Below are 64,541 nucleotides of genomic sequence, written 5' to 3' on the forward strand. Positions count from 1 at the left end.
CGCGCCGACACCGGCCTCGAGGCCGACCCGGAGGACGAGGCGCAGGGCGATCCGGACGGAGGCGGTGGAACTCCTTCAACATGGATGGGTCCAAGACGTCCTCCGCCGGCACCCAGCACCTCTCCTCCGGACCGTACCCCTCCCAGTCCACAAGGTACTGCAGGCCCCCCGCCCGGCGTCTCGAGTCCAGAATGGCCCTTACGCTGTACGCCGGGGACCCCCCGATGTCCAGGGGGGGTGGAGGGGCCTCCGGCACCTCATCTTCTTGTAAGGGACCAGCCACCACCGGCCTGAGGAGAGACACATGAAACGAGGGGTTAATACGGTAATAGGAAGGGAGTTGCAACCGATAACACACCTCGTTTATCCTCCTCAGGACTTTGAAGGGCCCCACACACTGCGGCCCCAGCTTCCGGCAGGGCACGCGGAGAGACAGGTTCCGGGTCGAAAGCCAGACCCTGTCACCCGGTGCGAACACCGGCGCCTCACTGCGGTGGCGGTCAGCACTCCTTTTCTGCCTAGCACTGGCCTCCTTCAGTGAGTCCTGTACTGCTTTCCAGGTCTCCTTGGAGTGCTGAACCCAGTCCTCCACCGCAGGAGCCTCGGTCTGGCTCTGGTGCCATGGGGCCAGGACCGGCTGGTACCCTAGCACACACTGGAAGGGTGACATGTTAGTAGAGGAGTGGCGAAGTGAGTTCTGGGCTAACTCTGCCCAAGGAATATACCTCGCCCACTCCCCTGGCCGGTCCCGGCAATACGACCTCAGGAACCTGCCCACCTCCTGGTTCACCCTCTCCGCCTGCCCATTGCTCTCGGGGTGATAACCGAAGGTTAAACTGACCGAGACCCCCAGCCGCTCCATAAACGCCTTCCAGACCCTGGATGTGAACTGGGAACCCCGATCAGAGACAATATCCTCCGGCACCCTGTAGTGCCGGAAGACGTGGGTAAATAGGGCCTCCGCAGTCTGCAGGGCCGTAGGGAGACCGGGCAAGGGGAGGAGACGGCAGGACTTAGAAAACCGATCCACAACCACCAGAATCGCAGTGTTCCCCTGAGAGGGGGGAAGATCTGTCAGGAAGTCGATAGACAGGTGCGACCATGGCCGTTGCGGAACGGGGAGGGGCTGTAACTTCCCTCTCGGTAAATGCCTAGGAGCCTTACTCTGGGCACAGACCGAACAGGAAGAGACATATGACCTCACGTCCTTAGCCAAGGTGGGCCACCAATACTTCCCCCTTAGACTCCGCCCTGTCCTCTCTACACCAGGATGACCCGCCGCAGGTAGCGTGTGCGCCCACCGAATCAACCGATCGCGAACATCGAGCGGCACATACATGCGCCCCACGGGCACCTGCGCAGGCGCAGGATCCAACACCAGTGCCCGCTCGATGTCCGCGTCCACCTCCCACACCACTGGTGCTACCAGCCTAGACGCTGGAATGATGGGAGTTGGATCGATGGGGCGGTCATCCGTGTCATACAGACGGGACAGCGCGTCGGCTTTAGTATTAAGGGAACCCGGTCTATATGAGATGGTAAACCTAAACCGGGCGAAGAACATGGCCCACCTTGCCTGACGTGGATTCAGTCTCCTCGCTGCCCGGATGTACTCCAGGTTTCGGTGGTCGGTCCAGATGAGAAAGGGGTGCTTAGCCCCCTCAAGCCAGTGTCGCCACACCCTCAAGGCTTTGACTACCGCTAGCAACTCCCTGTCCCCCACATCGTAGTTACGCTCCGCCGAACTGAGCTTCCCTGAGAAGAAAGCGCAGGGGCGGAGTTTCGGTGGCGCACCCGAGCGCTGTGATAGCACGGCACCCACCCCAGCCTCGGATGCGTCCACCTCTACTACGAACGCTAAAGACGGGTCCGGGTGCGCCAACACGGGCGCGTCGGTGAACAGGGTCTTCAACTTCTTGAAGGCTCCGTCCGCCTCCGTCGACCATCTCAAACGCGCCGGCCCCCCCTTCAGCAGTGAGGTAATGGGAGCCGCTACCTGGCCAAACCCCCGGATAAACCTCCGGTAGTAGTTGGCAAAGCCCAAGAACCGCTGCACTTCCTTCACCGTGGTTGGAGTCGGCCAATTACGCACGGCCTTAACGCGGTCACACTCCATCACCACCCCCGTGGTGGAAATGCGATAACCCAGAAAGGAGACGGCTCGTTTGAAAAACTCACACTTCTCAGCCTTAACGTATAGGTCATGCTCCAGCAGTCTACCAAGCACCCTGCGCACCAGGGACACATGCGCGGAGCGGGTGGCGGAATATATCAGAATGTCATCGATATAGACAATCACGCCCTGCCCGTGCAGGTCCCTGAGAATCTCGTCAACAAAGGATTGAAAGACGGCTGGAGCATTTTTCAACCCATACGGCATGACGAGGTACTCATAATGGCCTGATGTGGTACTAAAGGCGGTTTTCCACTCATCTCCCTTCTTGATACGCACCAGGTTATACGCGCTCCTGAGATCCAATTTTGTGAAGAACTGTGCTCCGTGAAATGATTCCACCGCCGTAGCGATAAGAGGTAGTGGGTAACTAAACCCCACCGTGATCGCGTTTAGACCTCTATAATCAATGCACGGACGCAGACCTCCCTCCTTTTTCTTCACAAAAAAGAAACTCGAGGAAGCGGGTGAGATGGAGGGCCGAATGTACCCCTGTCCCCAGGATTCCGTGACGTATGTCTCCATAGCCGCCGTCTCCTCTTGTGACAAGGGGTACACGTGACTCCTGGGAAGCGCAGCGTTAACCTGGAGATCTATCGCACAATCCCCTTGTCGATGAGGTGGTAATTTAGTCGCTCTCTTTTTACAAAAAGCGATCGCCAAATCGGCGTATTCAGGGGGAATGCGCACGGTGGACACCTGGTCTGGACTCTCCACCGACGTGGCACCTATGGAAACTCCTAGACATTTCCCTGAACACTCCTCCGACCACCCCTGGAGAACCCCCTGTTTCCATGAAATGAGGGGATTGTGACCAGCCAGCCAGGGGACCCCCAGCACCACTGGAAACGCAGGTGAATCAATAAGGAAAAAGTTCATGCTTTCCCTATGATTCCCCAGCGTTACCATGTCCAGCGGCACCGTAGACTCCCTGACTAGCCCTGACCCTAATGGTCGGCTATCTAAGGAGTGCACGGGGAAGGGGGAATCTATCGGCACCCGTGGAATGCCCAGCTTAATGGCAAGTCCACGGTCCATAAAGTTCCCAGCTGCGCCTGAATCGACTAGCGCCCTATGCTGGGAAGAGGGAAAAAAATTAGAAAATGAAACAGGCAAAAACACATGACCAACAGGGGGTTCTGGGCGAGTCTGGTGCTGACTCACCTGAGGTGACCGAGAAGTGTTCTGCCTGCCTTCTCGACTCCCAGACTGGCTCCTCCAGCACCGGTCGGCCGTGTGTCCTCTCCGACCACAGCTGATGCAGGAGGAGCCACCTCCATAGGGGTAGGGGCGGGGGTGCACGGGGGTGGAACGGGCAGGACCCTCTCCGAACGCCCGCGGGCAGCCAGCAAATTGTCCAACCGTATGGACATGTCAATGAGTTCGTCCAGGGATAGATTGGTGTCCCTACAGGCCAGCTCCCTGCGGACGTCCGCCCGGAGACTACACCGGTAGTGGTCTATGAGGGCCCTGTCATTCCACCCCGCTCCAGCAGCCAAGGTCCTAAACTCCAGCGCGAAGTCTTGAGCGCTCCTCGTCTCCTGCCTGAGGTGGAACAGCCGTTCACCCGCCGCTTTACCTTCGGGGGGGTGGTCGAAAACAGCCCGAAAGCGGCGGGTGAATTCTGGGTAGTGGTCCCTCGCCGAGTCTGGAGCGTTCCAGACCGCATTAGCCCACTCCAGAGCTCGGCCCGTCAGGCAGGAAACGAGGGCACTTACGCTCTCCTCTCCTGTAGGAGCAGGTCTGACGGTGGCCAGGTACAACTCTAGCTGGAGAAGAAACCCCTTGCACCCAGCCGCCGTCCCATCGTACTCCCTCGGGAGTGCCAGGCGAAGCGCGCCAGAGCCAGACGTCGTAGGAGGAGGAGATGGTTGTATCGGGGGGGGGTGTAGGTGGAGAGAGGATACCACTCCTCTCCCATCGTTCCATCCTCTCCATCATCTGGTCCATGGCGGATCCGATGCGATGCAGGACCGATGTATTGTGCTGGACACGTTCCTCCATTGAGGGTAGTGGAGTGCCCGCTGCTCCCGCTGATTCCATGCTCCTTCTGGTGGTGCGGGATTCTGTAACGTCTTGTCTGTGGTGTGGCGGAAAGAAGCGCAGGAAGCAGCGAACACTGTGTGGTAATTTTAATGGAACCACCCGTACAAAATAAAAGGTCTCCCAACAACAGGGAAAAATACAATGGACAAGCACAGTCAACAAACGCAGTTGACATACAGAAAAACAATCCCGCACAATAGGGTGCGGGCCAGCTGAACTAAATAGCCCTCTTAATTACCTAACTCAGGGCAGGTGAGAAAACATAAAAAAAGGGAAAAACAAAAAGGGAATCGGTGGTAGCTAATAGGCCGGTGACGACGACCGCCGAGCGCCACCCGAGCAGGAGGGGGCGCCACCGTCGGTAGGAATCGTGACATGTATTGACGCTTTGCTTGTTTGATGGTTCGTCTGAGGGCATAGCGGGATTTCTTATAAGTGTCCGGATTAGTCTCCCGCTCCTTGAAAGCGGCAGCTCTAGCCTTTAGCTCAATGAGGATGTTGCCTGTAATCCATGACTTCTGGTTGGGATATGTACGCACAGTCACTGTGAGGACGACGCCATCGATGTACTTATATTGATGAAGCTGATGACTGAGGTGGTGTATTCTTCAATGCCATTGGATGAATCCCGGAACATATTCCTGTCTGTGCTAGCAAAACAGTCCTGTAGTGTCGCATCCGCGTCATCTGACCACTTCTGTATTGAGCAAGTCACTGGTGCTTCCTGTTTTAGTTTTTGCTTGTAAGTAGGAATCCGGAGGATAGAATTGTGGTCATATTTGCCAAAAGGAGGGCGGGGGAGAGCTTTGTATGCATCTCAGTGTGTGGAGTATAGGTGGTCTGGGATTTTTTTCCCCCTGGTTGCACATGTGACATGCTGGTAAAGATTTGGTAAAACTGATTTAAGTTTGCCTGCATTAAAGTCCCTGGCCACTAGGAGCGTCGCTTCTGGGTGAGAATTTTCTTCTTTGCTTATGGCACTATAGAGTTGATTGAGAGCGGTCTTAGTGCCAGCTTTGTTTTGTGGTGGTAAATAGACGGCTACAAATAATACAGATGAGAACTCTCTTGGTAGGTAGTGTGGTCAACAGCTTTTCATAAAATACTCTACCTCAGGCAAGCAATACCTCGAGTCTTCTTTAATATTAGACATCGCGCACCGGCTGTTATTGACAAAAAGACACACACCCACACCCCTCGTCTTACCAGAAGTAGCATCTCTGTTCTGCTGGTGCATGGAAAATCCCACCAGCTCTATATTGTCCGTTTCTTCGTTCAGCCACATCTCGGTGAAACATAAGATGTTACAGTTTTTAATGTCCAGTTGGTAGGATAATCTTAATAGTAGGTCATCAATTTTATTTTCTAACGATTGCACGTTAGCAAGGAGAATGGAAGGCACTGTCAGTGATCTGTTAGTGCCTGCAGCACTCTGAATGTGTCTACAGACTTCTAGGGCTGGATTTCAATGGAACCCACCATAGCAATGCCTACATACAGTGGTCCCTCCTTTAAAAGTTGCGAGCTTACACCGTGGGACTTAGGGGTACCCAGTGTCACGGCTTCATTGCTCCAGACCACCACAAGGGGAAGTTAGAGCACTCATTATGCATTTGGGTCCCAATGTTTTTATATGACCAATCATACCGAGTGGTTCCAATGACGAATTTGACGCGAGCCACCTGTCCCTGGTGACTTTCTTCAGCAAAGATGGCTGACAAAACATTACGGTGGAAGCAAATATAAGTAATTATAACGTCATAACAAGCCAAGCAAAAAAATTACAATTGAGAGGAATATGTTAGTTAATGTAGAGACAAACGGTTGTGCATATTTTTTGGTTATAAAGTTAATTTACAAAAATTGCTATTTAGCAAGTTAGCTGACTAGCTAACATTAGCCAGCTAGCTAGCTGGTGTTATGACACGAGTATGACATTGTAATTTGTGTTGTTTAATGTTTTAGGGACTCCTGAGTAAACCAGTAAACCAGGCTGTCATCTTGGGAAACAGTGGAGTTAATGAATCTGGAAGCTAAAGCATTTACTGCAAATTAAATGTACATTTGTGTAAGCTTGCCTTTCCATGCAACGCAGCTGAAGTAGCATAGCTAGCTAACTAGTTACTGTAGTGTATTTGTGTACAAAGTACTACCCATGAACACGTGGGATGCCTTTTCTCCACTTTTCCAAACACATGATCGGGATAACTGACAAGATACTCTTACTGTACCTGTGTGATTGCAGAATAACAATCCAATTCTTTGCAAGAACAATGTAGAAAACAAAAACATAACTGAGAAAAAAATGATCCTTTAGTTGATATTTAATAATTTGGCAAAAGTACATTTCAAGGGGATTCTATTATCTTTTCAGCACTCCAAATGACAAAGCTGATTTGGGGTATTTTGTATTTTCTAATTTCAGCAAGAAATAAATCCTGTGGTTGAAGAGAGATCACTTAACCCTGGCTAGATGTAGCTTTCCACAGTCATCTAAAAAGGTCTGAACAATAAATGTTAGCAAAAAGCAAGTTCACATCCCTACAGCCGATGTGAAAGCCTGTCCACAATATTGAGACACATCCAAGTGCATTTTGACAGAGCAGATATTCATCCCTTTCCCTAAAACAGATGGCTGTGCTCATTGTGCTGTTTTCTGTCACCAGCGTCTAAGATTTATGACAATTGGCACTATTATCTATGGACTGGAGCAATACATTTACAGTTACTGCTGTTTATTGGACATCAGGCGTTTTGGATAAATGTTCCCCTTGCTGTCTTCACTCAGTATGGCAGCTCTTAATGGATTGGAACTTTAACCTCTCAGAGGGGGAAAACACGATGGGGGGTTAAAATTAAAAGTAAAGTGGTCAATTATTCATGAGTGAGGCCTTCCCATTTTCAGCTGTCAGTTTGTACACATTAACTTGATCTATTCTGCTCCTCTCTAAATAACAGTCTGATGTTTGTCAGTCACAGTATGCAAAGACCACATAGAGCTGAGCAGTGACCTCTGTTCTCTCACAATTAAACTGTGCTTAAGATAACTAGTGACACCCAGGAGAATGAGGGGAAACAGTGCATTACATTCACAAAAATATGTTTGTTGTGTCTGGGATCATAATGGCACAGCCAGCAAAAGCGCTACAATTGAATAAAGATAGTTTGAATAGAGAGAGCTCATTGGCACAGTGTTTGCATGTGGAAGATAAGTGTCAGTCAGCACCACTGAATTGTTTATGGACTCGTTTGACCACCTGTATTGTTATGCTCTGCCAGAGCAGAGTGGGGGAGAGAATAAGCACCCTCACATATCCTGCTTACACATGATTCAGAAACTGCCATGCGACATACACAGATGCATGCCAAAAGCACACACATTCTCCCAGCTTTAGAACCCCCATTCCCAATGTTAAAGTGTCAATCGACAGATGCCAATTTTCAGGAAGGTCCCTAATTGCAGGTAGACATTTTACACCACACTTCAGATGTTTTTTGACCACGAAAAGGAGACAAAGAAGAAGAAAACCTTGTAAGACTACTGAAGGGATCTCTTGTGTTCAACTAAATGGTCAGAGCAACATTGGACAAAGCAGCTAGAGCTAACCATAAAAAGCAGCTAAGGTCTTGCAAACAGAATATTTAAAAAATAACTTTTTCAATACTGTGGATGATTGCCCTCTTCATAATGAGACCGGATTATTTTTATCGCATTGTTATAAAATAGCAAAATTCCAGCTGTTAAGAGTAGTTAGTTTAGACTGTGTGGGAATAGCTTACATGGGTAACCCAGTGCAGTTCCACGAAATCAACAACAGCCAACATTTTTAGGAATTACAACAGTACTTTAAGGCAGGTCTTCTAAGGCTCTAGTCAACAGCACAGTGTGTTTTCATTAGCAGCTGTTTTACTGTGGTGGAAATCCTGACAAGTAGAGTAGTCATAGGCCTCTATCAGCCGTGGCTGAAGCCTGCTGGAAATCCTAGATTGAGGTCTTAATTCTCAAGTGTCTCCTGGACATCTGGTAATATCGTTTTTAAATCCTTCATTTACATTGGAAGATTAAGACAAGACCGACTCTTGAGAGGTCTTTAACCATATTAGTTGCAGCTTTCTCAGGCGCAAGATGAAGTTGCTGACTTTAAAATCAAGTTTTGGGTCTCCTTTGCTGGGGTTTGCCCATAAACCGTTTTAATTTCCTGTATCAGAACTAGCAGGTGTTTAAGAATTCATTATTCCACCAAGCTTTTAAGACAAAATGGTCTCAGGTTAATCCTACATGGAAATTTAACCCATTAAAATATTCAAATGAAGAAATACCAGCTGTGATAACCCTACCCAGATACATGCACAGTGCACACAGAGTTGACTGGTCTCCATTGCATGTCACCATGCGCCATTAACACCACCGGGCTGAGCAGTCATATTCAAATGCAGTTCAGTCACTCAATGCATGTGATTTATTGCACTGGTTAGTGCAGCATGTGGGTGAATCTCTCTTTGAGTGCCCAGGGGTCAGATGGCTAACCATAGGCCTGGCTCAGCCTCAGAGTAGGCCTAATGACAGGGTCTGGGGGTACCAGGGTGGAAGAGGGGCCCTATTATCTCTGACTGACAGGCCCCCAGCTCAATGGGCTCTAATTGGTGGTCAGCGCCGCCCCTCCACTCCTCCTGCTCAGCAGCAGCTCCTCCTCCCACTTTACCACGCCATTAAGTTCCTCTTGTTGGAGGGCCTGAGGGGAGCTCATACACCCAGGATAATGGAGACAGATTTATTCCTCAACCTTATTTATGACGTATTCCAGTCTAATTACAAAGACTTTTGGAAGTAACTGCTTGTAAAGCATCAAACTGACCACATTAATTTTGTATCATTTTTACAGTAAAGATTACATCACGTAAGTAAGTGAGCACCGAAAAAATACTATTTCTCCATGATATTTTCAAAAAATATATATATCGTGAGAAAATAGTGCTAGGTATGAAGAACTCAATTTACTCCCTTCACGGGAACACCGACTGATATAGAATATTACAAAATATGTGCTAATACAAAAAAAACCTGCATCTAGATTAAAAAAAAAAGAAATTACCCACACAGTAAGCATACACATAATATACACACGGTATAGGAATATGTAAACTGAACAGAAAACTATTCTAGAAGACAGCTTGAAAATAGGCGTGCATCATGTCATAATACACACAAAATACATAGCCATTTAATCACTGCTATAATCTACACATGGCTGCTCACAGTCACACAAGCCTAAATAGGAAGTCTAGTAACAATCAATGCAATGATGCGTACTGACTGCCTGACTGACTTCTTTCCCCAAAGGCAGTAAGATTCCCTCGACAGTATTGGGTGGCAGCAGAGAGTTGACTGATTAAATATTATTTTCAAATTGAATTTGGCCACGTTATTTGTTCTAGTGCAAATTCAGACATTTGAGAAATCAACTCAATTGAATATTACTTGCTTGTATTTTGTCAACTGAGAATATAGAAGTGGAAACTACACATTAGAAACTTTGCAGATAAGAGAAAATAGTTTCTCAAAAAGTCACCAACTCTTTAAACGTGGAACTACTTGAGAAATGCTGTGTGCATATGCATATGACTGAGAAGATACTTGATCCAGTTATTCCTTTTGAAAAATCACTTGAGCGAAGTTAAAAGGCATTGCCATACTGTAGGAAACAAAACGGAAAGTTCAACACCTGGACAGTATCTGACAACCACAATCATCTAACGCTGACATTATAATATTCATGTTAATGTTACATTATTTATATACAATTTCATTTGTGACATTTCTTGATATCTTTAAAGTATGACATGTCATATCTTTGCAGAGTGATTTCCTGCCTTGCCCTTGAGACAGCAGGCTGGGATGCCTTGGGGGGCTTGCCTTGCCTCGCCTCGCCTTCACAGCCCCACTCAATTCACATTTCCATGAAGCCTGTAGATCTTGTACAGAAAAAACCTATATTCTGTTCTGAGTTTGAGGCATCAACTCAGTAACATACATTATATTATGGACATGGCTCATTGTCTAATGGCTGTCCTGTGCAGTGAAAAGAGCCCAACAGCTTTAAAAGGTTATCTGCCTGTCTGTCAATGTAAATAGCTACAGCACTAAGCATGCCCATAAAGCTGCATACGAAGCAGGGAAAGAGGACAACTCACCTCCGAGAGTTATTCCATTGCTTGGCGACTGTGGGGGAAAATACCGGTGAACTCCGTCTTCAGTGAAAGCTCCTCATCATACCAAGCAGAATAAGAGAACCATGCTGAAATCCTGGCAGATTCCTCTGTGTTCTCCACTCCCATTTCTTCTGTGGCAGTTTGAGCATGACACAAGGGCCGCTTAGAGAGTGCAGGAAGTAGAAACATTAGAGCCGGGGCTAGTCACACTACCTGGAACTCGTCTTCATTTCACCCAGAAGATAGTAGACTGTGGATACCTGGCTTGGCACTCTATCCCAAACAAACACACACAGGGTTTTCAGCCATGTAACCCTGAGTCGGGCCCTGCCTTTGAAATGCTTTCTACCCCACAACACAAGACGTTTTTTATTATCTTCACAGTCGCAGCAATGCCTAGCTTTAAAAGCTACTGATTTCTTTTTTCCTTTAGCCTCCCACACAAAGGAAGGGCATTTTGTAAATTACTTGCTCGTTTCAGACCAACAAAAGGTACTTTCATTGAACCCCCCCCCCCCCCCCCCCCCCCTCCAATTTGATTTTGCTCAAATTTGATTACATGGATTGAAAAAGGGAAAGAAAAAGGAGGAAATAAAAAAAACAGATGGCGTCCTCATTCAGTGCCCTGAAAGGCTTTATCTATGTGCCTTTATAAACTGTGGCAATCCAAAGCGTTTCAGTTGGCTAAAAAAAGAACTTGACAAAATTATTGGTTTGCCATATCTTACACAACTGACATGAGCATCTCAAAGAAAAGTATTTTCTCTCCCACTGTCTTTTAGTGAATCGCGTGCCTAGATCAAAATAATAGAAATTAAGTATTTCATAAGAAAAATTATAGCTGGATATGAAATAGGCTGTCATATTAATAGCAACCTGCCTATGGCCTTCAGTATGTGCTATTCACCTAGACAATAGAAGAGAGTGGGGCATGAATTGAGCCTTTCATTCAACCCTGATCAATTTTCCATCACCAACACAGGAAAGGATTAAACAAATAATGAAACTCAGGATTGGTCTGCAGAGAACCCCCACCTTTACACACAATACAAAACAGTTAAAACTAAACAAAAACAACTTTTCATAACACAAAAATATGCATTCTTCAATGAGAGAAAGAGTCACAGAGATGTGCTGTATAATTCTTTCTATGGCCACAATAGGCATTTCAGCCTACTTGTTTTTCATTTGTGGGTAATTACAGGGTTGTGTCTACCACACTCAGAGAGGAGAAAGAGTGTAAGTGAACAAGATAATTAGAAATGTTGTTGTGATAGCCACAATTTTTCACATAACACACTTTCTCAAGTCCGGTAGGCTTTTATGCACCATGAGTTATGACAAGGAGGACTGGTGCTACAACGTTTCATAGAGCAGCTGTGTTCTTAGTGCAGTCTGAGATAAATAAAATGTCAAATCACAACTTTTTTACCAATACTTTCCCTGGCTAGCTCTACTCTTGCTCAACAAAAAATGCAATCTGTCTCATCGACATTTTTTTAAGTCACTCCAACAAAACAATTCTGAGGTAAGTTGATCTAATATTTCTTCATTTAGAAAACGTTATACAGTACCAGTCAAAAGTTTGGACACACCTACTCATTCATGGTTTTTCTTTATTTTTTACTATTTTCTACATGATGATTTAGAGGTTATTACCATCAGAAAGTAATGACCTTTTATAGATCTTTTGTATAAAATGGGTATACTCCTGCTCAACACTGCTTATCAAAGGACAAATTATATTTTACTTTCCACTCCGAATACCTCTTCTCTGCCGGGGAAGCAGGTAGCCTGGCAGGTAGAAATACACCTAAAGGATTGGGCCAGTAACCAAAAGATTGCTGGATCGAATCCCCGAGCTGACAAGGTAAAAATCTGTCATTCTGCCTCTGAGTAAGGCAGTTAACCCACTGTTCCCTGGGCGCCAGTGACGTAGATGTCGATTAAGGCAGCCCCCCGCACCTCTCTGATTCAGAAGGGTGTGGTTGAATGCAGAAGACACATTTCAGTTGTACAACTAACTAGGTATCCCCCCTTTCCCTATGCGGGCCTTGTGTTTGACACATGTGCGCTAGCCTATTACCCATGTTATGACTGACTTGTGATCATTGCCCTTCCTGGTTTGATTTTATTGACATTCCCAAACTAAATTACTGTCGTCCGTTTTTGTTCCAAATATTGAGTCATTGAAACTGAAACAGTGCATCCTGAATGGGTACAGGCAGCAAACAATATACCTGGCCAGATTTAATCTACATCCTGATAGCAATATTTTTGGGGACTACCATCCATGTATTCTGGTAACAATGCCTTACTGCATGTCATGGAATTTTGAGTCAAATAGAGCCTAATTTTAAAACCTCTTATAAAGTTGGTTTTGAAGCATGAACTGGGAATTTTTAATGTTTGACTGATTATGATTGTCTGTTTGTTTCATATCTGCAAAGTATTTATGAGTTCTGAGTTCCGGAACTCCAATTTGAGCAGCAGCAGCTGAAAAATGAGCTCCTACAAATATTGAAATTTACATGGTTTTTAGAGTGAAGTACATCGGAAAAAAGCAAAAGAAAACTGCAATACTGAATAGGAGAATAAACAAGCAACAAACAAAGAAGATAGGCTTTTGAAAATAACTATTTTTCATAAAATTGTAGTTATCTTAGCAAGCTGAATTGTTTACCAGTTGCTAAGCAGTTGCTAGGGACTCTTTTGGAAGAAGCTAGCTAGCTAACGAAGAACAACAAAGAATATCTAGTTAACAGAAGAAAAGAAAGAGAAAATCAGGACAGAAGAAAAAGGATATCAAAGTGAAACAGTTCTCTAAAGACACAGGAGACAATAATACAAGAAACAACACTTCTGTAGCTTGTCAACTATGTGTCTGTCTATCCCTGTTCTCTCCTCTCTGCACAGGCCATACAAACGCTTCACACCGCGTGGCCGTTGCCACTCTAACCTGGTGGTCCCAGCGCGCACGACCCACGTGGAGTTCCAGGTCTCCGGCAGCCTCTGGAACTGCCGGTCTGCAGCCAACAAGGCTGAGTTCATCTCAGCCTATGCTACCCTCCAGTCCCTAGACTTCCTGGCGCTGACGGAAACATGGATTACCACAGATAACACTGCTACTCCTACTGCTCTCTCTTCGTCTGCCCACGTGTTCTCGCATACCCCTAGAGCATCGAGCCAGCGGGGTGGTGGCACTGGAATCCTCATCTCTCCCAAGTGGACATTCTCGCTTTCTCCCCTGACCCATCTGTCTATCTCCTCATTTGAATTCCATGCTGTCACAGTTACCAGCCCTTTCAAGCTTAACATCCTTATCATTTATCGCCCTCCAGGTTCCCTTGGAGAGTTCATCAATGAGCTTGACGCCTTGATAAGTTCCTTTCCTGAGGATGGCTCACCTCTCACAGTTCTGGGTGACTTTAACCTCCCCACGTCTACCTTTGACTCATTCCTCTCTGCCTCCTTCTTTCCACTCCTCTCCTCTTTTGACCTCACCCTCTCACCTTCCCCCCCTACTCACAAGGCAGGCAATACGCTTGACCTCATCTTTACTAGATGCTGTTCTTCCACTAATCTCATTGCAACTCCCCTCCAAATCTCCGACCACTACCTTGTATCCTTTTCCCTCTTGCTCTCATCCAACACTTCTCACTCTGCCCCTACTCGGATGGTATTGCGCCGTCCCAACCTTCGCTCTCTCTCTCCCGCTACTCTCTCCTCTTCCATCCTATCATCTCTTCCCTCTGCTCAAACCTTCTCCAACCTATCTCCTGATTCTGCCTCCTCAACCCTCCTCTCCTCCCTTTCTGCATCCTTTGATTTTCTCTGTCCCCTATCCTCCAGGCCGGCTCGGTCCTCCCCTCCTGCTCCGTGGCTCGACGACTCACTACGAGCTCACAGAACAAGGCTCCGGGCAGCCGAGCGGAAATGGAGGAAAACTCGCCTCCCTGCGGACCTGGCATCCTTTCACTCACTCCTCTCTACATTCTCCTCTTCTGTCTCTGCTGCTAAAGCCACTTTCTACCACTCTAAATTCCAAGCATCTGCCTCTAACCCTAGGAAGCTCTTTGCTACCTTCTCCTCCCTCCTGAATCCTCCTCCCCCTCCCCCCCCCTCCTCCCTCTCTGCGGATGACTTCGTCAACCATTTTGAAAAGAAGGTTGACGATATCCGATCCTCGTTTGCTAAGTCAAACGACACCGCTGGTCCTGCTCACACTGCCCTACCCTGTGCTTTGACCTCTTTCTCCCCTCTCTCTCCAGATGAAATCTCGCGTCTTGTGACGGCCGGCCGCCCAACAACCTGCCCACTTGACCCTATCCCCTCCTCTCTTCTCCAGACCATTTCCGGAGACCTTCTCCCCTTCCTCACCTCGCTCATCAACTCATCCTTGACCGCTGGCTACGTCCCTTCCGTCTTCAAGAGAGCGAGAGTTGCACCCCTTCCGAAAAAACCTACACTCGATCCCTCCGATGTCAACAACTACAGACCAGTATCCCTTCTTTCTTTTCTCTCCAAAACTCTTGAACGTGCCGTCCTTGGCCAGCTCTCCTGCTATCTCTCTCAGAATGACCTTCTTGATCCTAATCAGTCAGGTTTCAAGACTGGGCATTCAACTGAGACTGCTCTTCTCTGTGTCACGGAGGCTCTCCGCACTGCTAAAGCTAACTCTCTCTCCTCTGCTCTCATCCTTCTAGACCTATCTGCTGCCTTTGATACTGTGAACCATCAGATCCTCCTCTCCACCCTCTCCGAGTTGGGCATCTCCGGCGCGGCCCACGCTTGGATTGCATCCTACCTGACAGGTCGCTCCTACCAGGTGGCGTGGCGAGAATCTGTCTCCGCACCATGCGCTCTCACCACTGGTGTCCCCCAGGGCTCTGTTCTAGGCCCTCTCCTATTCTCGCTATACACCAAGTCACTTGGCTCTGTCATATCCTCACATGGTCTCTCCTATCATTGCTATGCAGACGACACACAATTAATCTTCTCCTTTCCCCCTTCTGATAACCAGGCGGCGAATCGCATCTCTGCATGTCTGTCAGACATATCAGTGTGGATGACGGATCACCAGCTCAAGCTGAACCTCGGCAAGACGGAGCTGCTCTTCCTCCCGGGGAAGGACTGCCCCTTCCATGATCTCGCCATCACGGTTGACAACTCCCTTGTGTCCTCCTCCCAGAGTGCTAAGAACCTTGGCGTGATCCTGGACAACACCCTGTCGTTCTCCACTAACATCAAGGCGGTGACCCGATCCTGTAGGTTCATGCTCTACAACATTCGCAGAGTACGACCCTGCCTCACACAGGAAGCGGCGCAGGTCCTAATCCAGGCACTTGTCATCTCCCGTCTGGATTACTGCAACTCGCTGTTGGCTGGGCTCCCTGCCTGTGCCATTAAACCCCTACAACTCATCCAGAACGCCGCAGCCCGTCTGGTGTTCAACCTTCCCAAGTTCTCTCACGTCACCCCGCTCCTCCGCTCTCTCCACTGGCTTCCAGTTGAAGCTCGCATCCGCTACAAGACCATGGTGATTGCCTACGGAGCTGTGAAGGGAACGGCACCTCCATACCTTCAGGCTCTGATCAGGCCCTACACCCAAACAAGGGCACTGCGTTCATCCACCACTGGCCTGCTGGCCCCCCTACCTCTGAGGAAGCACAGTTCCCGCTCAGCCCAGTCAAAACTGTTCGCTGCTCTGGCACCCCAATGGTGGAACAAGCTCCCTCACGACGCCAGGACAGCGGAGTCAATCACCACCTTCCGGAGACACCTGAAACCCCACCTCTTTAAGGAATACCTAGGATAGGATAAAGTAATCCTTCTAACCCCCCCCCCCCCCCCCCCCTTAAAAGATTTAGATGCACTATTGTAAAGTGGTTGTTCCACTGGATATCATAAGGTGAATGCACCATTTTGTAAGTCGCTCTGGATAAGAGCGTCTGCTAAATGACTTAAATGTAATGTAAATGTAATATTTAGTTAAGACACTGGTCAGTCCCACTTTAATGAACATAACAAGACATTGTGTTTTTATCTGATTGTCAAACAATTTTCGATTCTCCCACAATGTGATTGAGCCAACATTTTACCACGGAAGTATCGCAATGTTTTGCCTCTGGGTTTAGAAACACTGTGGCATTAGGCGGTGGAAAATGGTGTTTCATAAAGAAAGTACACATATTTTCCTGATTTTCTCCTCTCCCCTCGTCGTGCTATGTGTGTGTGTGTGGCTCAATAACTGTATGGTGTGGCCAAAGGGTCTTTTACACTGCCATAGCAATATCAGACTCCACTCTGCGAGGCACACAATCTGCAGGTTGAACATGATGAGATTGTAGACTCCTAAATGTATATTGCAGTTTGTTTCAGTGATTTTACAGCTAGCTAGCTACTTCACATGCTTATAGTGACTTTGGTATTGTGTGTGGCTACTTTTGTTAGCTTGCTAACTTGCTAGCTAGCCAGCCAGCCAGCCCAGAGGATTTCCATTAGCTTCCATAGCCGCAAAGTCAATTTCCACAGCCACAAAGTCCACATTTAAGGTTATGGTTAGTCATAAGGTTAGCAGTGTGGTTAAGGTTAGGGTTAGGTTTCAAATCTAATTTTATGAAGGTAAATTGTACAAATGGGCAGGGTTTAGCTAGCCATAATTGGGCAATTTTGCAAGTAAAGTTAGAGGCTTTTTGTGTGTGTCAGGAGTATATTTTTAAGACAATCTGTTATTTTCTATTTGTTTATTTTTCATATATTAAGTAGACACTAAAATAGCCTTAAACATATTTTTTTTCAGCTTTCAATTGTTTATTTTTTTGTTTATTTTCTAATGCAATTTAATATTTGGATTTCACTATTTTTCACAGTTTTTGCCTTGTCTCACGCACATATACTGTTATGTAATACACTTAGAATTTTGGTTATAATTAGAAAATGCGTGTGTGTGTGTGTGTACCTGCATGTGTGTGCCTCTTCACAGTCCCTGCTGTTCATAAGGTGTATTTCCATCTCTTTGTTATTTTTATCTGATTCTACTGCTTGCATCAGTTACCTGATGTGGAATAGAGTTCCATGTAGTCAAGGCTCTATGTAGTACTGTGTGCCTCCCATAGTCTGTTCTGGACTTGGGGATTGTGAAGAGACCAATGCTCCACCTGGCTATCAGCAGAGTCCGGCAGCAAAACAGCTCATTCAGCCTCATTTACAGCCTTTTAAAAAGACATAGCTGATAAGGCTGACTTGCTTAAACAAATGTGGTTTCTACTCACAATTGAGATGTCCAAACTATGGCATAAGGGGGCGATGAGCAGATAAGAGGCAATCCATAATTTCGATTAAGACAATGAGCGAGCTAGGACGGACATCATCAATATAACTATTTGTTCAGCATTTTTTAAATGTACAGCAACAGAATTCAGAACACGGGCCGTTCTTACAGAAGGGGGCATATAAGCAGACAATTAAAGCTCTTATAATATTCAATGATGACATTTCTCTAAAACAGGCTATAGGCTACATGTGCACCCCCAAGTCTGAACAGTAGGCTATGTTTGGAGGGGGAAAGGGACCAAATTATTAGGGTGAGGAACATGCGCTACTAACAGCTTACTACAAAACATGCACTTAGTATTACTACAGTATACATATCTCCCTGGCATATTACATCATTTATGCAGCAGAATACAATACATTTTTGGACTCACCTTGTTCAGCTGTGCTCACTTGAACGGGAAGGTGGCACGGCGGTCTTTTGTGGGCAAATTTTGTCATCAAACTTTGTTATTAAAGTCTGGCATTCTCTGGATTTATGGTGCTTTCAAGACAACTGGGAACACTGAAAAAAAGGTTGAATCATGACGTCAGTGATCTCAGGTTGGAGTTTTAGAAAGAGGCCCGGGATCCCGACTTGGAATTTTGATTTGGATGACCGTTCAAAACGCATTTCCCAGTCATTTTTTCCCAGAATTCCCAGTTGTCTTGAACTCACTGAAGTCTGGGATTTCCCAGTTGTTTTGAACATGGCAGAAGTCATGCTGGATTGACAGCATGGCTAATGTATCCAACCTTTTCTGGCCCATCCTTTTATGCTTGAAAAAGAGACCTTTAACCCAGACTTGGACCACCCACTCCACTGAATAGCAGGCTAGTGATTGCTTTGCAACTCTTGCAGTTAGCCACTGATTCCTTCCAAACCACACATTGCAATTTCCAACTTGTTGTGTAATGTTTATGTCCAATGGCCGATGAGCACTGATACATTTTATCTATAATTTCTCTTTAAAATTTCTCTTCATATGACAAGGCTTGAAAAGGATTTGCCAGTAGATTGGTGACTTTTTTCCTGATGAGGACTGCTAGCTTGCTGTTGACATGATCAGTCCAATCAAAGCTACAGTAGATATAACGTGATTTGACAGCATTTTATCTGTGGCCAATGACCTTGAGCCTTCTTGGATCGGCACTTCTAATGTAACTCTATGGTAGCACCCAAGGGGCTTGAATTTTAGAGCTCTACCCGTAGATTTTGCAGTGACGTAGTGTCCCCATGAGTGACATAACACTGAGCAATTCACAGTGCACTAGAAAATATTACCAACGCCTATGCTCCATATTTTCAGCTGGCTGCCCCACCACCACAGAAAGCACTGAGCCAAGCTGAAACAGCTGCATTTTGGAGCTGCCTTAATCAAGAAAGCAAAAAATACACAATGGTTGTATGAGGCTTTATTAACTAAATTATTAATTTATTGTTTGCAAACTGATATCTGACATGTATTAATGCCAAAATAACATGCAAAACATACTACCCCAAAATAATGTAAGAGGTGCGTAACTGGCTGCAGGGAAGTCAGGCGCAGGAGAGCAGAACTGGGTAACAACCGGAGCAGTTTAATGAAGTAACACCCAGAACAACAAAATACGGGTTGAAAATAACCCTTGGCAAACCAGTCAGAAGTGCACATACACTTTACAACAAACAATTCCACACACAGACATGGGGGGAACAGAGGGTTATATGCACGTCAAGTAATGAGGGAATGTAAACCAGGTGTGTGGGAAAACAAGACAAAACAAATGGAAAATGAAAGGTGGATCGGTGATGGCTGGAAGACCGGTGATGTCGACCGCCGAACGCCGCCCGAACAAGAAGAGGAACCAACTTCGGCGGAAGTCGTGACAAATAAACTAAACAGTTGTGGCTCTGCCCTGAATGTTGGTTCGCCACTTGCTGCCCTGTTCTGAGCCAATTGTAATTTGTGGCACCTGACCACAGAACTGAACAGTAGTCTAGGTGTGACAAAACTAGGACCTGTAGGACCTGCCTTGTTGATAATGATGTTAAGGCAGAGCAGTGCTTTATTACGGACATACTTATCCTTATCTCAGCTACTGTTGTATCAACATGTTTTGACCATGACAGTTTACAATCCAGGGTTACTCCATGCAGTTTAATCACCTAAACTAGCTACATTTCCACAATACTCATTACAAGATTTAGTTGAGGTTTAGGGAATGATTTGTCCCAAATACATTTTTGGAGTTTTGGGCCAGTAACCGAAAGGTTGCTGGATCGAATCCCATAGCTGACAGGACAAAAATATGTTGTTCTGCCAGTGAGCAAGGCAGTTAACCCACTGTTCCCCGGGCACCAAAGACATGGATGTCGATTTAAGGCAGCCCCCTACACCTCTCTGATTCAGAGATGTTGAGTTAAATGCGGAAGACACATTTCAGTTGAAAGCATTCAGTTGTACAACTGACTAGGTATCCCCCTTTCCCTTTTAGTTTTAGAAATATTTAGTAGTAACTTATTTCTTGCCACCCATTCTGAAACTAACTGCAGCTCTTTGATAATTGTTGCAGACATTTCAGTCGCTGTAGTAGCTGACGTATATAGTGTTAAGTCATCCACATACATTACTCAAAGCCAGTGGCATTTCTGTCACATGTGATGACGCTGGAGAGACGAAGCAGGTACGGGGCTTCAAACATTTAATAAGGAATGGACATGGAACGAGACAGGAACAGCGTCAGCATACAAGAAAACAAAGACAAAAAACAATCAATGCAGAAGCGGGGAACAGAGCTGGGTTACTGACAAATATAGGGGAGGTATGAGGTGATGAGTGAGTCCAGTTGAGTCCAACATAGCTGTTGCGCGTGACGAGGGAAGGCAGGTCTGCGTAATGTGTAATGTATGATATGAGTGCGTGATGCAGGGCAGCCTGGCGCCCTCAAGCGCCAAGGGGGGGGGGGGGGGGGGGGGGGGCAAGAGCAGACGTGACAATTTCATTAGTAAAGATTGAAAAAAGTAAGGGGACTAGACAGCTGGAATTACTGATTCTACCTGGATTATGCTGGAGAGGCTCCATGAAAGAACACCTTCTGTGTTCTTTTAGACAGGTAAGTCTTTATCCACAATACAGCAGGGGGTGTAAATCCATAACCCATACGTTTTTCCAGCAGCAGACTATGATCGATAATGTCAAAAGCCACACTGAAGTCTAACAAAACAGCCCTCACCATCTTTTATCATCAATATCTCTCAGCCAATCATCAGTCATTTGAGTAAGTGCTGTGCTTGTTGAATGTCCTTCCTTATAAGTTTTCTGAAAGTCTGTTGTCAATTTGTTTAGTGTAAAATAGCATTGTATCTTGTCAAACACCATTTTTTCCAATATTTTACTATTGGCTGGTAACAGGCTGGTTGATTAGCAATTTGAACCAGTGAAGGGGGCTTTACTATTCTTGGGTGACTTTTGTAGATGGGTGAAATATATATATTTGTATCCATTTTGCATTCAGGCTGTAACACAACAAAATGTGGAATAAGTCAGATGGTATGAATACTTTCTGAAGGCACTATTTCTATAAGGACACAAGGCAAGACCCAAATGCAGACACAAGAAGCAGATGGTTGAGCTCCGATATTTATTAATCCAAGGGGTAGGCAACAGGTAGGTCGGGGACAGGCGAGAGATCATAAACCGGGTCAGAGTCCAAAACAGTACCAGACGAAGGGCAGTCTTGAGGTCAGGCCAGGCAGGGGTTCAGTAACCAGATCCGAGTCCAAACAGTACAAGGGATAGGCAGGCTTGAAGACAGAACAGGCAGAGTGGTCAGGCAGGTGAGTTCGGAGTCAGGACAGGCAAGGGTCGAAACCAGGAGGACTAGAACCAAAAGAGACTGGGAAGAAATAGGAGCAAGGAAAACCGCTGGTTGACTTGACAAATAAGACAAACTGGCACATAGAGACAGGAAACACAGGGATATATGCACTGGGGATAATAAGCGACACCTGGAGGGGGTGGAGACAGGACAGGTGAAACAGATCAGGGTGTGACAATTTCTGAAGAAAATGTATATGTACACATTACATATCACACTTCTGTCTACTTCAAATGTAAAGCACTTACTTGTTGCCAATACAGCTACCGTAAAAATTATAAATATATAACAATTTTAACAAGAAATTACATTGTTTATGGTTTCCGTGCAGGTCTACAAGCACAGCCGGCACAGGCCAATATTTTATGGATTAAGGAATACAATTAATTATTTCTTAATGTGGTAGTACCAAATCCTATAAACAGATATAGCAATTAATCCAAAAACCCATTGTGTTTGTCATTCAGTTTTAAACTAAATTGTAATGTTTTATGGTGTGATGGTAATGAGATCTGATGAAGGTGCTTTGTGAAAACGGAGTAAAATCCATGTATTGCCGAATAAAATGGTCACAGCCAATACAACTTTGTGGTTTCTGACAAAATTAGAAAAGTATTTCTGTTGATAAAAACATTTTTGAAGAAACTTCATTTCTTGAAAATAAGAAATGCCGAAATTGCCTGTAGTTGCAAAATCACCCAAGTATGACTTTGTGGCTATAGAAGCTAGTGACGATCAGCCCAGAGAGAGAGCATTGTATGTGGGTTTTGTAGTCAACTTGAACTGCAACAGATTTTCACAAAGATTTTCATGTTGCTACCAATGTTATTATAACGACAAAATGAATCATTGGTTCACAAATAATATTGTTCTTACATGTTAGTGTTATTTAACCCTGTAAATCAGGGAATTAGTGGTTTGGTGGTAAACAAAAAACAATTTCAATGGTTGAAACACCTACGTGGCATCGATATTAGTCAAGTACATTCTATTTGAGTGTCAAAGTTGACTACTAAGTGTAAATAGTATAATTTCGGCATAAAATCAGTATCTTCCAAAACTGAGATTTGGAAATATTTAGGGAAAATTAGTATGTTCCTAAATCCTTGGATATTCAATGGTTGGGTTTTGATTTCAATCATGCCCAGTCATGCCTACTTGCCCGCTAACACGGAATGGTAATGTCTAGCTAGAATTGTCATGCATGTAGAAACAGCTGCGCTGAGTGTGCTCTAGCCAATCGTAGCAGCAGAATCAAGTCTTCTCAGGTCTCTCCTCCCCCTGTTATGCGGTCCGAGCTGCCGAAGCCTTCCACCATGAGACATTGAAAACCCTAGCCATTTGGGACTCCATTACCCGCAATATTAGACTTCAAAATAATCATTCAATGATCATACACTGTTTACCAGGGGGCAGGGATACTGACGTAAAGGCTAATCGGAAGATGGTCCTGGCTGAGGCCAAAACTGGCGAGTATAGATGTTATAGGGATATTGTTATCCACGTCTGCACCAACGATGTTAGGATGAAACAGTCAGAGGTCACCAAGCACAACATAGCTTCAGCGTTTAACTTAGCTACAGCAGATTCGCACAACACAATCGGTGGTTGAAAAATGTTTCTGCCCCTCCCAAAATATAGAATTTGTTGATAACTGTCCCTCTTTCTGGGACTCCCCCACAAACAGGACCAAGCCTGGCCTGCTGAGGAGTGACGGAATCCATCTAAGCTGGAGTTAAAAAAAAAATCTTATCTATAAACATTGACAGGGCGCTAACTTCTCTAGCTCCACAATGAGATAAAGTGCAGGACAGACAGCAGGCTGTTAGTCAGCCTTCCATCTTAGTGGAGTCTGCTACTAGCACAGTCAGTGTAGTCATTTCAGCATTCCCCATTGAGACCGTGTCTGTGCCTCGAGCTAGGTCGGGCAAAACTAAACATGGCAGTATTCCCTTTAGAAATTTCACTGGAATAAAGACCTCCTCCGTTCCTGTCATTATTGAAAGAGATTGTCATAATATCTCACATCTCAAAATAGGACTAGGCAGTCATAGCCAATTAACTAATCACTGATCATAACCTTGATGTGATTGGCCTGACTGAAACACGGCTCAAACCTAATGAATTTGCTGTATTAAATGAGGCCTCTCCTGATTACACTAGTGACCATATCCCCCGCGCATCCCACAAAGGCGGAGGTGTTTGTAACATTTACGACAGCACATTTCAATTCACAAAGAAAACAAAGAATGCGTTTTCGTCTTTTGAGCTTCTAGTCATGAAATCTATGCAGCCTACTCAATCACTTTTTATAGCAACAGTTTACAGGCCTCCAGAGTTGTATACAGCGTTCCTCACTGAGTTCCCTGAAATCCTATCGGACCTCGTAGTCATGGCAGATAATATTCACATTTTAGGTGACTTCAATATTCCCATGGAAAAGTCCACAGCCCCAATTCAAAAGGCTTTTGGAGACATCATCGGCTCAGTGGGTTTTGTCCAACATGTTTCCGGACCTATGCATTGCCACAGTCATACCCTGGATCTAGTTTTTTGTCCCGTGGAATAAATATTGTGGATCTACATGTTTTATCCTCATAATCCTGGACTATCGGACCACCATTTTATTATGTTTGCAATCGCAACAAATAATCTGCTCAGACCCCAACCAAGGATTATCAAAATCCATGCTATAAAATTTTCGGACAACCCAAAGATTCCTAGATGCCCTTCCAGACTCCCTCCACCTACCCAAGGATGTCAGAGTACAACCACCTAACCGAGGATCTAACCTTGTGTAGTACCCTAGATGCAGTCGCACCTCTAAAAACCAAAAACATTTGTCACAAGAAATTAGCTCCCTGGTATACAGAAAATACCCCAGCCCTGAAGCTAGCTTCCAGAAAATTAGAAGGAGAAATGGTGCTCCACCAAACTGGAAGTCTTCCAACTAGCAATATCGAAGAGCCCTCACTGCTGCTCGATCAGCCTACTTTTCCAACTTGATTGAGGAGAATAAAAACAATCAAATGTATTTTTGATACTGCCACAAAGCTAACTAAAAAGCAGGATTCCACCAAGTGAAGATGGCCTTCACTTCAGCAGTGATGAATTTATGAACTTCTTTGACGAAAAGATTATGATCATTAGAAAGCAAATTATGGACTCCTCTTTGAATCAGCGTATTTTCTCCAAAACTCAGTTGTCCTCAGTCTGCACAGACCTGCCAGGACCTAGGATCAATGGAGACACTCATTTTTAATCCTGTATCTCTCGACACATTCACAAAAATAGCCATGTTCTCTAAACCTTCCAGCTTCCTACTGGACCCTATTCCAACTAAACTACTGAAAGAGCTAATTCCTGTGCTTGGCCATCCTATGTTGAACATAATAAATGCTCCCTATCCTCTGGATGTGTACCAAACTCACTAAAAGTAGCTTAATAAAGCCTCTCCTGAAAAAGCCAAACACTATCGGCCTATATCGATTCTCCCATTCCTCAAAAGAAAAGTTGAAAAGCTGTTGCACAGCAACACACTGCCTTCCTGAAGACAAATAATGTATACGAAACGCCCCAGTCTGGTTTTAGACCCCATCATAGTGCTGCGACTGTTCTCATGAAGGTGGTAAATTGCCCTTTAACCTCTCTGGGATTTGTGGGACGCTAGCGTCCCACCCGACAACAGCCAGTGAATTTGCAGGGCGCTAAATTCAAACAACAGAAATCTCATAATAAAAAATTCCTCAAACATACAAGTATTATACACCATTTTAACGATAAAGTTCTTGTTGATCCAACCACAGTGTCCGATTTCAAAAAGGCTTTTCGGCGAAAGCAAACCATGCTATTATCTGAGGACAGCACCCCAGAAAACATCCACATGAAATCATAATTCAACCCGCCAGGCACAACACAAAAGTCTGAAATAACATATAATGCATGCCTTACCTTTGAAGATCTTCTTCTGTTGGCACTCCAATATGTCCATTAAACATCACAAATGGTCCTTTTGTTCGATAAATTCTGTTGTTATATAGCAACTGCTTTAGAATTCTAGATTCCCTATTCAATTTTCATTGGGAATCTAGAATTCTAAGCCAGAACTTATTTGGCAGGCGAAACCCCGAGGACAACCCAACCAAGATTATTCTTTTTGAGGTCACTCTCTGTTCCTGCCTTTCTAGGGAGTTTTTCCTTGACACCATTATTCTACATCTGCATCAAACTCAAACTCTCATTGTTTTTAGCATTTCTTAGTGAGGATGTTGAAAAGCAAGGTGAAATGAGTGTTCAGCCCCCCTTAAATTTTTTTTCAATTTTTGACTTTGATGTGGTATAATGGAAGTTTGGCACACCGACTTTCACAGTCCCCTGCAAGAAACAGATAGAAAGCTATGCCCTTAATTTTAATTGCATCCACCTGGAAGGTGACAGACACACAAGGGTACGTTCAAGATCAACCCTGTTACATTGATAAACTGCTGAAATTCATAGGCTACAAATTCTGTGTGATTGGTTTGTGTGTGATGTTTGCAGTGAGTGATGTCGGCAGCTTGTGCATAGGAATAACTTTTTTATACCATCAATAAATCATTTAGGTCTTCTGAGCACGGTAAAATATCACAAAGTTTCATTGTCTTTGCAATATCTGCCCACTGGGCACAAACGTCAATTCAACGTCTGTTCCACGTAGTTTCATTGAAATGATGTGGAAACAATGTTGATTCAACCAGTGGGTGGGCTCGTTTTTAATCAATGCATTATCTTCTATTCAATGAGGGAACTGAATAACCATACATTATCACTTTAAATGTATCAGAAACACTCAGATTTACCAGTGCATTCGGAAAGCAATCTAAAATTGATTAAACAGTTTTTTCCACCTCATCAATCTATACACAATACCCCATAATGACGAAGCAAAAACTGGTTTTTAGAAGTTTTTGCAAATGTATACAATAAAAAAAATATATATATCACCTTTACATAAGTGTTCAGACCCTTTACTCCGTACTATGTTGAAGCACCTTTGGCAGCGATTACAGTCCCTGCACAGCTATTTTCAGGTCTCTCCAGAGATGTTCGATCGGGTTCAAGTCCGGGCTCTGGCTAGGCCACTAAAGGACATTCAGAGACTTGTCCTGAAGCCACTCATGCATTGACTTTGATGTGCGCGTAGGGTCGTTGTCCAATTGGAAGGTGAACCTTTGACCCAGTCTGAGGTCCTGAGCGCTCTGGAGCAGGTTTTCATCAAGGTTCTTTCTGTACTTTGCTCCGTTCATCTTTCCTTCGATCCTGACTAGTCTCCCAGTCCCTGCCACTGAAAAACATCCCCACAGCATGATGCTGCCACCACCATGCTTCACCGTAGGGATGGTGCCAGGTTACTTCCAGATGTGACACTTGGCATTCAGTTCAATCTTGGTTTCATCAGCCCAGAGAATCTTGTTTCTCATGGTCTGAGAGTCCTTTAGGTGCGTTTTGGCAAGCTCCAAATGGGCTGTCTTGTCCCTTTTACTGATGAGTGGCTTCCGTTTGGCCACTTTACAACAAAGGCCTGATTGGTGGAGTGCTGCAAAGATGGTCGTCCTTCTGGAAGGTTCTCCCATCTCCACAGAGGAACTGGAGCTCTGTCAAAGTGACCATCGGGTTCTTGGTCACCTCCCTGACCAAGGCCCTTCTCCCCCGATTGCTCAGCTCTAGGAAGAGTCTTGGTGGTTCCAAACGTCTTCCATTTAAGAATGATACAGGCCACTGTGTTCTTGGGGACCTTCAATGGTGCAGACATTTTTTTGGTACCCTTCCCCAGATCTGTGCCTCGAAACAATTCCTCCTTACCTCATGGCTTGGTTTTTGCTCTGACATGCACTGTCAACTGTGGGACCTTATATAGACAGGTGTGTGCCTTTCCAAATCATGTCCAATCAATTGAATTTACCACAGGTGGACTCTAATCAAGTTGTAGAAACATCTCAAGGATGATCAATGGAAACAAGATGTACCTGAGCTCAATTTCAAGTCTCATAGCAAAGGGTTTGAATACTTAAGTAAATAAGGTATTTCTGTTTTTCATTTTTTATGAATTTGCAAACATTATAAAAACCTGTTTTTGCTTTGTCATTATGGGATATTGTATGTAGATTGATGAGAAAAAAAAAAAATGTAATCAATTTTAGAACAAGGCCATGACGTAACAAAATGTGGAAAAAGACAAGGGGTCTGAATACTTTCCGAATGCACTGTATATGGACTCAGGGTGTCACGCCCTGACCATAGAGAGCCCTTGGTTCTCACGGTCGTTGTTTATTTCTTGGTTTGTTTAAGTTTCACTAAAATAAAGATGTGGAACTCCAGTCATGCTGTGCCTTGGTCCGTCTCTCCCAACAACTGTGAAACAATATCCCACCACACAAGGACCAAGCAGCGTATTCATGAGGTAAAGGAGTTTTGGACATGGGAGGAGATCATGGGAGGACACGAGACCCTTCCTTGGCGGGAGTCGCAGAGGACGCAGGAAGGACAGCGACGACGCCGGGGACCGCAGCCACAGAAACCCCAAGATTCTTTTTGGGGGGGGGGGGGCACGAGGGGTGGTCGGCCGAGCCAAGGAGAGAGCCAGAGCCTGCCTGGGAGTCGATGGAGCAGTGTGAGGAGGGTTATCGGAGAATGACTTTGGCGAGGAGTATGCTGCAGCGCAGGCGTGCTGAAGATCTGTACCAGCTCCCCGCACTCGCCCTGAAGACCCAGAGACCGTCAGGGAGGCGATGGAGAAGTTGGGAGAGAGAGAGAGGAGAGAAATGTTATGTAGGTGTGTTCTGCATGGCATTTGACCCGAAGAGCCTGTCAGCAGTCTGGTGAGTCCTGTGCCAGCTCCCCGCACTCGCCCTGAAGTGCGTGTCACCAGTCTGGTGCCACCTGTGCTGGCTCCACGCACCAGGCCTCCAGTGCGCCTCCCCAGTCCAGTACGTCCTGTGCAAGCTCCCCACACTCGCCCTGAAGAGCGTGTCACCAGTCCGGTGCAATATGTGCCGGCTCCACGCATCAGGCCTCCGGTGCGCCTCCCCAGTCCGGTACGTCCTGTGCCTGCTCCCCGCACTCGCCCTGAAGTGCGTGTCACCAGTCTCGCTCCAAGGCCGGAGCCTTCCTCTGCGCCGGTGCCCAGTCCAGGCACGGTGTCCAGTCCCGCTCCAAGGCAGGCGCCTTCCTCTGCGCCGTGCCCAGTCGAGGCATGGCGTCCAACCCAGCTCCATGGCCGGAGTCCTCCTCTGCGCCGGTGCCCAGTCCAGGCACGACATCCAGTCCCGCTCCAAGGCCGGAGCCTTCCTCTGCGCCTATGCCTAGTCCAGGCACGGCGTTCAGCCTGGCTCCATGGCCGGATCCGGGGTCTGGGCGGGGGCTACGACCCGCACCGGAGTCGCCACCGACACTAGGCACCCCCCTACCCTCCCCATTGGTTTACAGGTTTTGCGGCCGGTGTCCGCACCTTTGGGGGGGGGGGGGGGTACTGTCACGCCCTGACTATAGAGAGCCCTTGGATCTCTACGGTGTTTAGGTCAGAGCGTGACTAGGGGGGTGTTCTAGTCATTGTATTTCTATGGTTCCCAATTAGAGGCAGCTGGTAATCGTTGCCTCTAATTGGGGATCATATTTAGGTAGCCTTTTTCCAACCTGTGTTTTGTGGGATATTGTTTTGAGGAAGTGCATGTAGCACTACGATACTTCACGGTCGTTGTTTGTTTCTTGGTTTGTTTAAGTTTCACTAAAATAAAGATGTGGAACTCCAATCACGCTGCGCCTTGGTCCGTCTCTCCCAACAACCATGACACAGGGTCTCAGCAGTGGGCAATGTGAGCAGTCAGCAAAGGGTGCATATATATATATACAGTGGATATAAAAAGTCTACACACCCCTGTTAAAATGCCAGGTTTTTGTGATGTAAAAGAATGAGACAAAGATAAATCATGTCAGAACTTTTTCTACTGTTAATGTGACCTATAATGTGAACAATTCAATTGAAAAACAAACTGAAATCTTTGAGGGGGAAAAATGAAAAATAAAAACCTTACAATAATCTGCTTGCATAATAAGTGTGCATGTGGCTGTGTTCAGAATTAACCAATCACATTCAAACTCATGTTAAATAGAAGTCATTACACACCTGCCATCATTTAAAGTGACTCTGATTAATCACAAATAAAGTTCAGCTGTTCTAGTAGGATTTTCCTGACATTTTCTTAGTTGCATCTCAGAGCAAAAGCCATGGTCCGCAGAGAGCTTCCAAAGCATCAGAGGGATCTCATTGTTGAAAGATATCAGTCAGGAGAAGGGTACAAAAGAATTTCCAAAGCATTACATATACCATGGAACACAGTGAAGACAGTCATCATCAAGTGGAGAAAATATGGCACCACAGAGACATTATCAAGAACTGGACATCCCTCCAAAATGTATGAAAAGAAAACTGGTCAGGGAGGCTTCCAAGAGGCCTACAGCAACATTAAAGGAACTGCAGGAATTTCTGGAAAGTACTGGCTGTGTGCTACATGTGACAACAATCTCCCGTATTCTTCATATGAATGGGCTATGGGGTAGGGTGGCAAGACGGAAGCCTTTTCTTACAATGAAAAACATCCAAGCCCGGCTGAAGTTTGCAAAAACAAACATCAAGTCCCCCAAAAGCATGTGTTTTGGTCTGATGAAACCAAGGTTGAACTTTTTGGCCATAATTCCAAAAGGTATGTTTGGTGCAAAAACAACACTGCACATCACCCAAAGAACACCATACCCACAGTGAAGCATGGTGGTGGCAGCATCATGCTTTGGGGCTGTTTTTCTTCAGCTGGAACCGTGGCCTTAGTCAGGGTGGAGGGAATTATGAACAGTTCCAAATACCAGGCAATTTTGGCACAAAACCTTCAGGCGTCTGTTAGAAAGCTGAAAATGAAGAGGAAGTTCACCTTTCAGCATGACAACAACCCAAAGCACACATCCAAACCCACAAAAGCATGTCTTCACCAGAAGAAGATTAACGTTTTGGAGTGGCCCAGCCAGAGCCCAGACCTGAATCCAATTGAACATCTCTGGGGTGATCTGAAGAGGGCTGCGCACAGGAGATGTCCTCGCAATCTGACAGATTTGGAGCGCTTTTACAAAGAAGAGGGGGCAAATATTCCCACATACATTTACATTTATGTCATTTAGCAGACGCTCTTCCTATCCCAGGTATTCCTTAAAGAGGTGGCCATGCTAATAGACTCCTACCCAAAAAGACTGAGTGCTGTAATAAAATCAAAAGGTGCTTCAACAAAGTATTAGTTTAAGGGTGTGCACACTTATGCAACCAGGTTATTGTGAGTTTTTATTTTTTTATTTTTTCCCCTCAAAGATTTCAGTTTGTTTTTCAATTGAATTGTTCACGTTATAGGTCACATTAAAGGTGGAAAAGTTCTGACATGATTTATCTTTGTCTCATTATTTTACATCACAAAAACCTGGCATTTTAACAGGGGTGTGTAGACTTTTTAAATCCACTGTGTATATATATATATATATATATATATATAGTCTGTTTTAGTATTCACGCTGCATTCTTCCTATTATGGCTTTAAAAATAAATACTGAAAAGGAAAAAAAGAAGGAAGGAAATGCCTTCCCAAAATGGATTGGAAAGACATTGCATCATAGCTTAACCCACAAATACTGAAGCCTAAGATATGTAAAATGCTGATGCTTGAACAATTCAAGGTCAAGTAGGCTACCATATTTTGCTGACAGATTGTCATCATCAACTAGACATTAACATTGCACATCCTCAGACAGTCATGTATGTTAAAATTTGAAGAAATGTTAAAAGGGAGACAAAATTGTACTGCTGATTATTGCAAAGATTCGGTCCTGTGGATTCTCTGAACATTCACCAGCCATAATTCTGTTATGAACTAGAAGTAATTATTGTCTCTGAAGATAAAAAAAAAAGAGAGTGGGCAAAATAAACTAGTGATAGAATGACCTTAAATATATTTCTCTCCTTTTCCAATAAGACCATTTCATCTCAGCATTTGATAAAGGGATTACTGGATTGCATTATGCAGCACTAGTCAAATCTGGATGTGGAGGTGCCAATTTGATTGCATAATTCTTGTTTCCTTTTTTGCAAACCTTGCAGTCCTCTGGAAACTAAAACTCAGCATAATACAAGCTTTACTTGTGGTCTGGGAAAGCAACGGGGTTCGTCCCTCATGCCATATCCATCCACTGCAGACCTGGAGAAAATCTGCAGCCAACACCATTACCAGCCAGAGCTGGTCAGTTCAGAACCCATTATCGCCATGAAACGCAAATGACAGAGCACAACTTGCCTGTCAGTGCATCTATTATTTGACACTAGTGGTTGTTTGATATTTCACAAGCTGAAACCCTGACTCACAATCATTAGGCCAGTCAGGGTTAATCAACAGACTCACGACTTGCCCAATTTTATGATAAGGCCTTATTGCAGGTATGGGGTAAGTGGGTCGAGATTAGGGAGCATATGTTGGGGCCTCTATTTTGTCTGGATGTTACAGACACGTGAATGAATCACTTCAACTACAGAAAAGGTGCCCTGTTTGTTTCTCATGCAAACACATAATCAGTCCACAGCCCTATCCACTACTTATATGATATATACACGTAGGGGGATCTGAGAGACAACAAAGTTAACCTAATCTGCATTCCTTGGAATCCTTCAGGCACCCACTGAAAACATCTTAAGGAACCATATACACTGAGTGTACAAAACATTAGGAACCTTCCTAATATTGAGTTGCACTCCATTTTGCCCTCGTAATAGCCTCAATTTTTGTCGGGGCATGGACTAAAAGGTGTTTAAAGCATACCACAGGGATGCTGGCCCATGTTGACTCCAATGCTTCCCACACTTGTGTCAAGTTGGCTGTATGTCCTTTGGGTGGTGGACCATTCTTGATACACACAGGAAACTGTTGACCGTGAAAAACCCAGCAGTGTTGCAGTTCTTGACACACTCAAACCGGTGCACCTGGCACTTACTACCATGCCAAGTTCAAAGGCACTTAAATCTTTTGTCTTGCCCATTCACCCTCTAAATGGCACACACACACAATCCATCTCTTAATTGAGTCAAGGCTTAAAAATCCTTCTTTAACCTGTCTCCTCCCCTTCATCTACACTGATTGAAGTAGTGAGATCAATAAGGGATCATAGCTTTCACCGTGATTCACCTGGTCAGTCTATGTCATGGAAAGAGCAGGTGTTCCTAATGTTTTGTACACTCAGTGTATATTCCCCCATTGCCTGGGAGTTTGTTCTCATACACATGCATACATAATAAACAAACAAACTGAAGGATACTGAAAAGGTTTTTTGCAACAAGCTAAAATAAAAATGTGTCAACCGACATCCTCCATATGCATATAATGTATGATGTATGATGATTAACATAACTGTTATAAACCTGTAACATAATGAACCTGACCAAAAAAATCATTGCCAACAAATTGTCAACAGACAATTAACAATGACAAACTTTTAGTAAGCCGTCATCAGCAACTATGCTCTGTTCAACAACAAAAACATTTATTTCAAATAATCATTCTACCTTTGACTTATTTATAAACAATTATTTAATATGTGCTTACACATTTTTGTAATGGCAGAATTTGCTATATGTGATTGCCTCTTCAAAAACCCTTGACTTGATGAAGCTGATAGGATTCAAGTCTACTAAACCATAATAAAACTCACATTTACAAAATACTGTTTCCTAAACATGGCAAAATATCTGCATGCAGAACAAAAAGTGGCAAGTTTGCAGAGATGTTTTTTTTTAATGAAGAAAACATCATATTAAGGCATTTTTTATCAACACTGCTGTTATCAGATCAAAGTTACAGTACCAACGCTCTCTTTGAATGCTTAGGAGAAAGTGAGCAGATACTTAGAAGAATCCACATCACATGTCTATTAGAGGTCACTTCTATGTCATCCTGACTATAAATAAACCACCAAACATCGATCTTTATGTAAAAACATGCGTCTTTTATACGACACCACATACTCTATATTGTCTATATATAGAACCTCACACATCAATTAAATGAACCACTATATCAAGTCTAAAACTTAAACCAAAAAACACCTATAAATTCAACGTTTCAGACTATAATGCCTGTGAAGATGCCCCTCCCTGCATCACAGACATGGAGAGAATGCGTCCTTAAATGTAAAATAAACACCCCATGTCTCTGAAGTGCCACAGTAATGCTTAATCATCTGATTTTTAATCATAAACAATCGCACTATTTGTATTGTGTGTCTCTATTTATGCATATCCCTGAAGGCATTGCCTTTAGATACTGCCTATAAAAAAGGAAACAAATCTACAAAAACAAAACAATTAAATACCTTTTAGATGCCCAGAGGAAGGCTGTGGACAGACAGATGATGTGATATATTTCTCCCCTTCATTCTTAGGCAGCTTCCTCTCTCTGCGGCTGAAAGCAAATGCTTTGAGACTCTGTGGCATATTTAATTAGAAGCAAGCTGTTTGCACTATCAGTGTGAGGATCTACCTCTCCAATCTCTTGTGAGTCAATCTTCCCCATCTCTGATTTTCTTTTATATTTATGCTGGAATATTTAATTGTAGACAAAAGGTTACTCTGGCTCCATTCCCCATACAGGGGCAGAATAATCTGCTTTAAAAGGCTTGACATTTCAGGCTTTTCAAAAAAGCTGAAAAAATTATATCCCTGCTTTTGTTAATCAATGAAGTAGAACTCCCCTGAACAAAAGAATTAAATTGCTTGGTTGGTTTAATAAAACCAATAGAAATAGCTGCTTTCTCTGGCCTTTTTGTGTGTTGGCTCACCACATGCACCCAGCACTGTAATTCCATATGATTTTGGGGCAAAACTCTAATTTCTCCACGCAGTTGGCTTTTTAAATCCTATTGAAACTACCGGCCAGTGTGCCTGCCTGGTGGAGGACAGATTCATCATTAAACCTGACTTTCACTGACTGCTGCAGGTCCACTACAATGTACAATTTCTATACTGCCCTTGCCTTTGGAAAACATTGTAATTACGCAAATGACAGGGGCAATAATTAGGACCTTCAACATCACATTGTGTTGTTCCAGTGTGCTCCATTCCAATGGGAAGAGAGAGAACCATGTTCTATTCTATTTCAAATTGCTCACAGCAGATGTTCGGCTAAAGTTCAGTCCTATATTATAGCATTCCTTGGAGACTGACCAAGTCAGGTAAGATCCATTATGTTCTTTGCATTATGAATAAGTGTCTTTTGTAATTTGAGATGTTTGCTTTATAATGTGCCTAATGTGTGACTATTTGGCATTACATTCCTAATGCGGTGCAATACTGCTTGTATGTATGTATTGGACATGCGCCATACACTGATCCATTGGATAAAAAAAATGGATATTGAGTTAGGTGAAAAGCTTAGTCAAACACATCAAAGCAGAGTAGAAAGAAACACATTTTCTTAAAATGGTCTGTAAACAAAACAGTCTGTAAATGATAATAACACCGTTTTCAAAGCAATTCATAGTATACTGTCTTTGATAGTAATACATTGGGGAATAGGTCAAGGCTGAAAGAAAAACGTTGTGGATTGGTTTACTGTAGCATATAGATGACCTACAATGTGTTATGGAAAACACAATATTTGGGAAATTATCTTTTATTAATGCATGAGCATTGTCAGGGCCAGAGATGCTGTACCGGATAGGCAACATATTTTACAGGACACAAAGTTAGATATTAACTAGGCAAGAGTTGGTCTAGGCATAAATTGATATAGAATTGGGGACCCTGACATTTTGCGACAGTGCTGAGCGATTGAGGTTAGTCGTTACGACATGCGTTTTTAGTTTCCGTCAGGCCAGAAGGACACAAGTATTAAAATATGAGGGGTGGTTTGTGAGTTTGTTCATCATAGACAAGTAGCTAGTACAAAAGTTGTTTCAAGTTTTTAATAGAGGCAGATCTTAGCCTAAAAACATGGCGAGTTGTTATATCGAGGCTACCGTAAAAGGATAGCTTACCGCATTTAAGTATTTAGCCAAGAGCAGCAGAAGCATATTCGTTAGCTAAGCTGGCTAGCATAGCTAACTAGCTACTGTAGCATCACACCAGTGCAAATGTTTAGCTACGACTGACAGCCATACAGCTGGTGAATAACATTACTCGCCCTAGACCTCACACATGCGTCAGTGCTTATGCCGCGTTCAAAACAACTGGGACTCAGAACTAGTGGTGCGTTCAAGACAACTGGGAACTCGGGAAAAAAACTAGGCAAATCCCATTAGAAGTTGGTGGATGCATGGGGCGGCAGGTAGCCTAGTGGTTAGAGCGTTGGACCAGTACGTTAACCGAAAGATTTCTAGAAAGAATCTCCGAGGTGCCAATGTAAAAATCTGTCGTTCTGCCCCAGAACAAGGCAGTTAACCCCAACCCTAGGCCGTCATTGTAAATAAGAATTTGTTTTTAACGGACTTGCCTAGTTAAATAAAGGTTAAACAATTAAATGCATACATAGTCTGAGCAAGGGGACGTGACCATTGAGGGGATTAAATTAATCTGGCCTGAATAGGTGTTTCGCACCGGGTGGAATTTGGTTGCAGTGGCTTTAGAACCGTTCAATTACATCACAAAAGGGATGTACCTGGAGTATGATTTTGTGTTTTTACAAGCAAAAGTGATTTGCTTTTGCTAAAAACGCTTTATCTGCCTTCCTAATGATAACTAGTTTGAATATTCAAACATCTATTTTATGGAAAAGAGAATGTGTATGTTTCTGAATGATGTACCATGCTCCCTTGTCGACAACACGACCGAGCGTTTGGAGGCTTGTTAACACAGTGTCCAAAGAAGGGCCAGATGTATACAGAATGGTGTCGTCTGCATAGAGGTGGAATCACCCGCAGCAAGAGCGACATCATTGATATATACAGAGAAAAGAGTTGGCCCAAGAATTGAACCCTGTGGCACCCCCATAGAGACTGCCAGAGGTCCGGACAACAGGCCCTCCGATTGCATGTTATGGATTCAAATAACCAACTCATCAAGCTTTGATTATTTGAATCAGCTGTGTCCTTCTAGGGCAAAAACCAAAACGCGCAACCAAGTCAGGACCGAGTTTGGGAAGCCTTGCTCTACAAGACACTATGGCATTACTCGCATGTGGTACAATTGTAACTGTCTTGTTGCATACTTTTCTAGAAGTCGGGTATTGTACATTTCACTAGGTGTGTGATACTACAATAAAGTTTACCATTTGCCTAATGAATCATATTGTTGTTCCCTGTCCCACAGCTAACAAGATCAGAGAAGCCCACATGAAACTGATGATTCTAAATCACCCGACAGAGGGTTGAGGAACTAGTAAAACTCTTTCCAAACAAATATGTACTTTTATTTAGTCATTCAGCTTGTAAAATGTAATTTGGATCACAATTGCATGTTTTTTTTTCTATTTGCAGGTGGATCACCAAATCTTGCTGCTAAAATAAATGAATCGAAGCATTTACTTGGACAACTAAATCAATAGTTCACTTTGTACTTGGTTGGGCCCAGGGGGTTTTCTTATTCACCGTGCAGAAATAAATCATATATTAAAAGAGACTAGTCTTGCTCTGTACTTCACTCATTCTCAGGACAAAAAGGTAGACCTGACAAGAAACAAATGGTTTTGGATCTAGATGAAAGTTCAGGTTTTATTTAAGAAGTACTGGCATACAAAACATATTGCACATCAAACAACCTGAATGATCATTAAAAAACAGACAAACAGTTTACCGAACCAAAATCTGGAAATTGACCTCAGTAGTCCAAATTGTCACCTGCATAAAAACACGGTAGTTCCGCCAGTTCAGTGTTAACAGCTTTTTAAATACTGTACATTTTTAAATACACAAAATAAAGCTCCTTCCAGACAAGTTACTGCCACCATCATTCCAGCCTCTGGTGGGTGCATGAGAAACAGAATCCCAGCATACAGGTTCAGCATAAAAAAATGGGACAAGAACATTGACAGACCAGTTTCCATCTTTTTTCTTATGGGAAATAAATTCCAATTCAGTGCAAAATGTTTTTTTTCCCTCTACAACTGCATTTCCTAGTTTTTCTTTACAAGTGGTTGTATATAAAAGTGTAAAAAAAAAAAATCTGCCAAAGCTCAATAAATATTAGGATAACTGGATTCTTCTCACCTTTGTCAACTTTACTACAGCCAGGCAACTATGTTAAATCTACTCTCAAGGCACAACATCTGATAATCTTGAAACATGCTTTTTCATGTCTCGGTTCAGTGCTAAATCTCCCCCCGTGTCCCATGGTTAGGGAACTGAAAAGTACAGTAGAGAATATGGAAGTCCATATGTCCATCTTTGGCAAGCTTGTACAATAACTATTGTACAAATATAGTACAATTAATGGGTCCATAGATTAGAAAACACTATTCAGGACAGGCTGCTAGTCACTGTTCCCTTGGTAACAGACGTTGGCAGCCCTTTCTGTGGAAGCTCTGCCTAGTTCCTCACCTCTTCCATTGCTGGGGCCATTGCTTTTCTTTGCTGATGTGGAGAGGCTGTGCTCTGCAATACACTCAACATGCCCCTGCAGGACACAGAAAAGTAGAAATAGTTACAGAAGCTTGACTTAATATACCAAAGGCATACAACAAACCTAACTGTTTTGATACAATGCTAGAAATTGAAACCAGCCTAGTGGCAATTTAACATACTGTAGCTTCCATGGACTATGCCCCTGAAGTACATCAAGCCAAGGGAAAGAAATTGACATGGTTCTTTCTCCCCATCACTTCTTCCAGCCAGCTTTTATGTATCAAGCATCTCAGATTAGGCATACCGATTAGCATTTTACATCACATTGAACAAGATGAGAGACCTGATCCTAGATCAGCACTCTTACTCTGAGACACTTGATACATACGGGCCTTGAAGTCAGATTTTTTTCAAACTTACCAGTTCTTTTTTAGTTCATCTATCTGCTTTGTGATCAGCCCGGGATCTGCAAAACAAAGAATGTTAGAACCAGTTGCATTGGTAATGAATTAAACTAGATCATCATCATCATAGCTAATGAAAGGGAAAGGGGGATGCTGTGGTGGCTAATTTCTGCATTACCAAATGAGGAGTTACAAACACACCAGTCCGAGTTAACTACATCTTTAATACTTAATTAAGATACTTTTGCAAAAGTACTTGACCTTCAATAATGCACTCTCGAATGAATCATTGAATGAGGTGATTGCAGAATGGCTACAGGGATCTTTTATAGCAACGATACAGCCCCTTCAACGTACATTGACAAACCACAGATACTTAGTAACAGTTCACAAAGGTTACGTTTTGTATGACAGATATCCATAAAACACATCAAACAGTAACTGCTATGTCAACAGGATTAATGGTATAGCCCAGTATCTGGTCTCCTTAGAACTGTCCCTCCCTGGTACGGTATTGAACAAAAACACAATTTCATCCAATGGCATATATCAATTGTCAACTCTAGATACTCCCATCTCAAGCAAACCCCCTCTTGACCCCACTCCTGGACAGGCTCACTAGAGGGAGTGAGCCTCTAGGCCATATATTATCACAGGATAAGTGTGAGATCTAAGAGACCATGGTCCCAGACACTGCCATAAACCTCCCCACAATAAGGAAAAGGAGGGTGTGACTTGCTCACAGACATTGTGGAGACAAGTCATTGGTTCCCCAGTAATCACGCCATCCCTTCACATGGTTTAAGCATAGGTAAAGACACATTCCCATGACGACAAGTCTGACCTCTCTCTGGGCCCCAAGTGTCTGAGCCCCAGCTAAGGTAGACATGCAACTGAAAAGACACCAGAGTCCAATGGACACTTTCTAATGACAAGTACCTCAAATAAGCATATTATACTAATAAAACATCTTAACTATCTATGTTACCCAACTAATTCTGATTCGTCCACGACAATGCCTAGTCAGTTGTACAACAATACATTCAACTGAAATGTGTCTTCCGCATTTAACTCAACCCCTCTGAATCAGAAAAAAAGCTTACATTGTGATAAAACACTGAAAGAATGTGGTTAAAAATAACTAGAAAGCAGTCCAAGGAATGCAAGTGAGAAATACAGGCAAGCGGTATAAAAATAAAAAAAATAAAAAGACCTTAATTGATAGTCAACAAGTAGCGGACATGTTAGTGAATTTGAGTGGGAACATTTAAAAACAATGGGACTTCTTGGTGGCATGCCTTTCCTAGGTGTCTATTCAGCTTTAAATTGAAAAATTAGCTTCCCAGAGTAAATCGATGGTTACTGGTTGAAGCACGGACTTCACTGCTAGCCAGGGCAAGTGTTAATCACACTCAGTCATGCTGGTTTTTGTAAACAAACTACAGGCCCGTTCACCACAAGTTACCTTTCCTCTGGTGGGCGGACAGAGCGTCTACTGCTACGTTTATGCCGCTGTGGTTTAGCTTTTGAGTCATCTATGTGGGGAAAGAGTTTGTGCAGAGCCCTCGGTGAGTGAATTTCATGAGGATGGACTTGGGATCGTGTGGCTCAGTTGGTAGAGCATGGTGTTTGCAACGCCAGGGTTGTGGGTTCGATTCCCACGGGGGACCAGTACGGAATTTTTTTTTAATGAAATGTATGCATTCACTAATGTAAGTCGCTCTGGATAAGAGCGTCTGCTAAATGACTAAAATGTAAATGTAAATGTAATTCTATCCTTTTTGGTCACTGAATTGTCCACCGTCTTCTGTAACATGAAATAATTGTATTTTCTAATGCTTATGGGAGTATGTTTGTTGTTGAAGCCGATTGGCTCCCAGGGCTTGTTACTTTTACTCAGACACTTCTATCCAGAGGGATTGAAGAAGTTTGTGGATGGTACTGATTGAGATGGTAAAAGTCACAACACAAATGTTTAAATGCTGTTGATGACCATCCTTAAAATCAGGTCATCACTGCGAGGACATGGTGATGCAGGACTTACCAAGGCCATTCTCACTGAGGGAAGCTTTGTCCGATTCACTCATGCCATCAATGGCTCATCAGTCCGGCGGGAGAGGAGGCGGCAGTTTGTGTTGAGGTTGGAGTCGGCCGTCTGGTCGATCGCCGTGTTGTCAAGCACACTGTATGGGTTGCCGTCATGATCCTTTAGAGCTGCAAAGTTAACAATTCATAGACCTATTCACATGATCATGATAAACATAGGGGATAATGCAAATCATGTTTAATGTCATCAGCATGTGCATGACCCATCAATTGTGTCTGCAGCCGTACCGGTGTTGGAGGCTCCTCGGCCCCTGCCACTGGGCCCTCTCCCCCTCCCTTGACCAACTCTCCTCCTGCTGTCTCTCTGTGGCTGGGTACCTCTCAGGTTCCTCTCCCGCCAGGGACCAGTCACTCAGCTCATCCTTCCACTCCGAGTCAGTCTCAGAGTCATTGGATTGCTCAGAGTTTGTGCCTGAAAGTCAAACATATCTTTTTAATACCACATGGCTGATAACTTTCTGTTGGGCTATAGCATTATGTTCCAATATCAATATTACCTTCCCTAGATTGTGTCTTGCAACTTTCAATTGTCCACCCAATAGGCTGTGGTGTACCCAATTGTCATAGTTGAGTAAAGATACCTTAAAAGAAAATGACTCAAGTAAAATTGAGTCACCCAGTAAAACACTACTTGAGTAAAAGTCTAAAAGTCTTTGGTTTGAAAATCTTAAGTATCAAAAGTAAATGTATAATTTTCAAATTCCTTATATCAAGCAAACCAGACGGCACCATCTTGTTTTTTTAATATTTATGGATAGCCAGGGGCTAACACTTCTTCACAAATGAAACATTTGTGTTTAGTGAGTCCGCCAGATCAGAGGCAGTAGAGATGACCAGGGAGGTTCTCTTGATAAGAGTCTGAATTGGACCATTTTCCTGTCCTGCTAAGCATTCAAAATGTAACATGTACTTTTGGGTGTTAAAAGTAAAAAGTACAATATTTTCTTCAGGAATGTAGTGAAATAGTACCTTAGTAGTACTTTAAAGTATTTTTACTGAAGTACTTTAAACCCCTGCTGATAGGTGTTGAAAAATGGCTTGGGAGAATCTACAAAATGTCTGTTCAGTATCATTGTGAACATGATGCTCACCATAGCCGGAGGTGTAGTTGGGGCCTCTGCGTCCGCGGCCTCTGCCAGTGTAGGAGCGGCTGGTGTGCACAGAGGTAGCAGCCACACTGTCGTCCGTGGTGTAGCTCTTGTCCTTGTCTGCTGAGTTGCCAGATGAAGGCCTTTGGCCCATCCCAATCAGCTTCAAGCTGCTCATCTATCTGCAGTCTCTCCATACGCAGTAGCTCTACCTCCTGCAGACAGCAACAGGCAAACTCATCCCACACAGACTATAAAAAGGGCCTACAGCCCTGACTGAGACCATTAGGCGTTTGTTACTATAGATTAATGCTTACGTTCAGGTAGGCGATGTGGTACTCCAGAAGCACCTGGGCATTCCCAATGTTCTCCTTGGTGCCGACAAAGGTAAACGGGACCATTCCCTGTGTCAGCACATCACAAATAAAATGATGTTATTATGGGTGAAGAGTGTTTCCGTGACAATACTGATCACTTGGTCTACTAAGTGAGCTGGAAAGTAGTAAAAAAAAGTAAGGGCTTACTTCTTGACGTGGCTGTATGTTGTCCTTGTCCCCCTCAATCCTTACTCTCACCACCCCAGACTTGTCAATGATCTCCTGAATGACTTTTCCATTCTTGCCAATTACCTTGCCTGAAGAAAAAAATAAGAAGCCATAAGGCACTTGTGTGCACAGCCACAAAGCGCACATACTCACAAATGTCTTTCTTTATGGAAGTATCAACTCCTACTTGATACATACCGACCAACTTCCTTGGGATCTGAACAGAATCTTCGAGAAACTCCAGATAATTCCTTGCCTTCTTAACCGCCTCCTCATTCTTTGAAGAAGAATATATTAGCTTTATTAAGAAACAAATGTCTTGGCGGTACATACACTGTCTATTGCTCACTCATAACAAGGTCTCATATCAAAAGCATCAGCACATCTCTCCATAAATTATGAACGTCCCACTCCCTTCATCCAGCTCAATAGCAGTGATTCCAGGGACTGGCTTGTTGAATGTTGCTGCCATGGCTTCCAATGGCAAGGCCCATGAGGTCCACCCTGACTGTAAACTCCTCTTGGAAAGCGGATGCCAGTTGCTTTGTACTCTAGAGAGAGAAGAGATCATGTGCATGATTGAGATGTCTCTTTATGACAATCCTGTTTAAACTATTTCTGCAAGGATGCAGTTGTGATAATCATCCTTACCTACAGTTGTTTAGTGGCCTCCTCATTTCGAGACAGGAGCATGAGCTTAGTGCGAATGCTCCTCAAGTGCATGTCACTGAGCAAAGACACTCGCTTAACTGTGGCTTCATTTATAGACTGCAGGGAAACAAGAATATAAACATAAAAAAATTGTCTAGACATTCCTTATTCTACACAAAACTGCTGGTACTGAAGGAGGAGTGGCAGACAGACTTACAGTATCTCACAAAAGTGAGTACACCCCTCACATTTTTGTAAATATTTGAGTATATCTTTTCATGTGACAACACTGAAGAAATGACACTTTGCTACAATGTAAAGTAGTGAGTGTACAGCTTGTATAACAGTGTAAATTTGCTGTCCCCTCAAAATAACTCAACACGCAGCCATTAATGTCTAAACCGCTGGCAACAAAAGTGAGTACACCCCTAAGTGAAAATGTCCAAATTGGGCCCAATTAGCCATTTTCCCTCCCCGGTGTCATGTGACTCGTTAGTCTTACAAGGTCTCAGGTGTGAATGGGGAGCAGGTGTGTTAAATTTGGTGTAATCGCTCTCACACTCCCTCATACTGGCTGGTCACTGGAAGTTCAACATGGCACCTCATGGCAAAGAACTCTGAGGATCTGAAAAAAAGAATTGTTGCTCTACATAAAGATGGCCTGGGCTATAAGAAGATTGCCAAGACCCTGAAACTGAGCTGCAGCACGGTGGCCAAGACCATACAGCGGTTTAACAGGACAGGTTCCACTCAGAACAGGCCTCGCCATGGTCGACCAAAGAAGTTGAGTGCACGTGCTCAGCGTCATATCCAGAGGTTGTCTTTGGGAAATAGACGTATGAGTGCTGCCAGCATTGCTGCAGAGGTTGAAGGGGTGGGGGTTCAGCCTGTCAGTGCTCAGACCATACGCTGCACACTGCTTCAAATTGGTCTGCATGGCTGTCGTCCCAGAAGGAAGCCTCTTCTAAAGATGATGCACAAGAAAGCCCGCAAACAGTTTGCTGAAGACAAGCAGACTAAGGACATTGATTACTGGAACCATGTCCTGTGGTCTGATGAGACCAAGAAACTTATTTGGTTCAGATGGTGTCAAGCGTGTGTGGCGGCAACCAGGTGAGGAGTACAAAGACAAGTGTGTCTTGCCTACAGTCAAGCATGGTGGTGGGAGTGTCATGGTCTGGGGCTGCATGAGTGCTGCCGGCACTGGGGAGCTACAGTTCATTGAGGGAACCATGCCAACATGTACTGTGACATACTGAAGCAGAGCATGATCCCCCTCCCTTCAGAGACTGGGCCACAGGGCAATATTCCAACATGATAACGACCCCAAACACACCTCCAAGACGACCACTGCCTTGCTAAAGAAGCTGAGGGTAAAGGTGATGGACTGGCCAAGCATGTCTCCAGACCTAAACCCTATTGAGCATCAGTGGGGCATCCTCAAATGGAAGGTGGAGGAGTGCAAGGTCTCTAACATCCACCAGCTCTGTGATGTCGTCATGGAGGAGTGGAAGAGGACTCCAGTGGCAACCTGTGAAGCTCTGGTGAACTCCATGCCCAAGAGGGTTAAGGCAGTGCTGGAAAATGATGGTGGCCACACAAAATATTGACACTTTGGGCCTAATAGGATATTTTCACTTAGGGGTGTACTCAGTTTTGTTGCCAGCGGTTTAGACATTAATGGCTGTGTGTTGAGTTAATTTGAGGGGACAGCAAATTTACACTGTTATACAAGCTATACACTCACTACTTTACATTGTAGCAAAGTGTCATTTCTTCAGTGTTGTCACATGAAAAGATATACTCATATTTACAAAAATGTGAAGGGTGTACTCACTTTTGTGAGATACTGTATATGGACTTAACAGTACGACCAAGTTACTTGTTTCTGGACAGTAGACAATCCGACAAGCTCGGTCACTTTCGCACCTAAAGTAAAATAAACTATAATCAAATTCTGAACTCTAATGCATGTAAATAAAAACCAACAAATTACTAGCCTATATCCCAATCAGAAACTACTTTTAAATAAAAGGTACATACGCTGCTTTCAGATCGTAGGAACTGGGACTGTGCATTTGAAGAAGGAGCTCTTTGACACCACCTTGTTGACATTCACAGGCCGGAGACGTTCAAAGGTGACTATTTCATTGTACGTGGCGTCACAGGCAGCATACTCGATCACATAGAACTACACAGTAAACACAACACAGGTTACATTTGTGTTGCATGAAACTGACAAACGTAATATCAGGATGAGGAAATCACAGGATAAACGTTGCAGAAACATCCTTTCGCAAATGACATTCTGGGACCAGTGAAATTGTAACCACAGATAACTACTCACATCTCCCTTCATCATGCGCAATTTGGCAAGCCACCAGCCACATGGCTCCTGCTCATTGGCCCGGGAGAAGATCTGGTGGAAAGAGAAAAAGATCATTCTAAATAAGATATTCTGAAGAAAAAGTGTCTGTTAAATCTAAGACGATAGAGAGCCAGTTCTCACCTCCACCTCTTCTCCCTCCCCGATATCCTTTTTACCCTCAGCTGGAGGTGGCATCCGCACATCACTAAAGTGAACTTGTCTCTCAGGTTGCCAACTTTATTAAAAGAAAATGTAGCTTTATTTTTTTACAACCAAATCTCTATTTTTGATGTAAATGGCATGCTACAGAATCTACAACATTCCCTTTACATCAAACAGAGATTTGATGTAAAAAAGCTCAATTCTCCTTTAATAAAACATTTAGATAAGTATCAAAGTTATGCCCATCAACAAAATTATACCACCATCATTCCAACATAGATGACTACAAAATACACTACAACCCCAGAAGAACCTATGAACACTTGTTCTCAAAGACAATAGTGAGTGAATCATAATGGACATCTTTGACCAATCCCTAGAGAAAGGTCAGCCGTGGGCTAAGTTCAGAAGTACTCCGCCACCCCACCCAGAAAATAAAAAGTTACTGGCATAGCTAGGGAATATCAACATACAACACTTTAGTATAGACCAGGGATTCTTAAAACCTTCAGCTCGAGACTCAAAAGTGAAATTGACCATCCTCCCATGACCCAAATCGTCCTCCAAAAACCCAAATTAAGAAGATCTATTCTCATAACTCGCGACCCACCTCTCACATGCCCAGGGCCCACTTTTGGTCCCAACCCATAGTTTAAGAAACCCTGGTATAGGCTGCTATGGTATTCTAGCCCAGAGTTTCTAGATCTGAGTGGAACTCGGGTCTAGTCTTATAACATATCCCTCCTTGCGATATATTTGCCTACTTGCGCTAGTTTGGCGACACTTTTCCCACATCCAAGTAGGGCTTGTCGATATGGCCATATCTCCATTTTTTTTTTACATTTATAGGCGATTCACCTGCTCGTCGAACATCTCATTCCAAAATCATGGGCATTAATATGGAGTTGGTCCCCCCCCTTTGCTGCTATAACAGTCTCCACTCTTCTGGAAAGGCTTTCCACTAGATGTTGGAACATTGCTGTCGGGACTTGCTTCCATTCAGCCACTCAGGGCGATTAGGCCTGGCTTGCAGTCTCTGTGTTCCAATTCATTCCAAAAGTGTTTGATGGGGTTGAGGTCAGAGCTCTGTGCAGGCCAGTTCTTCCACACCGATCTCGACAAACCATTTCTGTATGGACCTCGTTTTGTGCACGGAGGCATTGTCATGCTGAAACAGGAAAGGGCCTTCCCCAAACTGTTGCCACAAAGTCGTGGCTAAAATAGCTGAATCCAGGAATTTAAAGGGGTGTCCACATACTTTTGTGTATAGTGTACATTCTTGAATGAAAGAAACATTTCAGCTAGCTGGCTACCTACCGAGCAATACGTTTCCCTATTCAGACTTAACTGAGTAGCAAATTAAAACATTAATGAGCTGGCTATAACTGAAAAACTAATTTAACAAACTTTTAAAGATGCACTATGCAGAAATCTCTCCGCTATTTCCTGGTTGCTAAAATTCTAATAGTTCACCTAATTTCAGTTTATGTGACAAAACAAGCACATATAGTGTAGAGAATCATTGTACCATCTAAACCGCTGTGAAATATATTTTCCATAACAAAACTGTATTTTCAGCTGGTGTACAAAACCAGAAGTGAACATACAAATGGAAAGCATAGAAATAGAGCACAAACTCAGCAGAAAAAAGAAACATCCTCTCACTGTCAACTGTGTTTATGTTCAGCAAACTTAACATGTGTAAATATTTGATTCAATAAACTTATAAACATAACATTCAACAAATGAGACAAACTGAACAAGTTCCACAGACATGTGACTGAAATGGAATAATGTGTCCCTGAACAAAGGGGGGTAACGGTCAGTATCTGGTGTGGCCACCAGCTGCATTAAGTACTGCAGTGCATCTCCTCCTCATGGACTGCACCAGATTTGCCAGTTCTTTCTGTGAGATGTTACCCCACTCTTCCACCAAGGCACCTGCAAGTTCCCGGACATTTCTGGGGGAATGGTCCTAGCCCTATTGCAGACAGTCTGAGCACTGATGGAGGGATTGTGCGTTCCTGGTGTAACTCGGGCAGTTGTTGCCATCCTAGTCTTCCCTGTGGCTCAGTTGGTAGAGCATGGTGTTTGCAACGCCAGCATGGTGTGTGCAACGCCAGGGTTGTGGGTTCGATTCCCATGGGGGGCCAGTACAAAAAAAAATGCATGAAATGTATGCATTCACTACTGTAAGTCGCTCTGGATAAGAGCGTCTGCTAAATGACTAAAATGTAAATGTAAAAATGTACCAGTCCCGCAGGTGTGATGTTCGGATGTACCGATCCTGTGCATGTGTTGTTACACATGGTCTGCCACTGCGAGGACGATCAGCTGTCCGTCTTGTCTCCCTGTAGCGCTGTCTTAAGCGTCTCACAGTACGGACATTGCAATTTATTGCCCTGGCCACATATGCAGTCCTCATGCCTAAGGCACGTTCACGCAGATGAGCAGGGACCCTGGGCATCTTTCGTTTGGTGTTTTTCAGAGTCAGTAGAAAGGCCTCTTTAGTGTCATAAGTGTTAATAACTGTGACCTTAATTGCCTACCATCTGTAAGCTGTTAGTGTCTTTAAGACCTTTCCACGGGTGCATGTTCATTAATTGTTTATGGTTCATTGAACAAACATGGGAAACAGTGTTTAAACCCTTTACAATGAAGATCTGTTAAGTTATTTGGATTTTTACGAATTATCTTTGAAAGACAGGGTCCTTGCTGAGTTTAGAACAGATCTACCGCTTCTTAGGCTTTAAATGAGAATGAGAGATCTATAACTAGCAAAGCCAAGAAAGGTGCAACCGAACCTGATTAGCTTTAAGTTACCTACCTACCTACCGTTAGCTAGTTGATGCTAGCCAGGTAATAACGTTAGCTAACTAGTTAAACATTTCTCAATGTTTTTATAGCGTTAGCTGTTGAATTTGCCAGCTAATATTCTACTCCTCGAAGACAAACGGGATGTGAATAGGTCGCTTGCAAAGAAAAGTGACAGACTAGCTGCCAACTATATTTGGTCTTGAAGTTAACGTAGCTAACGTTAGCTTACCGAGATACCTGGCCAGCTAGCTAGCCAAACGTCATTAGACATGTTGAAAACACAAGTCTCTAGCTTAGTGTATGTTGCTAGTTTACGTTTATGGACTATAGTAGGGGAACTGATGTGTGTGCCATGTTTTATAAACATGATCATGGTTAGTTTACATCAATATTATAAATGGATTTACCTTATAAGCTCCGTATAAGTTAGTTCCTCCATGTTGGACATGCAATGCATGCCGGGGTTATTGAAGTGTCTAAACAATTGGGGTAGCTAGTTGCAAGTACATAGGCCAAGTTGAACGTACACATACTTCATATTTAAAAAAATTAAAATAATTTATGTCACCTTTATTTAACCAGGTACTCTAGTTGAGAACATGTTCTCATTTACAATTGCGACCTGGCCAAGATAAAGCAAAGCAGTGCGACACAAACAACACAGAGTTACACATGGAATAAACATACATACAGTCAATAATACAATATAAAAAGTCTATATACAGTGTATGCAAATGAGGTAGGATAAGGGAGGTAAGGCAATAAAAAGGCCATAGTGACGAAATAATTATAATATAGCAATTAAACACTGGAGTGATAGATGTGCAGAAGATGAGTGTGCAAGTAGAGATACTGGGGTGCAAAGGAGCAAAATAAATAAATACAGTATTGGGAGGAGGTAGTTGGATGGGCTATTTACAGATGGGCTATGTACAGGTGCAGTGATCTGTGAGCTGCTCTGACAGCTGGTGCTTAAAGTTAGTGAGGGAGATATGAGTCTCCAGCTTCAGTGACTTTTGCAGTTCGTTCCAGTCATTGGCAGCAGAGAACAGGGAGGAAAGGCGGCCAAAGGGGGAATTGGCTTTTGGGGTGACCAGTGAAATATACCTGCTGGAGTGCGTGCTACGGATGGGTGCTGCTATGGTGACCTGTGAGCTGAGATAAGGCGGGGCTTTACCTACAGTGAGGGAAAAAAAGTATTTGATCCCCTGCTGATTTTGTACGATTGCCCACTGACAAAGAAATGATCAGTCTATAATTTTAATGGTAGGTTTATTTGTGAGAGACAGAATAACAACAAAAGAATCCAGAAAAACACATGTCAAAAATGTTATAAATTAATTTGCATTTTAATGAGGGAAATAAGTATTTGACCCCCTCTCAATCAGAAATATTTCTGGCTCCCAGGTGTCTTTTATACAGGTAACGAGCTGAGCTTAGGAGCACACTCTTAAAGGGAGTGCTCTAATCTCACCTTGTTACCTGTATAAAAGACACCTGTTCACAGAAGCAATCAATCAATCAGATTCCAAACTCTCCACCATGGCCAAGACCAAAGAGCTCTCCAAGGATGTCAGGGACAAGATTGTAGACCTACACAAGGCTGGAATGGGCTACAAGACCATCGCCAAGCAGCTTGGTGAGAAGGTGACAACAGTTGGTGCGATTATTCGCAAATGGAACAAACACAAAAGAACTGTCAATCTCCCTCGGCCTGGGGCTCCATGCAAGATCTCACCTCGTGGAGTTGCAATGATCATGAGAACGGTGAGGAATCAGCTCAGAACTACACGGGAGGATCTTGTCAATGATCTCAAGGCAGCTGGGACCATAGTCACCAAGAAAACAATTGGTAACACACTACGCCGTGAAGGACTGAAATCCTACATGCCCGTCTGAAGTTTGCCAATGAACATCTGAATGATTCAGAGGACAACTGGGTGAAAGTGTTGTGGTCAGATGAGACCAAAATGGAGCTCTTTGGCATCAACTCAACTCGCCGCGTTTGGAGGAGGAGGAATGCTGCCTATGACCCCAAGAACACCCTCCCCACCGTCAAACATGGAGGTGGAAATATTATGTTTTGGGGGTGTTTTTCTGCTAAGGGGACAGGACAACTTCACCGCATCAAAGGGACGATGGACGGGGCCATGTACCGTCAAATCTTGGGTGAGAACCTCCTTCCCTCAGCCAGGGTATTGAAAATGGGTCATGGATGGGTATTCCAGCATGACAATGACCCAAAACACACGGCCAAGGCAACAAAGGAGTGGCTCAAGAAGAAGCACATTAAGGTCCTGGAGTGGCCTAGCCAGTCTCCAGAACTTAATCCCATAGAAAATCTGTGGAGGGAGCTGAAGGGAGCTGGAGGTTCGAGTTACCAAACGTCAGCCTCGAAACCTTAATGACTTGGAGAAGATCTGCAAAGAGGAGTGGGACAAAATCCCTCCTGAGATGTGTGCAAACCTGGTGGCCAACTACAAGAAACGTCTGACCTCTGTGATTGCCAACAAGGGTTTTGCCACCAAGTACTAAGTCATGTTTTGCGGAGGGGTCAAATACTTCATTTTTGACATGCGTTTTTGTTGTTATTCTGTCTCTCACTCTTCAAATAAACCTACCATTAAAATTATAGACTGATCATTTCTTTGTCAGTGGGCAAACATACAAAATCAGCAGGGGATCAAATACTTTTTTCCCTCACTGTAGCAAAGATTTAAAGATGACCTGGTGCCAGTGGGTTTGGCGACGAATATGAAGCGATGGCCAGCCAACGAGAGCATACAGGTTTCAGTGGTGGGTAGTATATGGTGACAAAACAGATGGCACTGTGATAGACTGCATCCAATTTGCTGAGTAGAGTGTTGGAGGCTATTTTGTAAATGACATCACTGAAGTCAAGGATCGGTAGGACAGTCAGTTTTACGAGGGTATGTTTGGCAGCATGAGTGAAGGAGGCTTTGTTGCGAAATAGGAAGCCGATTCTAGATTTAATTTTGGATTGGAGATGCTTAATGTGAGTCTGGAAGGAGAGTTTACAGTCTAACCAGACACCTAGGTATTTGTAGTTGTCCACATATTCTAAGTCAGAAACGTCCAGAGTAGTGATGCTGGACAGGCGGGCAGGTGTGGGCAGCGATCGGTTAAAGAGCATGCATTTAGTTTTACTTGCATTTCAGAGCAGTTGGAGGCCACGGAAGGAGAGTTGTATGCCATTGAAGCTCATCTGGAGAATATGATTGTTATAACTCAAGATTAAGAAATACCAAACAAGATTGTAACTGTCCATAACATATGCCTAAATGTACCAGGGTTAGTTAGCTAAATAGAAACATATGAGAATAATGTGACACACACACACACACACATATATTATATATATACTGCTCAAAAAAATAAAGGGAACATTAAAATAACACATCCTAGATCTGAATGAATGAAATAATCTTATTAAATACTTTTTTCTTTACATAGTTGAATATGCTGACAACAAAATCACACAAAAATAATCAATGGAAAACCAATTTATCAACCCATGGAGGTCTGGATTTGGAGTCACAATCAAAATTAAAGTGGAAAAACACACTACAGGCTGATCCAACTTTGATGTAATGTCCTTAAAACAAGTCAAAATGAGGCTCAGTAGTGTGTGTTGCCTCCACGTGCCTGTATGACCTCCCTACAACGTCTGGGCATGCTCCTGATGAGGTGGCGGATGGTCTCCTGAGGGATCTCCTCCCAGACCTGGACTAAAGCATCCGCCAACTCCTGGACAGTCTGTGGTGCAACGTGGCGTTGGTGGATGGAGCGAGACATGATGTCCCAGATGTGCTCAATTGGATTCAGGTCTGGGGAACGGGCGGGCCAGTCCATAGCATCAATGCCTTCCTCTTGCAGGAACTGCTGACACACTCCAGCCACATGAGGTCTAGCATTGTCTTGCATTAGGAGGAACCCAGGGCCAACCGCAACAGCATATGGTCTCACAAGGGGTCTGAGGATCTCATCTCGGTACCTAATGGCAGTCAGGCTACCTCTGGCGAGCACATGGAGGGCTGTGCGGCCCCCCAAAGAAATGCCACCCCACACCATGACTGACCCACCACCAAACCGGTCATGCTGGAGGATGTTGCAGGCAGCAGAACGTTCTCCACGGCGTCTCCAGACTCTGTCACGTCTGTCACATGTGCTCAGAGTGAACCTGCTTCATCTGTGAAGAGCACAGGGCGCCAGTGGCGAATTTGCCAATCTTGGTGTTCTCTGGCAAATGCCAAACATTCTGCACGGTGTTGGGCTGTAAGCACAACCCCCACCTGTGGACGTCGGGCCCTCATACCACCCTCATGGAGTCTGTTTCTGACCGTTTGAGCAGACACATGCACATTTGTGGTCTGCCTGAGGTCATTTTGCAGTGCTTCTCCTGCTCCTCCCTGCACAAAGGCGGAGGTAGCGGTCCTGCTGCTGGGTTGTTGCCCTCCTACGGCCTCCTCCACGTCTCCTGATGTACTGGCCTGTCTCCTGGTAGCGTCTCCATGCTCTGGACACTACGCTGACAGACACAGCAACCTTCTTGCCACAGCTCGCATTGATGTGCCATCCTGAATGAGCTGCACTACCTGAGCCACTTGTGTGGGTTGTAGACTCCGTCTCATGCTACCACTAGAGTGAAAGCACCGCCAGCATTCAAAATTGACCAAAACATCAGCCAGGAAGCATAAGAACTGAGAAGTGGTCTGTGGTCACCACCTGCCGAACCACTCCTTTATTGGGGGTGTCTTGCTAATTGCCTATAATTTCCACCTGTTGTCTATTCCATTTGCACAACAGCATGTGAAATGTATTGTCAATCAGTGTTGCTTCCTAAGTGGACAGTTTGATTTCACAGAAGTGTGATTGACTTGGAGTTACATTGTGTTTAAGTGTTCCCTTTATTTTTTTGAGCAGTGTATATATATATGATGCATTTTAGAAATTAGGAGGTTCATCATCAGCATTGCTATCAGAGGATCAAGATGATGACCACACTGAAATGGTCTTCTGACAGTTGTACTCAATCTATTGACAGGGACATATGCAATTAAAAGCTTGTGATTCAAAAGGAATGTGTTTTTGTGTCACTCATCATGGTAACCCTATTCAGGTGTAAATGTTGTAATGAAGTTGGAACTGAATCAAACACAGTGCAGAATGTTGTTCCTGGGCCATAATGAAGGACATTCTAGTACAGTTCAGACAACCTGATAGGGTTGTCATTGAGATGATACCAGTATGAAGATACCACTATACTACATTTTCCATGGTAAAAAAAAGGAAAACTCAACTCTATTCTCCTTTAAAAACCTGCTGTATGTAAAATATTTTGTGATATAGCTTGGGAAAATAAACAAATGTGACTATAGGTGACAACAGAGCGAGGGCTGCATCATGTTTTGTTTTCTTGCCACGATACTTGATAGTGGTATCATGACAACCTAGCCTAAAGATTCAGACCTTACGGTCACTGTAATTACATCTTCCCTATAAGGTCTGAACTGCAGGCTGCTGTGATCAGGACACCGTGGAGTCGCCGCGAGATAAAAGTTCGGAAAACGTACCTCAATCCAGGAATGGGAGAGGGTGCTGCACTCCTAATTATCGCATTATCCAAAATGATACATTGAGAAGATTGAAATAGTGCTATTTTTTTTATTAAACTACCATTTAAATGATCATGCTAGGCTAGCTAATGCTAAAGCAACCTATTGGATTCGATGACACCTGTGGTAGCTACTCAACCCATCCCTAGGCGTCACATTTTCACGGAATGTTAACTGGAGGAAACAAATCAAAACACATTTTTATTTGAATTAAAGTGTTGTCCCCCAGTGCATAAACAATGTTATTTTCATAGTGCGTGTTTCCAGTGTGGAGTTGATGGAATGTGATCGATCCTATGCAATGGTTTAAATCTAATGATTTATATATACACTAGATGACTAATGTAACAGCGTAGGTTCCGTCCCTCTCTTTGCCCCAACCTGGGCTCGAACCAGGGACCCTTGCACACATCAACAACTGACACCCACGAAGCATCGTTACCCATCGCGCCACAAAAGCCGCGGCCCTTGCAACGCAAGGGGAAACCCTACTTCAAGTCTCAGAGCCAGTGACGTCACTGATTGAAATGCTATTAGCGCGCACCACCGCTAACTAACTAGCCATTTCACATCGGTTACACTAACAGGGGCTGCTGTTTTGAAGACACCGCACCTCCATCTTGGCACTCCCCCACCAATGAAAAACAATATTTTGGAAACTATATAAATGCATTTTTTAATGTCTAAATGTGTTTTTGCTGCTTTTATTCTATTATTACAGACACATTTATGCATACTTTTACATTATATGATGTGAGCTAAACATATATTTCAAAACGATGTCCTTAAAACCCCCCCACGGGACAGTTGAGCTAACGTGCGCTAATGTGATTAGCATCACGTTGTAAGTAGCAAGAAAATTTCCCAGGACATAGACATGTCTTATATGGGCAGAAAGCTTAAATTCTTGTTAATCTAACTGCAGTATGCAATTTACAGTAGCTATTACAGTGAAAAAATACCGTGCTATTGTTTGAGGATAGTGCACAACAACAACAAACTTTTATCACGGCAACTGGTTTGATACATTCACCTCTGAAGGTGAATGTATCACCTTCAGAAGTGATCCCCCCCACACACACACTGTTTTTCAGTGGCAGGGACTGGCAGACTAGTCAGGATCGAGGGAAAGAGGAATGGATCAAAGTACAGAGAGATCCTTGATGAAAACCTGCTCAAGAGCGCTCAGGACCTCAGACTGGGGTGACGGTTCACCTTCCAACAGGACAACGACCCTAAAGCCAAGACAAAGCAGGAGTGGCTTAGGGACAAGTCTTTGAATATCCTTGAGTGGCCCAGCCAGAGTCTGGACTTGAACGTGATCAAACATCTCTGGAGAGACCTGAAAACTGTTCATCCAACCTGAAAGAGCTTGAGAGGATCTGTAGAAAAGAATGGGAGAAACTCCCCAAATACAGGTGTGCTAAGCTTGTAGCGTCATACCCAAGAAGACTTGAGGATGTAATTGCTGCTAAAGGTGCTTCAACAAAGTACTGAGTAAAGGGTCTGAATACTTATGTAAACGTGATATTTCAGTATTTTTTTTTTCATCTGCAAAAATGTCTAAAAACCTGGTTTTGCTTCGTCATTATGGGATATTGTGTGTAGATTGATGAGGGGATTTTTTTTTAAATCCATTTTAGAATAAGGCTGTAACAAAATGTGGAAAAAGTCCGAATGCAGTGTATCATTGTTTCAATCTGATCCCATGCAATGTTTTTTTACATCTCTTTTGTGACATCTAGTGGCTGATATCAAAGCTTTTCAAATACCAGTCCTAATTGTACAGAGACTTTTTCAGAAAGCAATAATACAGGAGAATGCATACTATATTTTTCAGAAAATCTGTTCAGGAGAAAATATTAAGTGATGGGTCATTCCACCAAATGAGTACCTTTTGGGTAGTGTAATTTCATCCAAAAATACATTTATTTCACAGATTTTCAACATTCTGTCATAAAGAGCACATGTTCAACTTAATAAAAACACGTTTTCCCATCTCAAAAATGACTATAATAAGCGCCAAATAAAGTAACAGGGTTGACGATTTCATCTTAAATCAGCCATAAATCCCCTTGTGACAGAGGGAATGGAAGTTTGTTGTGTCCAACAGGGAGGGGCAATTGAATGCAAGTTTCACAAAACATTTACATTATTAAAACGTTTCTAGCCTGTTGTCTATGGGTAACAGGGTTGATGTGTTTGCTATGCTTTACTCGCTCAGGTTTTCCACTACAAAACACCAGAAAATTGTCAAAAAGTAGAACCAGCTCACCTGCTTTGATTTGACTATTAGATGTTCAATGTTTCTTTAGAATAAAAAAAAGGAATAGTTTCACCATATTAAAATGAGAGTTCAGTTCACGTAACAGGGTTGACCTTAAAATGAGGGACATACATTTCATATGATTAGATGAATCCCTAATCACATGAAATAAATAATAATCTTTTGAAATAACTTTGTCAAAGCAACATAATAACTAGGGCTTTACAAAACTTGGAAAAATGTTGTGGTTAAGCAGGTTAAGACACAAGGGGTGCACAGAGGCACTTTAGCAAGTCTTTATTCATGTAAAAAAAATCTGATTTTTTAAACTTTCCATGTGTTCTATATAACAGGCTTTTAACATGCAATATTGGTGCACAATTTACATTTAAAGGGGGGCTGAACTTCCTGATTTATCCTCGGTTTCAATTCTTCTCATTAGGAAATGTGACTGAGAACTAGATTTGGGCGTTTTGATGTGGGTGTCTCTTGTGTGTCGTGTTCGAAGGTGGGAAGTGTTTGCAGGCTTGCCAGGTCTAGCACAAATGTCCCGTCCAATAACCACTCAAAATCCACCCACAAGGCCTAAAAACTAGACCTAAGTTTATTTTTTGCAGCAAGAGAGGAGTTGCCACATTTATCCAATAGGTGTCTCCATAATGATAATCTAAATACACCCGTTAAAATTGCTTTAAATTGTTCTCTACATTTCTCCCTTTGTTATATTGTTTCATCAAACCAAATGATTTAATATGAACTATAGAAGTGATTGATAGTGAATGGTTAAGACATGTTTTTTTTTTTTTTTAAACATTGTGGAATGGTTAACAAAGCTCGGAGGGTATATCCGTGATCGGTGGCCCGTTCTGATAAAGAATGCGTTGTTTGCGTCACCAAGCGGTGCCCATGAAAGAATGAAATCCAATTGTTAGACACTACCACCCCCCTCTAAATCAAAAGCAAACATGGATAACACATTGCTCTAAAATAATCATATTTTCAACTGGAGAATAAGGATAAAAAAGTCCCAATCGTTTTCTTTTTGGTGTCTTTTAGTTCATTTTTTGTGAGAGAGAATTATGTAGCTAGCTAGTGCTAGTTAATTAGTTTGTTGTTCTCACATCACTTGTCATGACTGCCTGCTTCAGCACTCTCTCAACACCAATGACTGTGCTCTCTGGCCATCCCCCCGCTCACCCACCCAGCAACAGCATGCCTCACTGCTTGATAGTCAGCAGTAGCAGGTCACAGTGAAATGAATTGAACAAAAATTAAGAGAAATGCAATGGTGGCTGCAGTGCAATTTAGAAGTAACCCAAGAACCCGCAACCTGTGGGAAAGAAAACCGCACACATGGCAACCCTAAGCGTTTGTGGGCAAGATGTAAATGAACCCAACCCAAGGAAAACTGTTACAGTACCCTTCATTCCATTACATACAGTACCATCTTTTCCTAATTATCTCTGAAATATCAGTTTTGAACGAGACTGGCTTTATAACCAAAATGATCCTATTTACACTTTGTAGTACATTTTTTAACTAGAATAAATTATTATAATATCGTTACCTCATAGGCCGTTTTCTACCAGAGAAGTTGTATATTGCCTTCAGTTGCTCTTTAAAATATCAAAAGGCCCTCTTTTCATGGAATGAGCCTGATACACAAAGACTTGATTTGATATTTGCAGTTTTAGTAATGTGTGCAGAATTTCTAAACATTAAATTCACACTAAAAGAATATTTCTCAAAGATATCCTATTTGTGAAAACAAACTCATTTCCTCTCACTATTTCCACAAGAAAATGTAGTGAAAAAAATATCACAGTATAAAGACTGCCAATTTTTTCAACAAAATAGCTATTACAGACATCAGTTATGACTGTTGTCATATTTTAGTATTTACAGTATGTTGGTGCACACATGTCCCTGTAACAAAAAAAATCAAATCAATAAATCAAATGCTTGTAAAAATATTTCACTGGGCTCAAGAGCAATTACCATATAAGCATTTAGGGCCCAGCTGATAGTCTGTCCTCACTTTCAGATTTAAACCAGTTTACGAATTCCATTATGCTAAGCCCCAACACTAGTGGAAATGATGAATGATTATGAAATACATAATCTCCCGTGGTACCATCATTGCAATATGACAGCCAAATTTCATTCATCCTATCCAATTTTTTCCTTATTTAAGAAAGAAAATTACTGGCCCAGTAATCAGATATACAGCAGGGCTGTCTCCAGAGTTAAGCCAACTTCCATTAGGCTTCAACCTCTCCCACATTTTAGTAAAATACATGCACATAGAGATACACGTGTTCACCATGTCTGACCCTTCACAGTTTTCACATCCCTTATGCTTTGAATCACTCTTATTTGGTCTTAATATTTTGTAAAATATCCTCTTTACAGTAATGGTTGTTTGAAACAGTGCTGTCTTTTAAGTGGTTTACATAGCTGCATGCTACTTTGCTTGAAACCACACTGTGTAAAATCATAGCTTGCTAAAGAAAAACCATAGCGAGATTAAAATCTATTACTGTTTGTCCTCAATGCATGCCCAATGTTCCTCCAATCTGTGATGCATTATGAGTTTCATTGAAAATTAGTAGTACATCTTTTTTGGGGAGGGTAATTTATCATGGTTCATTGTTCCACACAGACACTTTAGCCCTGTCTCTAACAAGGAGTTGGTAGCACGAGGGTTGAGCCATCAGCCATGGAGAGAAATTCTGCTGTAGTGATGCATTTTCGCTGCTTTGTTGCTAATTGTGGCCTCCTTTCTATTGAATTTCAGTAGAGTAAAAGAGGTTGTTGGCATGATGCAGGAGAACTGCCTGGGCCGCTCTCGCCATTATCAAAGATACTCTTGATCTTTTCAAAAGCAGGAAATAGATTTTTTCTCCCTGTTCAACAGCAAAAAAGTAATTTGCAATGCGTCCATTAGTTCTTCAATAAAGCAAGATTATATTGGACTGCAAATCACATCTGCCTTTTGATGATTAAAGGGTGGCATTTTTGAGGCCAAAACTAATTACTAGTCTAAATGAATGAAAATGAAGAAACAGGCATGTTTTTACATTAGATAGTGTGGCCTGTAATTAGATTCAGGCTAATTCCACTATTTCTGCTCCTGTAATGAGATGAGAATGTCCTCAACTTTGTTCTCTTCTTTTGTAGGCCATGCTAACAGCTCCAAATGTACAATTTTGATAACACTGACTGACAGAGTTTACATAAATCGATTTGTCGAGTTACCTGAAACAAGTCCCAAATCTGTGAGGAACTAAATTCTTCTTCAAGGCGAGGGGGGGTGGTTTGATGAGTGAAATGGGAACCCAAGACAGAATGGTTACAGCTGCTAGGTTTTTGTTGTTATTTTATAAAAACCTGCCGATTAATTATTGAGAGAAGAGAGTGTAGTGGCAGCACTGGTTTGTAGTCAGCTGACTTTGGAGCTGGGTTATCAGTTTGTTTTCCACTACTTCCACTCTCTCTCCTCCTAAAAATTACACTTTTATAAAATAAAGGCTGTATCAAAGACAGTACTGTGGCTGTACTATACTGAAGGTGCTATACATTTACTGTATGTCTAAGTCAGACCTTCTCTCACTGTGGTCTTACATGTTGCACCTTGGCCTGCTCTTCTAAATGAAGAATATGCCACTGGTGGAAAGGATGGTCAGATTAATGTAAAACCCCAGAGCAACCCAGAGACACAAACAGGATGTATTATGTTCAAGAGAAGCGCATATCCCCTGCCTGTAATGCACCATAGATAAATGAGGCTTGTAAGCATAACATGCTTATATGTCAGATACGCCTGATTTGTAGTGAGACTGAAAGTTCAAGGTATACATCAACTTCACATGTATACATTTGTAAAGTTTAACATCTTGCAATCAGAAATGAGTCAATATTGATCTCAGCTTTAACTTTTACTTATAGTATACTATAAACCTAGTATTGCACGTTTAGTAAGTTTTCAACTGATTACTCCTCTGAAAAATGCTCGCTCTCCCAAATTTCTACATGCAATGCGTTTTCACAAGACCAGACCTCCTTTCCTTGCAAAAAAATATATGCAGTAGCACTAATTTTTAAGCACAGGAATCGTTCTATTTCTGCTGAAGTGAGATTTTTCTACACAGTCCGTAGCCGTTCCAGAAATTCAAACCTCATAACATTTCAGCCAAAGCTTATACTAAGCTTGTTAGTATTTCTGATGCAGTGGGTGATATGGCCGCTGCATTACCATAAATCAGCAGAACTAACTATGATCTTCAACAACATGTTTAATACTGGCCAACAGAAGTTTGCAATATGTTGCACAGAATATGATAACATGCCATAATAAATGTTTAGAATCTACTTAGGGCCGGGGTTCAAAATACATTCTATATTAATGCTTTTTCTCCAATTTAACAAAAGTGTTCCACAATCATAAGTGAAACATTGACACGAAATGGTTTGGATCAAAAATCTCCCCATAAATGCAGAAATGTTCTAATATTATTTTCTTCCCATAGTGAATGGTGAAATGAATGAATCAACTGTAACAACTGAGCAAGTTCCTCTTTTATACCTTTATGTTAGCGTTTTACATTGGAGGTATCATTTGAGCAGTGTTAACTACTACTACTACTACTACTACTACTACTACTACTACTACTACTACTACTACTACTACTGTGTGGCTGCATACTGGGAAAGTATTCAAGTTTAGAAATATATTTAATTAAGTTACAGTACATCTCTCAAGGCAACTTTGGACAGGAGGAAATGAATACGTTATACTATCATAAAAGACCAAGCTATTCTTTGAAAGGGTTACCAGCTTTTTAGGATTCCTTTGTTGACACATAAGTATCATATTGGGATTAGCATTCCATTTGCTGGGACAAACATCTCTTTGAACCCCAGAATCTATACTGGAGGTGCCCAGACAGAAAAAAAAACATACTTACACAACAATGGTATCTTAAGTACTGTATCAAGGATCAGACAGTGAAACACATTACTAAACAATGCATGTGAAGCATATTTATGGGTTCGGTACAGTATGCATCATGGTTTACTATTAGAATAATGACTGGTGTGAATAGGAAATCACGTCATATGATCTTCTGTAACTTCACCAGTGTAGCGAAAACCCAGAAGTGGTTGGGTGGTGGAGTGACTGAGTTATGGTTGCACTTTGCTTTATAATGAGTAAAGAGCAACATTTTCAGTGCAAGCAGTCATAATACAAGTTTAAGTAGGAACAACAGTAATATTCCTCTGGTGTTGTGGAGCATCAGTTGTGTTTATAGTACATAAATCAAAACAACTTAGTACAGTTATAATTAATCCAACCACTGAAATGTGTTCAAATGAAATACATGCAACATGACTTATTGCTTGGGTTGGTTTTTCCTCAGTTTTATCTTTTAATATGGTCCACATCAAGGTAACAGAAATATTCAAGCTATACCATTGGACAAGAATATAAATTGTTTTATGTATATGTGAGAAAGGAGCTTCTTAAGTAGGGGAAGGGGCAGGCCTAATGATTTAACAGAAAGCAACGCATCTCATGAAATCTGTGAGAAATCCTAATGTCACTTATGTCTGCCTTTAATGCAAACCAAATGAATCTCTGCTGTAATAAGAAGCTTCCCAGAATTAGTTTCCGTTTGCAGAAAATTGCAAAAGGCTAGTACTTTATCTATGAATTTCACTCGAGCATAAGCAAAAACCCCTCATACATTATTTGGTTACGTTCCATCAGTAGCAGAAATAACATTGTGCAAATTCTATGCATGTTAATGATAAATAGAAATCCACCTGCTTTCAGATAAAATGAGTTTAATTTTCCGTTGCCCAGTGTCTGGTTGGCCTTTCATAAATTACTTATGCACACAGCTATTATTAAAATAGGGGGAAAGCAAATTAGAAAGTCTTCCTATCTCCACTGGATTTAGCCAAGGCCAGGCCGTAGCTAACACAGTCAGCATTTCTCTCTGAAATTCTGCTCTCCTGAAAATGCTCCCCTCATCTCTGTATTTCTATGCTGTTGTAGGAGCTGTGACCCTGTTTTTACTAAATTAACCTAAATCGTTTTAAGTTCACACACATAAAGGAATTTGCAGACTTCTTCTATGTGTGTATCAGAATGTATTTGTCGCTGCATTCATATTTCCTTTTGCTATACAACCTGTCCCCTGCTTTTGCAGGAGCCAATAGCAAAACCTCAATGGTTGAAAGATACCAATCTAAAAGGAAACCTGGAATGCTTGTAGCGGTGCTGTGAGGAAAACAACAACTTGTCAGGGAAATAAGTGTTGGAATGAGGGCAGATTCAGAGTGCTTTTACAAGAATTCCATTTAAATCTTTTTCTATTAGAAAAAAAATCAACTCAAGTTAGCCTTGGGTGGTACAAGCAGTACATTTCCTTTGGATACATAGTTAAAGACCTATGCAGTGGTAGGCCTGTTGCAGTGCGGGTTTGATTGAACACCTGCCTGAGGTTGATATGCTGGGGATGAAAAACGTTTTACATTTCTAATTATCCAAGAACTTAAGGGCACCACTTCCATTTACTTTTCATTTTCAAACCACCATATTGTCATGCTCTAAGAATTCGATGTAATACTTTTTTTTTTAAATGGAAGACATTTTTTTTTTTTTACATTAATTTAAAACGTCTCATCTCTGCATGCTCAACTGTCTGATTGCCCCATGAAAGAATGACTTCATAGAAATAGAATCCCCTTTTTGAAAAGGAACACTGGTTCTTCCATCTGAGTCAAAGAAAGGGAATGAATGATTCTCAAATGCAAAAATCTGCAGTTTCATCAAACGCAGTCAGGCCTGCCCTTAAGCCAGGGTCACCAGAGCCTCCAGAGGCTAGTGCCATCACTGAGACTCATCCAATGCCTTAAGGTCCTTCAGACAATAAGGCTTAACCTGTTTATTCCCAAGGGAAACAGAGAAAAAATGTTTAGTAAATCAAATGACCTGAAAGGAACAATGAATAAATTCTAAATATAAGCCTACCAAATCAAACTCATTAGTCCAAAAACCTTTGCTAGTTGTTGTCAGTTGACGCAAGACCGTTGCTCCTCTGCTGTGCAGATCAGTACACGTTTGGAGAGTGGTGGGGGCAATACATTACCACCATGGACTGTGGCCCTACATTACCAGAGAGCCAGTGAATGTGTTCACGCTGACGTGATGCAATGAAAAGGCCTTTGTGAGTTTGAGGGAGATGAACCAGGCAGAGTTCCCTGCCATGCATGCAAATCTCCAGCATCTAAAGTGCCCCTAGAGAGACATGCTTTTGCCTTGGAACACTAGGTGAAATTTCATTTTAATTTGAACATAGCCCGATGATTGGTACAATATGATTTCTACCCCTATCTCTTTGTTAAATAGGCAATATTATTATTGTGAGACAACGTAGGGAGGATGTGCTTTTGAAGTGTACATACAAGGTTACTGTTGACTATCACTTATTGTAGGCCAATTCCAGTCTTTTTTTCATTTTTCACTCCTTGGTCTTTTGCCCCTAATTGGGCAAAATATCTGAATTGTGCTGCCTGTGTAAATGCACAGGCAGCCCAAGCATTTACACCTCACAGGCAGTGTAAATGCAGCCTATGAAACCCCGTGTTTTCAAAGAAAGGTGAATTAATGAAGTGGTTAAAACATTTATTGCGTTCTCTGATTGATTGATATGGCGATCTGTACATTTTTGTCATAACTAGAAGACACTTCTCATAAAATAATAATTTAATACATTTTTACTATTAGGGTGAATGTGAAGTTAAGCTTGATGTAATTTAACTGTGGAGGAAAAATGCCAATATATATTTTTTTACCATCATTATAATTGGCCATACAGTACTTAAAAAAACCTGTATGCAGAGCTAGTGTTGTACTGCCCTCCAGTGGAAAGTCTCAAAAATGCATGTTTTCAGTTGAGGTCGGCACCGGGATATATTACATCTGTATTTCATACAATCATCAGGTAAAAATATGAATGTAGTTATGTGAGAAAATAGATGTGGGGAACAGGACCCTTCATACATGTAATATGTTATTCTGATCAAAGGAGTGCACTCTATTGGAATAAAAGATTAGTCCACCCAGCAGATTGAAAATAAATAAATACACACCTCAGAGTAAACAGTGGATAACATGATTAGTGTTAAAGGGACCAGTTTATTAAAACATATGGCATTTAAGAGTGACATATTTGACAGACTAAATAGCTGTGCCTGTGAATTAGTGAGTAATCCCTT

General features: G+C 43.0%; 1 pseudogene across 1 annotated transcript; it reads right to left on the reverse strand.

The window, feature by feature from the left end:
• Positions 1–37,333: 37,333 nt before the first annotated feature.
• LOC106584232 (RNA-binding protein FXR1-like) lies at positions 37,334–48,847 on the reverse strand (annotated as a pseudogene). Its single transcript, XR_006761460.2, has 13 exons — positions 48,761–48,847; positions 45,516–45,609; positions 45,354–45,425; positions 45,050–45,197; positions 42,767–42,906; positions 42,554–42,703; positions 42,335–42,444; positions 42,128–42,214; positions 41,814–42,025; positions 40,951–41,134; positions 40,661–40,830; positions 38,633–38,678; positions 37,334–38,264 (listed from the first exon to the last, which is right to left on the reverse strand). The product of XR_006761460.2 is annotated as an RNA-binding protein FXR1-like (transcript).
• Between the last annotated feature and the right edge of the window lie 15,694 nt (positions 48,848–64,541).

This window comes from Salmo salar, chromosome 23 (genome assembly GCF_965601325.2).
Source record: "Salmo salar chromosome 23, fSalSal1, whole genome shotgun sequence".
NCBI classification, from domain to species: domain Eukaryota; kingdom Metazoa; phylum Chordata; class Actinopteri; order Salmoniformes; family Salmonidae; genus Salmo; species Salmo salar.